At 53.7% G+C, this 70,360-nt stretch overlaps 1 protein-coding gene across 1 annotated transcript; it reads left to right on the forward strand.

Moving 5' to 3' along the window:
- The first annotated feature begins 7,204 nt into the window (after positions 1-7,204).
- On the forward strand, positions 7,205-51,474 carry UMODL1 (uromodulin like 1). The gene is made up of 21 exons (XM_087817938.1): positions 7,205-7,280; positions 10,791-11,033; positions 15,514-15,675; positions 17,105-17,226; positions 19,058-19,244; positions 20,999-21,139; positions 27,532-27,786; positions 28,452-28,564; positions 29,581-29,800; positions 35,009-35,146; positions 36,232-36,801; positions 37,803-38,060; positions 38,821-38,933; positions 41,424-41,637; positions 43,573-43,710; positions 45,198-45,535; positions 47,171-47,316; positions 47,835-48,071; positions 48,352-48,511; positions 50,236-50,320; positions 51,437-51,474. The coding sequence occupies exons 1-21, from the start codon at positions 7,205-7,207 to the stop codon at positions 51,472-51,474; spliced, it is 3,954 nt and encodes a 1,317-aa protein (XP_087674064.1).
- Positions 51,475-70,360: the final 18,886 nt, after the last annotated feature.

Genomic DNA, 70,360 nt, shown 5'->3' on the forward strand with positions numbered 1-70,360 from the left:
TCCCAGTTTTTATCCATGGACCCTATTGTCATGACATAATCAGCTGTGAAATTAGGTTTAATGTCAGCCTTGTCCATTGCACTTTCTCAGATCCCCAGGGCTGCTGTAACAAAGCACCATACACTGGTGGCTTAAAACAACAGAAATCTGTTCTCTCACAGTCTGGAGGCCAGAAGTCTAAGATCCAGGTGTCGCCGGGGCCGCTGTCCCCTGTGTGGTGGCCGGAACTCCTTGGCATCCCTTGGCCAGTAGCTGTTACCACTCCAATCTGTCTGACCTCCACGTGCCTTCTCTCTGTGACTGTATCCGAACTTCCCCCGTATAAGGATCCCGGTCGTATTGGATTTAGGACCGGGATAACCTCATCTTAACTAAGTTGCATTTGCAAAGGCCCTGGAGGGCACGTGGGAATGTCTGTGGAACTGATGAGTAAGCAGGCAGAGAGCAGGCCCTGCAAACAGACTGGAAAGGAGAAGACCGGACAGACAAGAAAAGACCAATTTGTGCTGATGGTTTTTCTCCTTTTCTCTGCTTTCTTGTAAAATGTGACTTCTCTGGCCCCCACCACCCCTCCTCCACTCTCACTTCCTGTTTCCTGCCTCTCATCTGAGCTGTTTCAGAAGCTGAAACCACCAGGGCTGGATGTGCCCGAGAGAAGGCAGCTTCTTCCTGAACAAGAAGCGGCGGCGGGACTTTCTCCTGCCCTCTGACCTCACACACACGTCCCCAGCAGCTTCCTGTGCCAGCCTGGGGGTGCTGGGGACATGGACCCCTGGAACCTGCTTGCAGGGGGAGCTCCGTGGGTGTGATGTAGATCCTCGGGGGGCCAGGTAGCCCCTTCTCTTGCCCTGTTTTATTTCCACTTGTCTGCAGGGCAAAATCCTACACAGGCACCTTGCAAGGCCGGCTCTGGCTTTGACCTTGGGAGCCTTGTCCTTCACCCAAGAGGCTCTGAGCTCATTTCTGACCTGGTCCCGGAAAACCAAGAAGACTGATAGTGCTCCATGCCTACTGCCACCAACCTCCTCGCTATCTCCTCAAATGACAACGTCTTAGTCAGCTGGGACCACCCTAACAAAATGCCACAGACTGCGTGACTTAAACAACATAAACTTGTTCACAGTTCTGAGGATGGAAGTCCAAGATCAAGGTGCCAGTATGGTCAGTTTCTGGTGAGGGTTCCTCTTACATTTTATATGGTCACCTTCTTACTGAGTCCCCACATGGCAGAGAGAGAGAGAGAGTGGATGAGAGTGAATGAAGGAGAGGAGGGCTCTGGTGTCGCTTCTGATGAGAGCACCAATCCTATCAGACCGGGGCCTCACCCTTATGACTTCATTTAACCTCAGTAACTTCCTTACCCCTGATATACCCACCCTGGTGGGCTTAGGGCTTCAACCTGTGGATTTTGAGAGGACACAAACTTTCAGTCTGTGACAGGCGGAGGCAGAGAAGGCAGGGTCTGGGTTGGGGCACTGGACACCCTGGTGCCGGGAGTTCTGGCATTACCCCCTCAGTCCTGCTAAGGCTGGTGTTGTAGGCAGTGGGAATGGCTCTGGGTGTTAGTCTGGTGGAGTCAGACGGGACTTGGGTTCAGCAACCTTGGTACTTGAGTTCTGGCTAAGAAAGAATTCAGAGTCAAGACCCAAACTGCACGTAAGAGAACATTTACTTATAAAATTATAGAGGTAGAAGAAGCAATTCCTAGGAGAAATGGGCTTAGGAAACAAGTTCTAGAGGCAACAGAAGGGCCCTTGGTGCTTGGGAGTGGAAGCTAATAGTAATGTGCCTGGGGGAAGGGGAGAGAAGCCGAGGGAAACGGAAAGAGAACGGGAGGGGCTGCTCCCAGGAAGGAGAACACTGGGTCCTCCATCCTAATGGTTTTCAGGGTGGAGAGCTTAGGGGCGGTCCCAGGGGATGATCTCAATAGGCTATTCAGCAGCTTCCCAGGTGTGTCCTGTCAGGGCTGTGGTCCCCACTGATTGATTGGTCGGCGCCAGGACAGGGGGTCATTATCCAGTGCAGCTGGTCCTGAGGTCAGCTGTGGCTGGTTTCGTTGCTTTTCTGGGCCTGGAGCTGAAACACAACTGAGGCCTAGATGTTATCTCTAGGGGGAAATGCCAGGGCGTCCAAACTGCATGACTAGCAATATGCAAGGGGAGGAAAGGCCAGCCTGGGGCCGAGGTCCCACCCTATTCTACAATTGTCCATTGCTAGGCACCTGGAGCTTTCCACTCTGGTGATCTCCTGTACCTGGCCCATTGTCCTTGCTCTGCTCAGGTCTGTCTAATTACCCACCACACAGCCAGGACAAAAACTGGGCTCTCTAAAATCCACTCACTGCAGACAGAAGAAGAAACAGAGAACTCCGAACAATTCGAGGGTGGAAGCAGGGAACATTTGCAAGGAATCCGGCAGGGCTGTGCGGGGCCAGCAGCCAGCCAGCAATCAGGGCGGCCACCCAGATGTGGCTGAGATAAAACAGCCAACCCCAGCACAGCTGCCTCTTGCCAGAGGAGGAAAAGGCATTTTCTTAGTGGGTGAAGGTGTTAGGGACCCATCAGATCAAAGGCAGGGACTTCCTAGGGAGGCTGGCAGAGAACGTGGGCTGGGCCCTGAGTGGGAAAGCCAAGGGATCTGAGGTATCAGTCACCATTGGGGATGATTCTGGAAGCCTCCCTCAGGCTCTGCAAGCTGCAGAAGCCCCGAGCCAGGTAGGCACGGACACTGGCTGTGTTATTTAGGTTGGTAATATTAACGTAAGAAAACATTCAAAACTGTGAAGAATTTTTGTGAATTTATTTGAGCCAAACAATGGACAGCTGCCGGGAGCCAGTACCTTAATGGGTTGAGATCATGCTCCGGGGAATGGCAGTTTTGCACCTCGCTTTATACGTCACAATCAAAGGGGGAGACGTAAGTGGGTTACACAGAATCCATTGTGATAGATTAGGGGGGTGGGAGAAAGCCAAGCAGGGAAACCTCGGGGACTGGGTAAAAAGTAAAACGATAGACACAGACTTCTTTTACGTGGGTGGGTACCGGATAGTTAACAAGATATCAATAACAATGAGAGGATACCTGGTCTTCGCCCCGTGCTTTGAGGGTCCGGAAAAAGGGGAAATGACTTTGTTTTGCAAAGTCCTGTGTTAATCAGGTATGTTATCTCAGATGCAAAAGACAAGCGACTGGCTTAGTTAAGGTGAAAATTAACCTCTGTTAGGGCAAAATACTGCCTTAGGGCATGACTACCCACCAGACTGCTTCTAGTTAAAAAGTTTTAATTTCAGACCACCCTTTGTGGTTATTTTATTTAATTAATTAATTAACTTATTTATTTAGTGTGGTTATTTTAGGTCTCTGAGTTTGCAAGGCCACCAGCAGGCCTGCTCTGAGCTTTTTAGGTTTAGGATATGGCCCGTTTGTCCACAATATGTACACTTCCTGAGTGGGCTAAGGTGAGTGTCCACCCACAGATCCCGCGTGTACTGAGTGCCTCTCACCATTCACCCCAAGTAAACTCTGCTGCAACGGGGGAGGGGGCTTGTGGGGTGAAAAGGGGCAGAGGGCAAAGCGGGGGGTGGGAAGAGCAAGAGCTGGGGGTCCGAAGGAAGGTGAGTGAGTCTTCGCCTCTCACCAGCAGGGTGCGTGAGGGCCCTAGGGAGGCTGAGCATAGTATTTGTGCTCTTATTAAGACTCTAAAACTCACCTGTAATGCTCAGAAGCTGAGTGGGAAGGGCCTGGCAAGCCATCGGGTCCAGACTTGTCTGTTGTGGGTCCTGAGCCACAGCAGACTGCACCCTGCCCTTCACTCTACAAGGACAGATCAAATTGAAAACATGAGGCCTAAGTCTCCCCGTGGAAAATCAGGGGAGAGGTTTCCCTCCCCTCCTTTCTCTTTGAGCACATACTTCAGAAAACTTGTAACTGAAGGACTTGCTCTTCTCTTTGAAATGTACATAAATCCTTTTGGAGACTAGATTGGCATTTCTTGGCTTGGTGACCCAACACGTCTTTCTCCAGGGCCTGGGAGCATCTCTTTCTGATGCAAAGATCGAGAGAGATGGGCCCCACCCTCCGGTCTGTGTGGGAGGATGAGAGCCTGGCCTGGGTGGGCCTCTTGCTTTAATTTACAAAAGGACCTGCCATAAAGAGGTGAGAAGTTTATTTTTCCTCTAGTTAAAGCCAATTTGTGAACAGATGGTCACCCCTGTTGTGGGGTGAGTTTAGGGTGAACTGTGTGTGACCAGTAGTGCTTAAAAGTCCTCTTACTTGGGGACCAGTCATTATTTATTTTGAGAACCCGATGTAATGGGCTGCATCTTCTCGGTTACAGAGGAGGTGAGAGTCCCTCTATGTCGTCTCCTGGTGGATTGCCTGTGGCGCCCATTGTGTTCTGGTTCTGACGCTCATTCAATCATAAAATGCTCTCTCTTCCACCTTGGTGAGCGGTTTTCTGAGGTGGGAGCAGATTTTTTCACATCCACAGAGACACTGGTTCCAGGGACAGGGAGCATGCTCATCCCGTGTGCTTGTGCATGTATGTGAGCGTGCCAGCGTGTGTGCATCTGCAGGTACATACCCACGTGAGTATGCGAGTATGCATGTGCATGCGTGAGTGTTCAAGCATGTGTGCCAGCATGCACCTTCCTACATGTGAAAGTGTGTGAGTAGACACGTATGAGAGCATCGGCACATATACATGCACACTTAAGTGTGAGAGTACAGATGTGCATGAATGAGTGTGCTTATGTGAGCGAAGGTGTGTGAGTGGACACATTAGCGTGAGCATGCATGAATGTGGACGTGTGAATGTGCCTGTAATATGTATACGTATGAGAGTGTGAGTGTGTCTGTGTGCACGCTTGAGTGTGAGTGTGTGTATGTGTGCCCTTAAGTCCAGCACAGCACCATGGCGGCTGCCCCTGGTCTCCAAGCTCTTGGACACCGAGTGAACCCAGGGATCTTTACTGGATGCACCTGTGGCCAAGCGCACCCTGGAGGTGACAGACATGAAGTCCTGGGGGACATCCCCTCCCCGCTGGGTTGCGTTGCATGGTTACTTTCTCTTCAAAGTGTTTACGTGAAAAAAGCAGACGTGGAAAATCCCTGCGCTGATCATGTAGAAAAGTAAATATGTCTTCGTAAAAACTGGAGGAAGAGACCTCACTGGAGATTAAATTACGCACACACACACATCCTTCTTGTGCCTGTGGGAAAGGGAGTTTGAGGGAGAACCGAGCTAGAAACAGACTGTCATTTTTGAGTTTTGTCTTTTTATTGTATGAGTTTTAGTATAAAGAGAAAGTGTGTGTGTGATGACAGTTGATGGAGAATTCCCCATTAGCATGAGTGCCCAGCTGGTAAAATGTCTTGGCTCTGCTGCCCCCCCCCCGGGGGGGGGGGTGGTGGCTGGATGTCCTGCTGGTGGGCTCTGTGGCCAGACAGGGCGTGGAGTGGAGCGTGCAGGACTCAGCCTTCGGGGCTGACTCTCCCCCTCACTGGCGGTGCGGCCTCGCTGACCCTCAGTTTCTCCTTCTGTGCCACGCGGATAAGGGAGCTACTTCCTAGGGCGGTTCTGAAGTTGAGAGGAAACGGTGCACAGCACCCATTTCCAGTTTTAAAATGCACCCCTATCCTTGGTTTTGCCTCCATGCGTCACAGCAATGGCCACACATTATAGGAGCGAAACATTCTGAGAGATGATACAGTAGGATATCCTAACAGAGGCTCACCTCACGTTCTTAAACATTCAGATTTACCTAAATTATAACAGTTTCTATTTATTCTGTTAGGGCTAATTAAATTTTATTTTCTTGACTATTATAGCTTTAAAATGTACTCTTTTCTTACTGAAACTTTTCCTAACCTCCACTCAGCAGTCGGTGAGCGGGCCCTGCTCTCCCGGTTTTCCATAAAGGGCGCGGCCTTCCCGGCGACTGGCGCTGAGCCCCCTAACGGCGCCGTTGTCTCCAGGTCCTCTCTTTGGTATTTGTTGTCCTGGCATGTGCCACTTTGCCATTAACCACGCAAACGCAGCAGCTGATCGGCTCAGAGCTTAATCTACCGAGAGCAGAAGGCCTAGCAACGGGATGCGGGCGCCGGCTCGGAGCTCCCTCCTGGGAGAGCGTTTAGTGTTTCAAACACAAGGGACTCAGACTTCTGGACCCTCAGCCAAGATGGGTCTTTGTGGCCCTATTTGGAAGCGTCCTCCGCAGAACTAATGAGACCTTCATGTAATGCTCAGAACCGTGCCTCGGTTGTCGATAGCATGCCCTGAAAGGCAGCCCGCGGGGGCAGTGAGACAGCAGCCGCCAGACAGTATTTCACAGGAAATTTTAAATCCATTTCACATGCAACAGGACGGCTGCTGGAATAAGAGACCAGCCATGAGCCTGTCGCCCTTCAGTGTGTTTTCTTTTACTCCCGTGGCCCTCTCGGGATCGTGCTCACGGGTTTATAGTCACACAGAGTGGTGGTCTTTATGGGACAGGCCTGTGTGAGCTGCCGCTGTGGCTGCATTGCGAAGTTTTGTTCTGCCGCTAAAAGCGTCGTTCAGGGGAGCCCGTCGTGGTCTGTGTTGTCCCGTCCAGATGCCCTGCGTAATGTACTTTCCCGCTCTCCCCGGGTGGTTCGCTCGATGCTTTTCCGTGTTAAATCCTGACAAGGAATGAGCATCTCTGGGACCGCAGCTTCCTGGCCCCCAGGCAGGCCCTGAGGAGCCATCCCTGGGTTGAGGTGTAGGGACATTTTCATGGCTTTGGATCTGAACTGTCCACTTGTGGGAAGGATGCTTTTCTGAATCCGATGGACCACTTTGATTTGACGCTGTTTTCTCCTGCCAGTTCGCAACGATAAGGTTCAGAGAACACTTTGTAGTCAGGTCTGAAGTGTGTTTTCTGCGTAACAACGAGATGGGACCCAGCGATGTGGCCCAGGGGTGGGTACTCACCTTTCCTCAAAGATGCCATCTGCCTGGAGTGAGAATGGGCTGTGACATGCAGGCGCCCCCAGGGACACGGCCGTGGCAGTGGCAGGCGTTACCGAGAAGGCATAAGGGACTGCTCCCTGAGAGCGCAGCCTCTGAAGCCGTTGCCACTGTCGGCAGCACAGGGAACAGAAGGGCCCTTTCTCCAGCCCAGGCGGCCCAGACCCTCTGCGCTTCTGCCCAGGAGAGGCCGAGAGCCGCCAACCCTGCCCAACCATGCTCAGCACCCTTGGGCTGGCGCTGCTGCTTCCGCTCAGCACCGTGGGCTCCAGCCAGGCCAGCAGCTTCACAGGTGAGGGCTCCGGGCTCCATGTGGGTGATGCTGGAGGAGGGGGGCTCCCTGGGAGGGGGTCTCAGTGAGTGAGGACAGCGGCCCTGCCGAGAGCTGGGCAGGTGGATGCTTCTGCTTTGCGAGAGTACCATCTGTCCCTTCTCAGCAGATTTTCTTGTAGCCACAGAAGAGGTGGCATGTGCCTCTGAATCACCTGGGGGCTGTGAGTTCAAATTCGGATTCTGAGTGGACGGTCCGGGTGGGGCCTGGAACTGTGCATTTTGCCGGTGGTGCGGGTGATGCAGGCCCACGGGTGACAACGAGAGCAGACTCAGATGAGGTCTCTGCACGTTGCAGTCCTCAACTTGCAGACCTGGAGGCCCAGGTGGTAAGGCCATGCAGCCAGCTGAGGGCCATTTCTACCAGGCGACTCTGATAGGGAGACGGGATCATGAAGTGGACTCTCTGTCCAGCTGCCCCTTACCTTGGGCTCTGCCAGCCCCCCGTTGCCTCAGTGGTAAATGAGGGTGAAGGTGGCCCGTGGGGGAGCTGAGTGAGGGCCCGTCCAAAGGTTCTGAGAGGCACATGGTCAGCTGCTAAAAAGCATTGGATTCCTGAAGCCCCAGATTTCAAAGGATTGAGATCGGAAACCTTTTAAATCACTTTCCTTGTGAAACCGGTCTTGTTCTGTTGGGAACTTAAACAGGTCCATTCTGTTCCTATAATCAACTTCAGTTTTGCTCTGGTTTCAAGTTTTTCCCCCTTAGGATTTTGGTTTAATTGTGCTCGTTTTCCCTTGATTTTCCCTTTGGGATGGGCTATGTGTGAGCCGCACAGCTCAGCCGCAGAACGAGCGGGACTATCGCGGAGCCAGAGGGGACCCAAAGAGGTGTTTCATGACCCCTTGTGACACATGCAAGTACACAGGGGCAGGAGCTCAGTGACGCCCAGGGTCGCACATCTGCTTGGTCTCATGTGCTCAGTGCTGCCTTTACAGGCATCATTCCAGTTAATAGGCACCATTCCAGTTAATAGGCACCATTCCAGTTAATAGGCACCATTCCAGTTAATAGGCACCATTCCAGTTAATAGGCACCATTCCAGTTAATAGGCACCATTCCAGTTAATGGGCATCATTCCAGTTAATCCTACAGCCCAGGGCATAGCTGCTACTTTACCAGTGACAAGACCGGGGCACCCAGAGTGCATGAAATGGGCTCAAAATGACACAGCTGGTGTATGTGACGCTGGTGTGAACTTGGGTCTTCTGACCCCAGGGCCCAGGCTAGCTTTGCAGCCTGAAGATGTCCCACCTCTGAGACTGGAACTCAGGACCCCGACTCCTACGCTGATGGCTCTTGAAGGGCTTGGAGGGGACCCCGGTGGCTTCTGGGAGAATGTAAACAAAAAAACCGAGCAAGTTAATCCCAAGTGCAGTTCTACAGGAGATGTGTGTGAGTGTGTGGTGTGTGCGCTAATGACCGGCTAGGGCTTTGTCACCAGCAGGTGGGGACCAGTGACTCTCTAGAGATAGGGACGAGATGCCAACGTTCATTAGTGGTTGGCGCCTCATCTTAGGTTAAGATGAAAAACAAAATCTAGGTCCACCTTGCCGAGGTCTCCGTGCGGGAAGTCCTTGCGCTTTGCCTTGTTAGTCCATCACTTTCGCGGTGGCCATTGGACCTACCCCCTCATCCAAGTCTCCCCTAAGCTCTGGGCCAAGTGACCCTGGTCTCCGAGGCCAATTTCTCCTGCCCCACCCACATAACAAGGGACCTCCCATTCCTTCCCCAAGCTTACTGTCACCACCCTTTTGGTGGAGACGGGCAGTGGTGTCTCCGCTCCCAGAGGCCCTGCCACCTGCAGGGGTGATGGGGAGGCAGCCAGGTGGCTCCCTCCCTGTGGGTGGGCTGATTCAGCACTGAAGGGGGCCACCTACTCCAGTACAGCCCAGAGTAAGGCTGGGGGCTGAGGGCTGGCTCAGTCCATTTCCTCCTGGGGAGCACTAGCCGCTGAGTCTCGCTTTCTGCACACTTGGGGGCTGCTGTGCCTCCACAGGAGGGACTCTTCAGGGGCATTGCCCCCTGCTAGGGATACAATGACTTATGCTGCAATCCTGAGTTCCTCTCCAGAAACCTAGCCTCTCTCTGAGGATTATCACTATGAAACTGAGCGCCTACCCATTGGCCATACAGTCTCATAAAGCTTGGAGCTCAGAGTTGGTAATCTGAACGTGTGAAGTAGATTCAGATCATGCTTTTATTCTGCACTGAGCCCTGAGTGCAGAGAGCCCTGTGCTGGCCATGTGAGCTCCCTGGGCTGCCTGGCCAGTGCCAGAGGCTGGGGCTTGAGCAGTGGAGATTTATTCCCGCACAGTTCTAGAGGCCCGAGGTCTGAGATCAAGGTGTCTGCAGGTCTGGTTCCTCCTGTCGGTTGTGAGGGAGACTCTGCCCCGTCTTTTCCCCTAGCTCCTGCTGGTTGCAGCCAGTCTTGGGGGTTCCTCAGCTTGTAGAAGCATCACTTCGACCTCTGCCTTCACCTGCACATGGCCTTCTACCTGTGCCCATTCCTGTCTCTGTGCCAAATTTCTCCTTTTATAAGGACACCTGTCCTATTTGATGGGGGCCACCTACTCCAATACAACATCATCTTAATTATATCTGCAAAACCCTTGTTTCTAAATAAGGTCACATTCTAAAGTGGTGGCAGCGAGGACTTCAGCATATGAATTTTGGGTGGGGGTCACAGTTCAGCCCATAACAGTCCCTGCTACATGAGACAACAGAAGCTCCCTGGACAGATGAGACACCCCAGGGCCACACCATCCATGACAAAGAGGCACAGGGCTGGCAATGGTAGTGGGTACCACAGGGTCAGAGAACCGAGTGACCATGCTGATAAAGGGGCCGTGGGCACAAAATCCACAGTGCCACCCTACAGTGGGCACTATGCCCTTTTCTCTCGATAACGACAGTAACAGTCGGACTGAGCTTGACCATCTATGACCCCTCACGTGTGCTTGAGATTTCCGTTTATTTATCTTCCATCTCATTCCATAAAAGGGTGCTTTGCCATCTGAGCCTGGTGTGTAGCAGGTTTTCAGTATAGAGCTACTGTGGTCATTGTTACTGGTGCATTTCCCATGTGACAAACTGTGGCTCATGGACAGTAAGAGACGTGCACAAGATTTTCCAGCTGCAGAATCTCAGAGCATGAATCAGAAAACGGGGACCTGAGCCCTAGAAGCCTGACTCCTCCGTGTCCCCCGGGGCTGCGGGCAGCGTGGCTCGGCCCGGTGGCAGCTCCGCGTTCTGTACAGGGGTTTCTCAGGCGGCAGGTCTCTGATTACGCTTTATCCCTCCGAGTTCACGCTGCTGCGCTGACTTCTCAGCGGGCTGGAGGGCAGATCCTGAGGGGCTACATGAATGCGGGGATCTTGTTTCACTTGCTCCTGTAGAAGTTAGATAACCCCTCGCATCGATGTGACTCTGCTGTTTGTTCTTTCTTTGGTTCCTCCCTCCTTCCTTATAGACAAAGGTCTGTCCTTACTGAGCTACCAGCTGTGCAACTATAGTGTGACCCAAAATGTCCAGAAAGTAGAGGCCGTCCGGATGTCCCATGTGACCTACGCCCCCTGCGGCGGGTGGATCCCGTGGAGGCGGTGCCCCAAGACCATTTATAGGACCCGGTACCTGGCAGTGGACGTCCCCGAGTCCCGGAATGTGACCGACTGCTGCGAGGGCTACGAGCAGCTGGGCCTCTACTGCGTCCTGCGTGAGTCCAGGGCTGTGGGTGGGCTGCGGGCCACTTCCCATTTCTTCCCCCAGGGATAGTCACTGTTCACATCCATTAGCCCTGAGCTTGCTAGATCCTTCTGGAACACCTGCTCTTAACCCTGAGCTTCAGGATCATCTGGAGGGCTGTCCAAGCACAGACCCCTGGCCCTCCTGCTGGGCTTCAGGTCCAGCAGGTCAGGGGTGAAGTGCAAGTTCCCGGGTGATGCTGATGCTGCTGGTCCGGGGGCCCTGGTTTGAGAACCTTTGTTCTGTGGTTCCCAGACCTGGCTGCGCTCCGATGGCCCCTGGGCAGCTTTAAAAACACCGATGCCCGGTCCTGCCCTCAGAGACTGTGATGGACTTGGTATGGGGCATCGCTCAGGCCTTGGGATGTTTTTAAACCTCCCTAAGCTACTGACCAGTAGCTGAGTTTGAGAACTAATGTTGTAGTCTCTTCTATGTTGGCAGTTGCCCTTCTCTTTTTAAAAATTGTAGTGGATGCTTTTTTTTTTTAAATCTGAAATCCTAATCTGAGCTCCAATATGTGAATGAAATGGGAGGGGTCCCCTTAGTCCCCCCTACTGCTCAGAAGCCCCCAAGTCCTCTTAATTCCTCAGTGGGGTTTGGAAGGTGCTTGGGTTGGTTCCCAGGGTGACTGTGCCGGGCCAACGTCTGAGGCCAGGTGGGCTGTGCTATGTGTGGGTTCAGGGCTCAGCCTCTCCGCATGCAGGGAACTTTCCAGATCTCTTCCAGGGGAAAGGATGCATATGTGAGTGTGTGTGGGTGGTGGTGAGTGTTACATATGAGTCAATACCAGATCTCAAATGAGTTCTAAGCAGTCAGAAGGTCCCCCTGTCCCCACCCATCATGGGGAGAAGTGGGAAGGGTGTGACTCCAGGGAGTGTCAACGGGGTCACCCCGAGTTCTGAGGGCTGTCACCTCCAGTGTGCACAGAGCCCCAGCTCAGGGGTTCCAGGAGGGGATCCCACATGACCCATACCTGGGGCCTGAGGCCAGTACAGCGTCAGGCTAAGGCATGGACATCACACCCCAGGGGTGCAGACCTCCTCCCCACACCAGCAGTGACAGGATGTAGCCCTGTGTCCCGCAGACCTGCAGGAGGCTGCGTGGGCTCTGCACGCTGAGTCATACTGCGCCTCCTCCCTCAGGTCCCCCAAACAACTCAGCAACCAATGGTCTAGAATGGGAAGAGCATTGAGGACATGTGCGCTATTTCTTTCACTCTAAGTGACTTTTTAATTTTTAAAAAAATTCAGCATTAGGAATGCAATGGTAACTCATACATTATTTTATTTAAAAATGTATCTTTTTACTATAATTACAAATATGAATATATGAGCCACGCAGAAACGCTGGAAACAGAGAAGAATCTCACAGGGACAGGAATGCCTGCCACTTTCCAGGGCCCCGTTCAGAGGGTGGGGACAGAGATTTCCTGACCGCTCGGGGCTGGGTCTTTAAATGACACCATTATCACTAACACTTGCCACCACCAGTAAAAACCAGGTAGTGCCACTGACCTCAGGGTCCATGGCTTGGTGCCAGTTGTATTTTCCTGTTGGTTCTCTAAAGGGGCCCTCGAAGGGACAGGCTGTCCTCTGGAGGTCCCTCCCAGGTGCTGGGTGAAAGGAGTCCCTTCCTGTGCTGATGCCAGGCCCCGCTCCGCTTTCCCTGTCTTCAAGGGCCACATGCACGAAGGGGCGGCCAGCTGAGCTGCTGCCCTGCCCTGGGAGCAGCTGTCTTCCTGGGAGATGGGGGTCCCACTGTTTGTGGAGGCCTTGGAGCCCATGGCATCTTGGTATGGGCACCAGAATCCAGCGAAAGAAGGCAGGTGTGGCCCGCTCCATTTGTCTTCACCTGTGAAGGCCACACAGGTTAAGATCTGCTGGCTGTTGTGGGGGCTAGTGAGGTCACAGTCCAGTGGCCCCGAGGAGGACCCAGGATTGGCTGAGCCACACCAGCCACACCAGCCACACCAGCCACACCAGCCACACCCTCCAAAGGGTGACCTTTCTGTGAGGGCTGTTTCCCTGCTGAGCTAAACAAGTAAAGTCCCAAAGGAGAGACGGCAGGGAGGGCTGGTGTCCCGTCCCCACCACCTGCCCCCACCACCTGCCAGTCATCTTTCTTCCCCTTAACAAACCAGCCATTAAATGCCTCTCATGGGATATCAGCCCCACTTTTAAAGTGTTAGCACCTTTAATTAGGAACTCACCAGGTGGCTGGAGGGCCAGAACATTCTAGTGAGAGAGTCCCATGGGCAGGGCTGCTCTGGGGAGCTACAGAAGGGGTGTGGCTGGAGTAGGGAGAGTGGGGACATTGGGGGATATGCTGAGCACCTCTGCCTACCTCTGCTCTCAGGGCCAACGCACTGGCAGCTGGAACTGCCCTTGGCGGAAGCATTTATACCACGGGCATTGGCAGCATGACCTTCTCCACGCTGGCACAGGTCCTTCTTCAGGGCCTGACTGTGTGATTAGAGCTCGTTCTGAGAGGCCTAGTGACAGGCTGGCTCTTTGGAACCTGCAGAGATTCAGTCTCTGGAAGTGACTCCCCCCCCCCCCACTGGTTGTTTTGCACAGAATGGGGCAGAGGCCAAACCCTGGATGTGGTAGCCATGGGACAGCTTGGAAATCTGGAGTGCAGGAGGGCCTCCAGGTCCCCCCGGGCGTGGGGTGACTTATGTCTCGGCAACCCTGGGCTCTCAGCTTAGAGGTGTCATCTCCAGGCAGCAGCGAGACCCGAGACCAGCTTCCTCCTCTCCCCTCCCACTCAGCAGCCGATTCACTAAAAGGGGAAGAGCGTTATGAGAACACAAGCGATGTGCCTTTCGGTCTAAATGACTTTCAATTTCTAAAACCTAGCATTTGACACAGTGATAACTCATACATTGTGTTCTTTAAATGTATCTTTGTCCTATCATTACAAAAACGAATGTGCCAGCCACGCAGGAAATCTGGAAACACAGAAAAGAACATAGGACATCGCCCATCAGCCCCCCCCCCCATAGCCGCCATGAACGTTTTCTTCTGTCTTCACTCGGGGCAGGCGTTTTCCAAGAGCGCGGTGACCCCGTTCGAGATTTTGCTGTAGCATGCTTTCACCATTTGGCAGTGTGTCTGGGCCACGTTTCATGTCAATAAATATTGTCCTGCAGCATGATTCAGCGGCCACATGGCATTACCTCACGTGGATGCATCAGCATGAAGCAATCGCCTACCAGTTAACTCCTAGTTGCTTCCAAGTTTTCATTATTGTCCATAATGCTGCGCGAGCGCCTGGTGGTACAAACACCGCCACACGCCCGCTGGGCCATTCCCTCAAGGTGGATCCCTGGGGGTGGCACTAACTGAGCATCTTAGCCGACTCTCACCCGCTGTGGTGACGCCCTGGTTTCCACTCAGCCCGCCTTCCCCACCATCCCGTCGTCATGGCAGAAGGACCCCACTGCACCCGGAGGCTATCCCAGGGCCTCTTTGGGGAAGGAGGGCTCCTGGGAAGGAGGCAGAGAGGGAATGGTGTTCCAGAAGGATCGCAGTTCTGCCCCCAGGAGGCCATAGTGCCGATGCTCAGACAGACCTCCGGTGGGCCATCCCCTAGAACCGCGACGAGTCTTGGGTTGCCAGGCACCGAGCAGTCCTATTTCACTGTTTGTTGAGATAGTGGACGGAGATTTCTGACTTTCTACCACATTGGGATTGTGGACTGTTCTCTTGGGCTCTCAGTGAGCCCAGCCCAGTGGGAAGGAAGGAGGGGAGTCCACGCAGGGGTCAGGTCAAGATGAACTTGACCTTGAAAACATGTCTGTCGTGATCAACAACCATTTTTGGAAGCCGATTTTTCTTGGTGGCCCATACTTTCTTAAGTAAACCTTTTAGTTTAGAATAGTTTAGATAGACAAGTTGCAAAGGCGCTAGAGAGAGTTTCCCCACACCCTCCAACATGTCCCCTAGTGTCAGTGTCTTGTGTCACCACCACACACATTTCCCCGCTAAGGAACCGACATGGGTGCATTGCTCTTAGTTCAACAACACACTTTGTTTGGATTTCACTTTTTTCTCCTCCTAATATCATTTTTCTGTCCCAGGAGCCACCTCACATTTAGTCTCATGGCTCCTTAACCGAAATGCTGTTGGATTTTATGATGGGGGAGAAAGCAGACCTTCAGGTCCGTGGTTGGTGGCCCCACAGGGATGCTGGCACTTCCGTCCCAGGGGCTCTCTGGGCAGTACCGCTTGCTCATTTTTTATGTCCCCAAAGCCAGTTCCTGTGTGGCAGTTTCTCCAGGACTTTAGACATCAGAACAGCACAGCCCAGGCCTGGCCCCTGAGCGGCCACACTGTGCACTCCGAGAACCAGAGCTGGAACCAGTGTCAGGAGGCACCCAGAGGTGATGCCTGAGCAGCTTGCGTAGGATTTTACTGCTAACATCATCAACTGCTGCTTACTCTCCACAGCCCTCAATCGGTCCCAGGAGTTTGCATCAAGGCCTGGGGTCTGCCCGAAGGTGGGGCAGGAAGTGTCCACCTCGCCCTGTACCCTGGACGCCGACTGCCCTGGACTTCAGAAATGCTGCTCCGTGTCGTGGGGCCACCAATGCATGGCTCCCATACCCCAAGGTAGGACCAAGACCTACAGCAAAGGAGGCATCCAGTGAGGCAGCTGCCCATGGGCTGGGCCTGGGCCTGATCTGGTGAAGTTGGGGGGGTGGCGATATCCAGGAACCCCAGCCAAGATCACCACGTCACGGGGAGCTCACAGCTGTGTGCAGGCGCATCCCACTCCCGCTCAATGCAGCGTCTCTGCCAAAATCTGGCCATTGCCGCTTCAGGGGGACAGGAGCTCTCACAGGTGCCCTGAGGGGGGAAGGCTCCCCTGGCAGAGCAGTGATCTGTTTCGCAAGTTGCCTGGGGAACCCAGGCTCCAGTGGCACTCCTTGGAAGCTGGCCTGTCCCGTAGTGGGAATGTACTCACCTGCTCCTGAAACACCCTAGGGACCCGAAATCCTGCTCAGAGCTCCTGCCTGGCAGGTTCGTGGCCCAGCCCTCAGGGCATGTCTGTCTGGTCTGGAAGGTTCTGGTCTTGACCGGGGCTTCTCCCAGGAGAACGGGTTGGTCAAGGTTCAGAGCAAAGGAAAAATATCATATACATTGCCCTGGCCGGATGGCTCGGTTGGTTAGAGCGTCACCCCCTGCCCCAGAAGGTTTCGGGTTCAGTTTCCGGCCAGGGCACATACCTAGCTTGCAGGTTCAGCTCCCGGTCGGGGTGCAGGCAAGAGGCAACCGATCGATGTTTCCCTCTCACACAGATGTTTCTCTCCCTCCCTTCCTCTCTCTCTCAAAAGCAATAAAAAAAACAACCCATATCCTTGCCCAACGGGTGTGGCTAAGAGATTGAGTACTGACCTATGACCCAGGAGGTCGAGATTTGATTCCTGGTCGGAGCACATGCCCGGGCTGTGGGCTCGATCCCTAATAGGAGACGTGCAGGAGGCAGCCGATCAATGACTCTCTCTCATCATGGATGTTTCTATCTCTCTCCCTCTCCCTTCCTCTCTCTGAAATCAGTAAAATATATTTAAAAAAACACACACAAAACCCCCATATCCTCAGGTGAGGATTTAAAAAAAAAAGAAAATATCATATACATTATATGTTATAATATAGTCTAGTATTAATATAGTATAAATAATGTAAAGTATCACGTATCATATATATTAATTAATCTATTTTACTCTATACACCACAGTATACATATTCTATAAAATATATATTACATACGGTATTATCGAGTATACATTACCTTCAGGAATATATTATAGTGTATGCATAGGATTACATAGATCGTAATGTAAGAGAGGTGCGGCACAGGAGGCAGGGAAGTGCCTCATGCCGGTCGGGCGGCAGCCGCCTCCTCCATAGGGGGGTGAATGCAGACGGGCAGCCTCCTGCCTCCAGGCCTCCTGTGCCCCTTCTCACTACAGGGCCCCTGGTTGCCCCCCCCCCGTCGGCCTGGGCCTGTAGCTCATCAGCCTGTGCCCTCCTGCAGCTCCAGAGGGGCCCTCGGCGAGTTCCTGGTACAACGTGACCGTCCTGGTGAAAATGGACTTCGGGGAGCTCCGGCAGGTGGATGCGGGCCTCCTGAACCACATGCGGCTTCTGCACTCCATGGTGGGTGAGGCTGACGCGCCGCAGGCCGCCTGCCCGCGCGGACGGGGCCCAGTGGGAGCCGGGCTCGGGAGGGGTTCCACGAGGGGCCTTAGAATGCCCGACTCGAGCAGATGTGAATTCCGAATTTAAAAACAAAGCTTCAAAGAGCAACAAAATGCACACACAGAAATGTGCAGTTGAGTTTGGTACACGCAGCGCTGTAAGCCCTACGCCGTCACGGTGTAGGACACGGGACCCCTCATCTTCAACCATCTGCTGCTTAAACCGAAGGGTGCCCCAGTGCGGATGGCCTGGGCCCCAGAGCTGAGCCCTCACTGCCTCCCTTGCAGCTCCCAGCGGCTGGGAAGTGCTGGGGTGGCCTTCCAGCCAGGGTGTCTTCACCCAGCGGTGGACCGGGCATTGCTCGTCCTCGCTGCCTGGAGGTTTCTCCAGGGTGATGGTCTGCCCTCATAAGCCAGTGTCCCATGGAGTCACCCCAGGCTCAGAAGGGTCCCACACTTTGTTTAAGGCTCTGCTGTTGCCTCTTGAAATGCTTCATACTTTTTGAATAAGCCCCCCCATTTTCCTTCTGCATTGCTTCCCCACACTATGTGACTTGTTCTGCATGACCTTCAAATCCCACAGACATGTCCCACGGGTGATAGGGTGGGGGGGTAAGACCCCAGACTTGGGTCCCTTCCCTGCAGAACAAATGCTACACACACTCACCTTGCTCTGGGCTGTCCATTAAAGCGGCTTGAGAGGCATTCCGAAAGGTCACTGTCCCTGGACGCCTCCTTAACTGCCCCAGCTGGAGGTGGTTTTGTCTCCTCTGAGCTTGTTGGGGGCAGGGGAAGATGGCCCAATTAGCCAGTGAGAGCGTGGCTCCGGAGCCAGACTGCCTGGGTTTGAATCCCAGTGCTACCACTCATTAGCTCTGTGGCCTTGGGTGAGTTACTTAACCTCTCTGTGCCTTAGATACCACTTTCATTAGCTAGAAATAGTCATAATTTTACTGGAGACAGTGGCTGTGAGGTTTAAACAGTACATGGAAAGAGCTTAAAGAGATATTAGGCTGGAGCAAAAAGGATTCATATAAAATGAGAAAAGGGATCACGGAGGCTAAAAAAATCAGGTGTGCAACATGAAACTGTGGCTGGGTGTCCGGTACCCCAGTTCCTGATCTAACCTCTGTCATGACCTGTGAGGATGAAAACGGAAGGGCCCGGGGGTTAACCTGTGTGCTTTTCAGGGGGTGGCCATGACAGAGCCATAGGCTGGGGGGCTTACATTACAGACATTTATGCTCCCACAGGTCTGGAGGCTGTGGCCCGAGATCAAGGTGTGGGCAGGCTGGTCCTTCTGAGCCTGTGGGGGAAGGGTCCCCTCCAGGCCCCTCTCCTTGGCTTATAGGTGGCTGTCTTCTCCCTGTGTCCCCACAGCATTTCCTTCTATCAGGGTCTGTCTCTGTGTCCAAATCTCTTCTTTATGTAAGGACACTAGTGAGACTAGGCAAAGGCCCATCCGAATGACCTCATCTTAACTCATTATATCTGCAAGGACCCTATTTCCAAATAAGGGCCCATTCTGAAGTCCTGGGCGTAGGACTTCAACATAAGGATTCAGGGGGCTGGGCACTCTTCAGCCCATGACAACTGGTGTTGCACAAGTACTTATGATCTGGTTTGCAGGATTTTACTGGGATGATGACAGAAATAAACCATCCTAGGGGTTCTCTTCTGTAGACCAGTGGCACACGCGCAATTAACTGTAGGCTTGTCCAGGCCGCAGTCTCCCTGCCTGTGTGATGGGGGCGCTTTCCCTGGGTGATGCTCTGACTCTGGCTTCTCAGGTCACCAGTGCCCTGCAGCCGATGGACGCCGCTGTCTACCACCTGCACTCAGCCTGTGGGGACACCTCGACCACAGTGTCGAGGCTGCTGCTGGGCCTGCCGAGGCCGGTGCCTGTGGCCAACGTCTCCGCGGTGTTGGACGGCATCGTGAAGCGTGTCTATGAAGTGATCCACATCCAGGTGCAAGGTGTGTTTTCCCTGCCCTCTCCTTGTGTGTGTGTGTGGGAGGGGGCAGGAGGTGCAGGAGTGGGAAAATAATTGGCAGGTGAGGGGTGGCTGACTCATTTTAGCTCATTCTGGTCCAAACCAAGTTTAAGCTCCATGTTTCCTCCACACGCTCCCACACCCAGGTTTCTCCTTCCATCCAGGTGGGTGCTGGTGAACAGACCCCAGAACAAACCAAGAATTTCTTCCTCCAGTTCTTGGGTTTCTACATTTCCCCCTTGCCTCTTTCCCACCCTAGCCAAGGACATCTTTCTACTAGGAAGCTTGGTCAGCAGACTTTGTACAAATTTGAATTTGGAGAAGCACACAGATGTGGCCTTGTTTCTGGAAGAGATTACCTGGTCTTTCCCTCCCTCCCTCCCTCCCTCCCTCCCTCCCTCCCTCCCTCCCTCCCTCCCTCCCTCCCTCCCTCCCTCCCTCCCTTTGTTTACATCAGGGGTTAGCAAACATTTTCTGAAACGCGTCAGACAGTAAATACTTTGGGTTTCAGGCTGCGTGGCCTCTGTCTCGGTGCTCAGCTACCGTGTGACGTGGAAGGAGCCATGGGCAGGGTGTGAGCAGACAGCTCCCAGGACAGGAGGCAGCTGACTGAGTTCCCTGCTCCCCTGGGAGGGTGGCTGCTCCTGCTGTGAAGCTCCTTCTAGGACCGTGAAGGTCACATACAATGATGCCAGGCTCTGGGTCCTTAATTCCCCTGAAAAGCCACAGATGTGCTTGAGGTCCAAACCCAGTAGTGCCAATAAGAGACATGCCTGTCTGGTCTGAGACCTGCCTGTGAAAGCCCCTGGCCAGAGACCACAGGACCGTGCCTGTAGGTGAAGAGATTGGGGTCAGCGCTGGAGGCAGGGCGAGAGGGCACACCACCGGGCGGGCAGGAGGAGGCAGGTGGGGAGTCTGCTATGGGACGTGGGCTTTGGGTGGTTTGGGGGGGTGGAGCTTTGATCCAGGGCTTTGTTGTAGAGTGGATGCTGTCAGAAAGTGGGGATTCTTACAATGAGAAATTGTATACTAAATTTCATTTCTTCATTACATGAAAAAAAATATACAGCTGATCTATTAAGAAAATAAATAAATGAAATGGTTTCTGGAAAAAAAGAAAGTGGGGATTCTATGATTGAGCATGTCAACAAATCTTATTTATGGAGAAGGGCAAACTAGCCTGAAGAAAAGCTATAATTGCTAAAAAAAACCGAGTCGCTCATTTTGCCCAAGGTGGGGTGATATTTCGTGGGTGACACAGTGGTCTTTTTTCTGTCTGGCTTCGGTAAAATCGTGCAATGGCTTAGCTCTGTCTCACTTTATCCCAGTTGGGGAATAGCCTTGTGTGTTCTGTGACATTGTTTCTGTCCATAGAGAGTGACAGGGCCTGGCTGTAAGAGACAGGCCACTTCTGAAAGTCAGAAGCTGCCCTGCTCTTTCTCAGTCCGGAAAGGTGCCCATCCCCCAGCTTAATTTTCCAGTAGGATGTTTGGACCCATCATTTTATGACACTTCAATACAGCCCCAAAGCGACGGGCTCAGGCAGCCACAGCCACCCGGGCGCACATCGCTGGTGTCCCGGGACGAGGGCCAGCTGCTCTCGGGCTCTCTGAGACGGGGCTCCAAGAGGCCCTGGGGCCCGCTGCCCTGTCCACGTCCTCCGCTCCTAGGACACACATGTGGAGGTTGATGAGAATGACCAGGCGGTCACAACTCACCTCTTCTTCTCTTCGACAGACGTGAATGAGTGCTTCTACGCGGAACTCCACGCCTGCTCGGAAAGGGAGCTGTGCTTAAACACGGAGGGCTCGCACCAGTGCGTCCGCCGCCCAGAGGCGCCGGCCTCGTCTCCCCAGGAGCTGAATCGCACGTGCGAAGGTAAGGTGGCATGGGACTCGAGTAAGGCCCCTTGTCGGGCTGGACGGTCCACAGACCACAGAGACCCTCTCTTCTTGCAAAGAGGGGACGGCTGGCTCATGGGCGGAGAACGGTCACCTAGTTCTCTAGCTTGTTCCTGACCTCATGCCAGGCTATTCTCACTGTCATTCTTCGATCGGACCAATGTTTGCTTATGTGCCGCTCGCTGCGGGGGACGCTGGCAACAGAAACACGTATGGATGGGGCATCGTCTCTGCTCTCGGGCAGCTCAGTGGAGAGCATGCCAGACGCGTGCCAGGCCTGCTGTGCGTGGGGAGGATGCCAGTTGAGACACCTTTGAGAGTGAAGGGTCTGAGTGATACTTGCACTGGGACCAGGGACAGCCTGGACCATCCCTGGGATTACTGATTAATTAGTCGCGAAAGAGAAAGAGGGAAGTGAGGCAGCTACAGATGTCTTGGCCGGCCAATGGAATAGGCGGTGGTTCCTGAGTGAGTTGGGGGAAGACTAGGGTTATGATTATTATTTTTGACAATAATAGTTTAAATTGAGAAGGGGTTGGAATGGAGTGGAGAGGCCAGGGTGCTGACTGAGTGGATATTGGGTGCTGGAGTTCAGAGGGGGGCTTAGCCGCGTATGGAAATTTGGGCTCATCAGCATCCAGGTGGCATTTCACTCTGGACATGGTTGGGGGACGGGAAGGGGGCCTGGGGCCTGGGGCTGAGGAACCCCACTATTTAGAAGCCAGTACAGGGGGAGGGGCTTGCAAAGAAATGGAGTGAAGAGGGAAGAACGGGAGGAAGGGCAGTCTCAGGAGTGTTTATAATGAGGAGGCGGCAGACTCCTGGGAGGGTCTTTTTGGAAGATGGGCGATGCCAAAGCAGGCTTGTGTGCTGATAGTTCTTGCAGCTCTGGGACCCAGTCGAGCCTTCTCCCTTCTGGGAATCTGCTCTTGGACTTCTTCCCTCCCCCAGGGGCTTCCCCAGTTGGAGATGACCGTCACCTGCAGCTGCTCCAGAGGCCAGCTTGTGGTCAGGAGAAGCTTGGTGCCCACAGCCTGCAGGGCTGTCTGCAGGTGAGCAGGGCCGCAGGTGCAGCTGGACGGTACGCAGGAGGCGCTCAGAGGGCACCTTCCAGCTTGCATGCCGTGGCAGGAAGGGTCCGGTTAGCGTGCATTCATTCTTTCACGTATAGGACACATTTTAATGAGTGCCTAGTATGCGCCAGGTACTATGCCTACTGTGCTGGGTGGAGAATAGACTAGAGGGGTCATGGCAGACCCCAAATTCACTCTTTCGTCCCTTAGTGGCAGAACTTAGACTAAGTTTTACGTGGAGATGTGTTAGTTGAGGAGACTAGGTTTCTCTACCTTCCTCAGGTAGGATGGCCATGTGACTCGTCTTCGCCAATGAGACATAGCAGAAGTTTCCGTGAGAGTCAGGAAGACTGCTTAATGGTTATGGGCCCCGCTGAGACCAGGCCGGGCACAAGACTGTGATGGCTGGGGTCCCATTGGCCATCTGAGCCATGCGGTGACCTGAGGATAAAGCGCAGAGGCTAGCGTTGGCGGAGCAAAGACAGTGAAGGGGCCCAGGCCCATCGACATTTGCTATACAAGGCATCCATCTGACGGGGGTCAAACCCTATTAAATGGGGTTTCCTATTACATGGAGCAGCTTATCCCAATCCAAGTGAGGGAGGTAAAGTTCAGGCGGGGTCCTGGAGGCAGGTGGCTGGTGGTGAGACGGCAGTGTGGCGGGGAGCGTGTCGGCTAGACAAGCACCAGGCCTCCTGAGCACAACTGGGCGCAAGCCACAGGCGGGGGGCTGGCGGGGAGGCGGCGGAAGGATGGGGCTCGCGCGGACTCGGTGCCCCTCTCAGACGTCAGCCTCGAGCAGACACCGCTCATTCCCTTGGCCACTAAACCTTTCTCCTGTTATCGCAGAGTCTGATTTATTCCTTCAGCACCATTCTAACAACAGCGAAAGGTAAGTCCCCCCGCCTCCGCACGCCAGCACGCTGTTCTCTTTTTCCCGGCTCGCGTCCAGGTTTCCTGCCCTATTTAAATCCTGCTTTGCACGCAGTTTTATATTCTGCTTTCTTCACTCACCATTATGTCACTCGGGCTTCCAAGAGGCAACCTGGTCCTCGCCATTCCCACTCTCGCGGCTGAGTAACAGCGATGTTGTACAGCAGTGATGCAGCGTCTCAGCTATTTGCCTCACGGGGGGCATTAAGGTGGCGTCTAGCATTCTGCTATAGAGACAAGAACTTCCATTAACATCGTGAAGTCGTTCAGGAGAATATTATTATCATCTGTTCAAACCGCTTAATTTAATTTGCATGTCAAGGAACGCGACAGTGAGGACCCTCCCTTTGTTCAGAATAACAGCTGCTTACGCTGCAGTCAGCCGGGCTCTGTACTGAGCACTTTACAGTATCACCGTATTTAATCCTTAGAACGACCCTCCCCAGGCAACTGCCCCACAGCGCATCCCCCAGAGGCTGCCCCTTTTCACAGGGCTGTGCCACCCAGCGGCCATGCCCCTGACCCTCTGCACGGATCAGGAGCTGACCGGAGTCCTAGAGCCTTTGGCATCCAGAACTCAACGGGCTGAGTGCAGTGTCCTTCCTGACCCTTCCCGCTCTGCTGGGGGGCGAGGGTGCAGGCTGGGGGACGACACTGGGAGGGGCTGGTTCCCAGCACCTCTTGAGGACCCGGAGGGGGTCCAGGATCAGTCTTCACCCACTGGAATGTTCTACTTCCTCCAGGATGAAGCTCCACAGGGCAGGCCTCCTGGTCACTGCCAGTGAGTCCCTGTACTTGGCAAATAGTAGACACTCAACACGTATTTTATATCAATGAATGAAGAGCGAGATCTGAGTGGTGGCTCTTCCTAGGGTCTCTGGATATTTGCGTGGTGCACCTACCAGCCCATCTCTGGCATCAAGACTCTCCTCCACTACGCAGCTCATGGCTTTGCGGGTCTAATTAGAACTGTGTGTGCCTCCACGCACAACTGGGCCCACAGAGCTTCCCACAGACTCCCCGCGGCCCATCCTGAGATCAGCACTGTGGCCTCTGCGGGGAGAATCCTGCTGGTCATTGAGACCAGAGTTATTGAAAATACTCTGGTCAGTAATCTGAACAAAATATCAGACTCTATTTATAGTTAGGGATGTTGTCTGCCAAACTTTGCCACGCTGCCTGGATGCTGAGTCTCAAGGGTCCTTCCAGATAAAGGGCCATTCGTTGCGCAGGTAGACAGGGAAAGCTACCCCGCCTGACTTCACTCCCCTGGGGGCAGAAAGAGCGAATCCGACGTCGCCAGCTCAGACACTTGGAGCGAATTCCGCTCGCATATGGCTCAGGGAAGCAGCACATGTTTTAAATTTAGAAGCTAATATAAATGAGCAGTCTGCTGGAATGGGTTAGAGGTACAAACCCGTGGAAAATACAGCACAAATCTCACATGCTTTTCTCATGAAATTAGTCATTCGATTAATGACACGGGGCAGCTGGATCGTTGCACAAAACAGAAACGGTCAGAAATATTGCCTGGTTGGCATGGAATGTTCCAGGAACACATCCCTGCCTTCAGGACAGCGTGGGACTGTGTTCAAAGGTCCTCCTGACTCCCCCTGACACGGCCCCCTTCTCAGCCCGAACCAAAAAGTTATCAGCACCATAAAGAAATGTCTCCTGAACTTGTGTGTGGCAGGGCCAGGGCTGCCCAGAAGTTCACTGAGCCAGGACTCCAAATCCCTAACTGAATTTCAGACTCTTGGCTCGAATCCTCAGCATTTCTACCTTTACAAGGGTAACAGGTCAGGGTGACAGTCCCCCAAGAAGACAGGGGCAGCCTGATACGGGGTATCCTGGGAAAGACAGCGCCCCCTGCAGGCCCCTTCCTGCTTCACCAGAGACAGATGAGGGCTCCCCAGAAGAAACTAGGCCCAGACCCAGGGACACAGGGAATCCAAAGATAAAGGTCAGGTTCCCAAACGAAGGTCGGGAGGGCCACATGGCTGCAGTGTCCTCGGGTCACACAGAGTCACGAATGGGTGTTATTTCCTAGACCCGCGTTATAAGAGGGCCGTCAAAAAGCTAAAGGGCCGCGAGGATAGGGCCTCCTGGCTAAGGAAGGAGTGAAGCCCAGGTTGCAGCACCAGGGGCAGGACTGTTTCCAGCTTAGCGTGGCTCAAGCTCTGCCCTGCACAAGAGGGATTAGCCTTGGTGTGTCCGCAGCTGGCTGGTTTGGCAGCAACACGGACGTTCCGAGTTGCTGCTCAGCCGGCAGCTGCCTTGAAAACTGAAGGAGACCGGGAGGCAGATCCGTTTCCCGCGGCTGCTGCAACAAAGCGCCACACACCTGGTGGTGCAGAACAGCAGGAGAAAGGGGGAAAAGGGAAAGAAAAATAAAGAGATCAAAGTTATTATTTTTTTTAAAAGGGTAGAACAGCAGTAACGTATTCTCTCACAGTTCTGGAGGGCCGAAGCCGGAGGACAGACGTGCCTTCCAATACACTCTGCCTCTCCATCCTGGGAGCGCGGCCGGGGAACAGCGAGGATTTCCATGGAGGTCCCCAACCCTACCTGAGCATGGCGGGGGGGAGGGCCGGGCTCACTGTAGTTTATCTCTGCCTGCTTTTTGGGGGACCCACAGGGGCTCATGGTAGGGAAGCTTGCATACACAGGGCACCCTCATTTATAAAAGGCTCAGTGCTCAGCTGGAGGAAGACACAGCAGGGCTGAGTCACAGGACTAGATGAGGCACTGAACTTGATTCTGAGCCTCTTGGCAGCCAAGGCAAAAAGAGAAATGGGTTGAGTTATACTGGTTTTTATTTTTTTCACTGAAAGGAAGCATACACATTTGTCTGGAAAGATAGAATTTTTTTAATGATACTAGAAAACATGTTTTATGAACTCTTATAGGAAGGGCTTTGGGAAGCTTCAAGTACTTTTTAATTTTTTTTTTTTTTTTACTATGGTTTTGCAAAATATTTTTAAAAAATATCTTCTTGGCTTGCTTTTATAGAACTCAGATTCTGATGTAAAAATTGTGCCTCGCCCGGCTGGGCGTGGCTCAGCGGTTGAGCATCGACCTATGATCCAGGCAGTCACGGTTCAGTTCCCGGTCAGGGCACATGCCCGGGTTTCGGGCTCGGTCCCCAGTCGAGGGCATGCAGGAGGCAGCCGATCAATGACTCTCTCATCATTGATGTTTCTATCTCTCTCTCTCCCTCTCCCTTCCTCACTCTGAAATTAATAAAGATATATTTTAATAAAATAAAATAAAAATTGTTGTGCCTAGACTGAGGGCCAACCTACTTTTTACATAATTCACATTACCCAGGTGCCTGTTGTATACCAGAATTTTTCTTCCAAAACAGAGATTTCATTATATATGAATATTAAAATATATATTAGTTGTTATATTAGAGCATTCTATACTAGAGTGTTATGTTAGAGTATTGCTCTCCAAAACATGGATTTTCATATGAAAACAAGAAGCCTCGGCCTGATTCCTGAATCTGGGTCCCCTTCCTAAAAGGGCACAGTCAGATTGGAGTAGGACCCACCCTAATTTCCTAACTTTAACTTAGTTACTTCTTTAAAGACTCCACCTCCAAATACTGTCACATCCTGATGTGCTGGGAGTTAAGACTTCAACCTATGAATATTGGGGGGTACAATCCAGCCCATGACACACCGTAATGACCACAGCTGCAAAACAACTCAGGTTGTTTCCATGGCTTGGCTACTGTGAGTAATGCTGCAGTGAGCACTGAGGTGCAGAAATCACTTTGAGGTGGTGATTTCATTTCCTTTGGATAAACACCTGGGAGTGGGATTGCTGGATCATATGGCAGCTCTATAGTTTTAGTTCTTTGAGGAACCTCTATACTGTTTTCCATAGTGGCTGCACCAACAGTGCACAAGGGTTACTTTTTCCCCCACACCTTCGCCAGCATTATCTCTTATCTTTCAATGAGAGACATTCTGACAGGTTCGAGGTGGTATCTCGCTGTGGTTTTCATTTGCATTTCTCTGATGATTAGTGATGCGAAGCATCTTTTCATGTGCCTGTTGGCCATCTGTACATCTTCTTTGGGAAAATGTCTATTCAGATTTTCTGCCCATTTTGCAATGGGCTTATTTGTTTTTTGCTGTTGAGGTGTATGAGTTCCATACATATTTTGGATACTAACCCTTATCAGATGCATGATTTACAGATATCTTCTCCCATCCCCTAGGTCGCCTTTATGTCTCGGTGATGTCTCCTTTGCTGTGCAGAGCGTTTTGGTTTGAGGAGTCCCGCTTGCTGATTTTGTTTTCATTGCCTCTCTCTGATGTTCTCTGAATCTTCTTTTTCTGTGCATTCATAGATGGTCCTCCCATCACAGACTACATGATCCTCAATGTCACCAGCAGCAGCTTTCAGGTGTCCTGGAGTTTAAATTCCACCCAGAACCGCACCTTCCATGTGCAGGTTTACAGGGGGCAGGAGCTGCTCAGGAGCGCCAGGACCCAGGGGACGACCCTGGAGATGACTGGGCTGGAGGCCGGAGTGCTGTATCGGGTGAAGACCAGCTACCCGGCGTGTGGGACCAATGTCACTGCCATGCTCACCGTCAGAACCGGTAAGGCACTCACCTGAATGCTGTGTGTTACCTGTGAGCTGGTCTTTCCATCCGGTTCTGTTGGCCCCAGAGATTCAAGCTGTTGCTCTTTTTATAAACAGGCAGGGGCAGGCTTGGAATTGTCCCCACCATCCTAATGGGGCCAAAGGTGCTCCATGACCTCTGAGCAGTGTCATGGTGGCCGTAATGGGCTCCCTCGCTCCCCTCACTGCATCCTGTAGGCACTGAAAGACCTTACTGGTCTTAACCCCACGTGACTCAGTGTGTATAACTTCCCCAAACCAGGACCTGAGCACCCTGTGAAATCTTCACGAAGTGTCCCTCATTTCCTACGAGATGCACTTGACAAGGGAACGCCCTGCCCGCTGTATCGGTGCCTCGGAAGAACTTTTCCTCAGACAAACACAGTGTGGGACTGAACTAGGAATTCTGGCATCTGGAGGGCAGCTGGCCTGGCCATGTGACTTGGTCAGGCTGCTGACTTTCCCTGCCCCATGGTTCCAGCTCCTCTTTACCTGGTCATGGTGGTACCTGGGAAGTACAGGCCTTGCTCTATTTTTTTTTAAATTTCCCCTCCAAGAATAAGCTCTGTGAAAAACATTGACAGAAAACCATGTGATGTTGGATTGCTGGGGTTCAGCTAACATCATGATTGTCTGTCTCAGAGGCCCGTGTGTTTGGCGTCACAGTGAGGATCCTGAACCGCACGGTGACTGAGACGCTGCTGGACCGCAGCAGCCCTGAGTACCGGGACTTTTCCTCGCAGCTGCTTCACGAGGTAAAGCCAAGGGCAGGCACGGTGAGCCCCCCTCGATGTCCGAGCGAGGAGCCCACACAAGCCATCACTCAAATGCTTCACCCTCTCCATTTATGGGAGACCTAATCTTGATTTGGGGCCAAACCATCCTTGAAATACATGCCTTTGATTCAAATGGTCTACACCACTTGATCCTACAGCTGGGTTTTCTGTTGAACTTCCATTCGGGGGATCTGGGGGACCTGTCTTCCCACTTTGGAGTAGCTTCATCGAGGAAGCACTTGGGGTGATCAGGCACCCACTCCTCCCTGGCTAAAGGGGGACACCAGCACGCAGCCTGGGAGAAGCAGGCCGGCGGCAAATACTATCCATCCTCAGATGATGATCTGGAGAAAAAAGTATTTGATAAGCTGTCAAGAACCACGAAAGGTCTAAGATTTTACCCTTCTTGCAAACTAATAAGTCAGCCTATCCCTGTTGCCTGGATGCCAGCAGAAGACACGAGACGCTTGGGTCAGAGACGAAGGACTTTATTCTGGCCCAGCAGGCAGCGTGAGCATCCTATTGGCGCCAGTTCCCCTTCTGGCCCCTAAGTCCCACAGGGATGGCTCAGGGGCCCAGGTGGGTGACGCACGCACAGTAGGTCTGCATCGCAGCAGAAGATCCCCAAGCTTCGGGAACCTGAACCCTTTGTGAGGGTCTGCGAGCAAACCTGCCTAAACCTACTCCATAACGAGACATTACCTTTATTATATTAGACATGAACCAATTTGCCCTTTGCTCTGGAGGGGGCCACGATCTCCCTCCTCCAGGCTGTTGATCATACAAACATTTTGGAAAGATATCCTGGAACAAAGGGGCATTTAGTGCCTCTACTGCAAAATGTAGAAATGTGAAGAGACCAAAGGAGGGTTGGCTCTCCACATTAATCTGCAGGTCAAACTGATTTTTAAGCTTTCTTAGAGGATTCGGTGGCATTCCTGCGTGTGCGGATGGAAAATCGGCTCTAACGGCTGCTGTTGCCTCTCCCTGGCCAGGTCGGAAGCGCCTTCCCGCCCCCGGTGTCTGACTTGCACAAAAGGGGGAAGCTGAGGCTGCAGATCGTGTCTCTCCAGGCCGGCAGCGTGGTCGTGAAGCTCAGGGTGACGGTGCAGGACCCCGAGTTCCCAGTGGGCATCTCCACGCTGGCCCCCATGCTCCCGAGGCTGTGGGCAAGCACGGCATTCCAGATTGACCAGAGGGGGACGCTAGTGCAAGGTAGGCCCCACACCCCGAGCCTGTCGCCAAGATGTCCTCTAACATCCACGCTACAGCATTTAGGTCAACACGGACTTTATTCCAAAAGGTAGATGAGGTAAAAGAAATTCGAATCTTGATTCTGTTTTACTCCACGGAAAGCGGGGCTTAGGGCCGCAGCCCCCAAACAGTGAGCCCACCTGCCTCCCGCACCCACTGTCCCAGAGGGAGCAGTGGCCACGGAGCCCAGGCGCTTGTCCCCTCGGAAGGAGGGTGTCTCTTGGCTGCATCGGGCCCAGAGCTCGGGCGGAACCGCTGCAGGGCCCCCAGGGAGAGGACGGGAGCTGCCTGTGGGTGTCGGGGCCCAAGCCCCCCTGGCCCCTGGCCGCTGTGCGACTCCTAACAGCTCACACTCGGGGCTGTTTAAGCCAAATGTTGTGTAATTTCACTCGGTGTTGCCTTGAGGCTGGAAGTCACAGATCAGGGACGAGTCGAAAGGGACAGAGCAGGAGAGAGAGAGAGAGATGAGGGATATGGGGGAGGTAAGACAGCAGAGATAGAGACAGAGAGATGAGGGGGACAGAGGGAGGTAAGAGACTGAGTCAGGTAGAGACAGAGACACAGAGAGAGAGAGAGAGAGAAGGGGGAAGAGGCGATGGGGGCGTGAGAGAGAGAAACAGAGAGAGGGACATTGCTGGGGGGCAGGAAGGTTTTGTCTTTCAGACACTCACGAGGTTCCTTTGCGCAGTGGGGGCACCGTGGCCTTTCCCTGTCTCCCCTCATCTCTCTCGCGCTCTCTCTGTCTGTGGAAAGGGCGTCTCCCTGACGCCCAGCGGAGCTGGGTTCAAGAGTGAGCTCTGTCATCTCCTGTGAGCTCTGTCCTGTGCTGGGTGGCTCCCAACCTCCCCCACCCAAGAATGCAGGGAAAGCCAAGGGAGTGTCACACCTGCCTGCTTAGCCTGGGGGCTGCTCTGTCACTCAGCGCCTAGGGATGGAGGTGGCAGTGGCTCTCTGCACCCTGCAGGCACTGGGTGTGCTGTGGGTGGGTCCTTGGCCGGTGCCTCCAGGGCCCACCTGAGACCGAATAGGAGCCACGTGCAGGTGACCCAGCAGCCCCTCTGCACCACTCCCCAGAATGTCCTTGTGTCCCAGGGCTTAGGGTTATTCCAGATCTTTGTCAAATGGTACAGCGTGTTGAAGGGTGGCCTTCAAAAGATATGCCCACACAGAGCTTCAGAATGGACCTCATCTGGAGGAAGGGTCTTTGCAGATGCAATTAAGGTAGGATCTGAGGTCATCCTGGACCAGGGTGGGCCTTAAACCCAGGGACAAATGTCCTTAGACGAGACAGAAGAGAACACAGGGATACAGGGAGGAGACCAAGTTAAAATTGCGTGGCATGGTCGCAAACCAAGTAACCCCGAGCCCCAGAAGCTGGAGGAAGAGGGGAGGACCCTCTCTCCCTGGAGCCCTCAGAGGGAACCCAGCCCTGCTGACCCCTGGAGTTTGGACTTGGGCCTCTAGAACTGTGAGATGAATTTTGATGTTTTAAGCCAGTTAAAAGCTTGTGGTAGTTTGCAGCCTCAGGAAACTCATGCAGAGGGAGAAGAGGCACCTTGCAGTGCTAACATCCTAGGGTTCTTAGCAGATCGTTTGGAAGCATCCCCACAAAGGTCCAGAGGCCCCTCAGAAGTGAAGAGCCTGGAGAAGGCTCTCGCCCTGCAGTGTTCCGCTGGGGAAGGCCCCCTGTGCAGGCAATTGCCCTGGGCCCTGGGCCCTGGGCCAGGAGGCCTCCGGCTATTTATTGGCGGGGGAGGTGTCCTGCATGTACAGCATTTTCTGACCCAGTTACTGGCTTCTGACACCCGAGCCCGCAGGACAGTCCCTGGGCCACAGCTCCCACGGGGGAGGCAGCGCAGGCCTGAGCCTCGTGGGGAAGGCGTCCTACCCTCCCAAGAACCCCCAGCCCCCCAGCCCAGGAACAGGGGGACAAGTACATTTACGGCCATTCTGCAGAAAACTGACACAAAAGGAGCTCCTTTCCTCTGCGGCTCACACAGAACTGACATATTGGCATCGGCAGAGCATTCGTGGGTCATTTGGGAGCACTCGCTGCCCGTGAGTCAGCACGGCCCAACGGGGAGGAGGTCACGCTGTCCTGACCTCATTTCCCTGGGGTTACTGGGTGGCCACGTGTCCTGGTCCTCCTCTAGGAGGGTGCGCCCCGTGCTGGGAGGCCCAGTTGCTGAGCAGGCCTTGGTCCGACGAGCCACACCCTCAGGGGCAGCTGGCTGGGCCTGCTCACTTTGCCCAGAGGAGGAGGCATGACGTGGCAGGTGGCTCATGGCTATGGCAGGACACGGGAAGGTTGTGATCCCAGCTCTGACACGTACACGTACTGCACAGTGACTTCACCTCCCTGGGCCTCAGTGTGCTCACCTGGGAAATGGGGAGATTGTAACACATCCCACCTCTTCAGACGGTTGAGTAATTGAAGGGACAGTGCCGGTGTGGGGTTACCACAGGGCCTGGCACATGGATGATGGCCACATTTCAGGGTAACTCTTTTCTAGGATCAACGTACCCATCTCGGGTGAGTTCTCAGGCCAGGAAGGTCCTCCAGCATCCCCAGGGCCCCCATTGGTCCTCCCCCCTCAAGGGGCTCCTCCCTGCTGCCTCCCATCACCCCCTTTTTCCTGGCCTTGCTGCCCCTGTCCCTTAAGATCTGCTCCCAGGAGGGACCACGCTGCTTATTTGCTCTCGGGTGGCGATGATCAGCTGGGCCGCAACGTGGCCCCTGTGCGTCAGCGTTCTGTGCAGACAGCAGACAGATGAGGCTCTAACGACAGCATTGTCCTGTGGGAGGGGTTCGTGGGGTTTTCACCACAGTGCCAGTTGGGCATCTACTGTCGCCTGTGGGCTTCAGGACGGGCCTAGCCATGCTCCCAAAGCTTCCCGTCAGCCTCACGCTCAGCATCGCAGCCACAGCAGCCCTTTCTGTCCCCTCCGCAGGCAGTAGTGGGGGCCGTGAGCAGAGGGAGCCTGGCCTTGGGACTGTCACCCTCCATGCGGTCGGCTGGCCTGGGCTTGCTTTCTTTATGTGCCGCCTTTTGTCCAGCTCTGGGCGCGGTGCGGTCAGAGCCAGGTTCTCTGTGCGGCCTTTCCCCTCCGTGTGAATCCCAGCCGGCCTCAGGTGAGAGGAGGGCTCTGGGCCACGCTCCACTTCCGAAGGGCCCCGGGCCCCAGCGTGGGGCTCTCGGGGAGCTGCCCCTTCTGGGACCCAGACACATTCCTGGGTGGGGGGGCACCTGCGCCAGGAGATGAAGCTTGGCCGAGGCTGCCTCCCTCTTGGGGGAGGTGGGCCACAGCCTGGTCCCAGCCTCAGGGCCAGCAGGAGCAGAGCACAGCTTCCTACATGGGGCTCCTGCCCATGTCCTCATGTCCTCCTCTGGCCAGTCCAGGAGGTGCAGAGGCCACCTGGCAACTCCTACTGCTCACAGACCTGCCTCCTCCCTCTGAACCAGAGAATTGCCTGGCCTTGGGCTTGAGTACAAGGCCTAGTCAAGCTGTGCCCGCCTCCCTCCCTCACCTCTCTTGGGCTTGCAGGAGAGCTGTGTGCCGGGGAGCAAAGGCCAGGTGAGTCACAAGCTCTAAAAATAGCCACCAGGTGCTCTGTAGTTTGAGCCCAGGTCTCTTGGGACCTCGAGCTCCTCAGGGCCCTGCTGCTGGGCCAGCCTGGGCTCTGGCCCCCGCCTCCAGTCCCCCAGCACCCTGGTGCTGCCTGCAGGCTGGGGGTCAGGCAGGGTTCCAGGAACATCTGGGGGCTGAGCCAGGCTGGGTGGGGTGTGTGTGTGTGTGTGTGTGTGTGAGTGGTGTGTGTGTGTGTAAGTGTTACATCAGCTGATGAGTGAGTCTGCTGGTCTCTGGAGAGCTGCTTCCACGAAGATCGCATGAAACAAAACTGAAAACCACAGAGCGGGCCTCTGTGCACTCAGCTGCAGTTTTCTCTCCACAGAACTGAACTCGTCCCTTATCTGACTTGAATCCCAGCCAAGCCCGGTCCTCTGGCGCACTGGGCATGGCCTGGGCACTCTGTCCCAAGCTCCAGGGAGGCCTGTGCAGAAGGGCCTCACAACTCACCCCCAATCAGGGAATCCAGGCTTCTCCCAGGACCCCAGCTTGCCCTGCTAGCAGAGGTGACTCTGTTCAGAGTCACCTGTTCCCCTAGGGATAGGTAGAGGCCTGAAGAGCTGGGTCTGGGCCCAAGGATGGAATTCTAGGGGGTGTGGGAAAACTGCCCCCCACCTCAGCCCCTCCCAACCTGAAAAACAGTCTGAGGTATTTATTCCTTTAGGTTTATCATGCTTATTGCCTGTAGCATTTTACTGATTAGTCATGTGTCAAAATGCACGAGACCATCAGCTTCTCTCTTAAATCAAGTACAGGAATAGGGGCAGCAGTCCCAGGGGTGCAGAAGAGGGGAGAGGAGAGAGCGGGAGAAGGAGAGGGAATGGTGGTTCTGATGAATCTCAGTTTGGCCTAATGCACGTCCAACTGCTGGCTGATTGGCAAAGGCAGGGCTGGGTTGGGTGTGGGTGGGTGAGCCAGGCTGGGGGCCGCTGGGGCGTTTTCAGGGATGGGGGCTCACCTAACATACTTCCTTGCCCAAGACAGAGGGGTCAGGTCTTCCTGGTGACATGGGGTCTTTGGGACTTTCTGAGTCATTTCCAAGAGGAGGCGCTCAAGGGCCATTACTATCCATGTCGAGGAAGCTCATGCTATACTTAGCTGGACCCCAGGCTCAGTCATTTCCTATTTCTTTCTTAAAACACTAAGTGGGGGATGTTGACACATCAGAGAAATATGGGCCTGGGAACAAAGAATAAACAAGGAAGACATATATTCACAGCTGTGGGTACTAATATCTCCAAAAGCAACCAAATCCCCTGATCTTTGCCCCCAAAGTAGCCAGCCTGCAGTGAGGGTCGGTGCAGGCGGGCGCTTAGCATGTGGCCTCGGTCAGGTTCAGGCCTCCGGGGAAGGGTCTGTGCAGGGTATCCTCCCAAGGGTGCTGGACACCCCGGGCACTTCACTCACCCCTGGCCTCGTCCTTCAGACTGTTCGCTGCAATGACAGCCAGGAAGAGCTCTGCTCTGTTCCCATCATTTTCTGAGCAGCCCCTGGCCTTTTTCTCCCTGGCTCCTGTCCCACCTCTGTCCCACCTGGCAGACTGGGACGAGTGTGCAGACAGCTTGGAGCACGACTGCTCGCCGGCCGCCCAGTGCGTGAACCTCGAGGGCTCGTACACCTGCCGGTGCCTGACGACCAAGGACGCCAACCCCTCCCGCGCTGGCCGGGCCTGTGCAGGTGAGTCCTGTACCCCACCCCTGCCCCCAGCGCGGGCCGTGCCCCCACTCCGGGGACTTCTCCATCAGCCATTATGGGCACAGAGTTGAGGGCCCACCATACTGTTAGGACTCCACTGAAATGTTTTCATTTTAATTATTTTAAAATCAAAGAAAATAAATTGATATAATAATAGTGAATCTCAATAATGAAACTGATCTTTATACTAATGCAAGTTTAAAATATAATTTTTAATTTTTTTATGGATGAAAGTCATAATGCATTCACGTAAGTCCTAATGCAGCCCATGAGGGACTCCCTCCCCACGTAGCCTGGAGTCTGAGGCTATAGAAGCCCAGGCAGGTGTGGAGAAGGCCCTGACGTGGGTCCAGAACATCTGCCCTGAGGTTCTGGGGGGCTGGTTGTGATTGACCAGTTGGGGCTACCTGGAATCCTGAGGTGAACAGCAGGAAGAGGCCCATACGGACGCACAGTGCTGTGATGGACTAGCCGTGTCTGTGCTTGGCCACCTCTGTCATCCCAGCTCGGGCCTGTGGCTGGAAGCAGAGGCAGAGAATTGTCCCCTGGGAAAGAGCTCTGTTCCCTGCCCTCTGTGTACGGGGTTTCGCCTCTCCACATCCGCAGAACTTCTCTTCTCCCAGGCTTCTCAGTCATGTGTCCAGCAGGCAGGTGACAGTGCCAGCACCAGCCCTCCCCACGCCCCCCAACCTCCCGAGCACATATCTGGGGAAACTTCCATTTCCCAAAGGCTGGATGGATTCATCTGAGGCCTGCAAGATTCATCTGAGGCCTCCAGGTCCTGGTTCTGCAGCCCCCAGGTGGACCCTGCTCTTGGGGCCTCAGCACCCTCATTTATTAAGTGGAGAGGCTCCTCCTGGCTCTCCGTGAGAGTCACTGAGGTGACAGCCACACTAAACATTCATAGTCATCAATTGAGACAGACTTTATCCCCACTTGGGGTCCACCTGGGGGGCTCTTGCTTGTGGGTGGCCTCTGGTGGGCTTTGCTCAGATGTTTTTGGGCCAGACACCCAAACACTCAGATGTTTTTGGGCCAGACATCTGAGAGTGGATGTGTCCCAACAGGTGACGTAGTGAGCCCCACGGAAGATGCGCTGTCCCAGACAACAGGGGTAACAGCCCCAGCTGTCAGCACAGAAACAACAGCCCTTGGCCTGGAGACCCCTGCCGTGTCACCCAGCCCCAGTCACCCATGGGACACCTCTGCAGCAGGCCAGGTCCAGAGCCCAGGGCCCCCACCCAGGAGAGGGGACAGTGGCATGGATGGGCAGGACAGGAATAGCACAAGGCAAGGCGTGGATGACAAGGTGCCCAGCAAGGCCCCGGGTCTGGAGATGGACCAATGGTTGGCCAGCAGGTCTCCCAGGCCAACCCCCAGCTCCCTTCCTGGGGCCACAGACAGCCTGTTGGACCCCCCTGTATGGTCGCTGAGAAACTCCACTGCAGAGCCTCAAGTCCAGCCCACCGCTGCTGAGGACCCCATGGGCCACTTGTGGCATGCCAGCCTCCCCACGTGGGGCACTCTGCCAGCACCTCTGGACCCCACGTGGCCGCAGAACACAGACTCTGGACACCCCAGCTCCCCAGACCTGCCCTTGGCTTCCACCCCAGCATCTCTGAAGACCCTGGCCTGTGGTGAGTGAGGGGGTGCGTCCCAGGGACCTGTGGGACCATGTGGTCAGCACGTGAGTTCCAGTGGCAAAGGCTCAGATGGTTGTCAAGTCAGAAATGGATTTCTCATGTTAAGGCTCAGCAAGGTAGGGTGCAGAGCAGCCCTGTCCCTGTGCAGCCAACTTCTGGTCTAGTTAGGACAAGCGCTTGGTCTCCGTGTTCTCTCCAGTCCTTCCTCCCCCGCCCGAAGCCTCCTGTTTGCCAACAGCTGGGGCAGGAATTCAGGCATCTGGAGGAGACTGGGACACATCCCCCAGCAGTGTTGGCCCCCCAACATTTCTGCACCTCCCTAGCCATGCTGACCCCAGTAGCTCCACGTTATATATTACACATAAAGGGTTTAGCCATCACCAAGGCCCTGGCCCATAGCTCAGGAGACAGGTGAAAGCTCCGTGCAAGAGATGGCCTGGCGTGCCGGCTCCCGGGGGGGGGGGGGGCACTGGCATCTCTGTGAGCCCTCTGAGCTGGCCCGGCTCTGGACTGCACCCAAGTGGAAGAAGCTGTTAAATGTGTTTCCTCCCCTGAGCTTTGCAGCTTCCAAGACTAAATTGTTAAACCCACATAAACAGTACTGTTGCATGCCCCGGGGTCCCCCTGTTAGAGCGGCTCTGTAGCCAGCAGGCAATGACCACCGTGCTGACTCACCGGAAAGTCTACCCAAAGGTTGAGGGGACAACCCCTTCAGAGGAGCTGCCCACAGCCTGCTCCAGAGGCCTTCATTTTGGGAAGTCCAGGGACCTCAGAGGCAGACACCAAACCTAAGGGGCAGGGGTGCTGCCCAGGGACCCTGCACCCATGTGTTCTGCCTGCAGCAAGGGGACTCACAGGACTTTCCCGGGCTGGTGTCCCTGAGGATGGCTCATGTCCCGGGCGGTGCATTTGATTTTAGCACTGGGTGAGGCTTCTCCTGTCTTCTTTCCTTGGAATTCTTGTTTTTAATCTCAGTGTTTATATCCACTTCCCAGTTCCCGCCCCCATCAGAAGGGTCACGATCTCCAACGTGACGAGCACCGGCTTTCATGTGGCCTGGGTGGCAGACCTCGCCCTGCACCCCACTTTCCAGCTCACCCTGATGTCCACGCGGAGCCCCGCCATGCACCTGGAGACCCAGAACGCAAGTCTGTGGCTGCAGGGCCTGGAGCCCGGTGTCCTGCACCTGGTTGAGATAGTGGCCAAAGCATGTGGGAAAGAAAGTGCCAAGGCACACCTGAAAGTGAGGACAGGTAATGGGTTCAGAAACGCTCATGGCCCTTTGTTCTTAAAGGGAGGGAAAGTGTATGGAAAAGATTTTCGGTGAGGCAAGGTTTGAAAGAGCTGCATCTACTTTCGGGCTGCTAGATTTCCATTTGCTTCTCAGCGTAGAAATGTCTGGCTCACTTTATACTCGGTGGCATGGGATAGCCAGGCAGAAGGTGGATCATTTCATCTCAGGAAAAAGGTGTTGGGTGACAGTGGGCAAGAGGTGGAGTTGCAAAGAGCTCCAGACTCTGCCGCAAGTCGTAGACACTTGCTTATCTGTGTCCTCCTTGCGGGAAGAGGTGGGTGGTGCAGGTCTATTGAGTGACAGCCGTTCCTTCTGCTCACTCTCCCTCTCAGGCTCAGGGCCAGCCGGTGTGCACCTGAGGCCCTGGCACAATGAACAACAGTGCCTCCTTTCACTCTCAGAGTTGTCCCGCTTGCTGGTAAATTCCCTGGGCACGCTATGCACGGGTAATAACCAGGCAGGGAGGAGAGAGCTGCAGGGGCTGAGCTGGCTCCGTGGCCCTCAGAAGGTTCTCCCTCTGTGCCGGGCTTTGTCCTAGTGTCCCCCCGTCCACCCATCTGTGCCTGAGAGTGTCGGGAGCTGTTCCCTCCTTGTAGAGTCTATATCAGCCTTGGCTTGATGTTCTTTCTGGCCAAAGTGAAAATACTGTTATGAAGACAGCAGTGACCACGTCTTCCCTACCACATTCCTGTCCCAAGCGTTTATCCTTCGTCCTGCAGCCTCCCAGAAGCTCAGTGGGAAAGTCAGGATAGCCAGCGTCAGGTATTCCGAGTCCTTCCGCAACGCCAGCAGCAAGGAGTCCCAGGAGTTTCTGAAGCTCTTCTTGAGGATGGTGAGCTGCTGAAATGGCCCTTACTGCCTTGTGGGCTGGGAGGGGGGGAGGCGGGCAGAATCCCAGCTGCAGCCAAGCAGGGCTTAGACCCTCTCTTCCGAAGGAAGCCGGGACTTCGGCTCCGATGTGGTGCCTGGGTGTCCCTGGACCTGCCACTAAATAGACTTAGCAGTAGACAGGAGACACACCTTTTCCTCTGCGGCATCCTTGCCTCACGCTATTTCCTGTCCTGATGACACTTTATCAAGGCGGGATCCCTTGATGCAGAAAGCCCCTCCCCTACCGTGAAAAGAACACTTTTTAAGAAACTGAGATCTATCTCACATACCACAAACTCAGAGTTTTAAAGTGAACAATTCAGTGGTTTGGATTGTATTTGCAAAATTGTGCAACCATCACCACCTTCTAATTCCAGAACATTTCACCGCCCCCCCCAAGCCCTACCCATTAGTAGTCACTTTCTAGTCCCCCGTTTCTCTGTCCCTGGCAATCACTAATGTGCCCCCTGTCTCTATGGACTTGCCTGTTCTGGACATTTCATAGAAACTGAATTATGCAATATGTGATCTTTTGTGTCTGGGTTACTTCACCGAGCATAATGTCTTCAGGGTTCATCCGTGTTGTGTCGCTGCTTCGTTCCTTTTACTGGCTGCGTAATATTCCATTTTACTCACCGATGGACATCTGAGTTGCTTCCGACTTTTGGCTGCTGCGGGTAGCGCCGTCACCCCCCTGCCCCAAGAGGTTATTTTTCCTACTCCTGTGCTCTCCTCCGCCACCCCAGGAGCGTTCTTGGGATGGTGTGTTGTTGCCATTTAGTCAGGGGAGCAATCTCGATATTCTTTTTGGCGGAGGTTAGATGGCCCTTGATGCACAGAGAACACCATGACCTAGTGGCCTTATCTGCACAGCGGGAATCTCACGTGCGTTAGCTTTTCCCTGTCCTGGGAGCTTACGACACAGAATAGCCAGCGTTTGGCGGCTCCGTCTAGCGGTGGAGCGAGACGACACCAAGGTGCCTTAGCAATGCAGGTGGCCGCACCTTTGATCCTGCTCAACCCTGTCAGCAGCACTTAGTGTTAGAACGGTCCCTGCCTCCAGGGACTGTCCCACGGAGGCTCTTCGGGATCTGGGACTCCACATTATTCATCTCGGGACCCCCAGCTCCCGGCCCAGCGCGTGGACTCCAGGGCTGCCGGTGGTTTTCTTCATTCACGGATCCGTCTTTAGGTTAAGTGGGAGCCACGCTGGTGTTAATCAAGCAAACACTGAAACCTGTCCCCGTCGCTCCTGCGGTTCCTCGGGGAAGCTCCATGCCGCCCCGAGTTTCTTGATGAATCTTTCCTCTTTAAACCATTTCCTCTTTTGCCGATGTTTGGGGACAATTTTTTGTTTGTATGTCTAGAATTTCAGCGTAGCAAATAATTGTGCCACTTACTTCATATGTAGGACTTTAAGGCAAATTTCGGGAAATTGTGGGTTAATTCGGCACCTTGTTCTTTGTAACTACTTAGCAAGGAGCCTGGGATTTGGTTTGAAAAGCAACTAAAGGTGACATTAATCCAAGACTGTGACAGGCCCCTCTTAGGAAGTCCCAGAAGAGCAAAAAGACACAGTGAGAGGGAGGGAGAAATAGATGATAATTAGATGGATAGGTGGTGGGTTGGTAAGAGCTGGCCACTGGAATGTAATAATGGCAGCCATGTGACTGCGGGCAGCTCCTGGTCTCTCTGGGCCTCCGCAGCCTCTGAAGGGTGACAATAAACTTGCTCCGGCCACTGCCCCAAGGCTGGGAAGTGAGTCCTGTGCTTGAGCGCCCCCTAAAGTGCAGAAGAGGCCGAGGCTTCTCCGTGAGGGCAGAGAGAGCCTGGATGTGCACCTTCCCGGAGACCATTCCCATCGTATGGGCTCCTTAAAGCTCATTACTGTGCCATGTGTCTTCCTGGACATTTCGGCCACCATGGGCTAGACTGGAGTGACGTCGTGTGTGGTGTAAGGTGCTGTCCAAAGTGACAGAATGAAAAACAAGGCTTTCAGAGGCAGGAACAGCCTGTCCCAACGGGGTGCTCACAGGGAAGCAGTTTTTGGAAAGGTGGGGAGGAAGAATAGAGGGGAAATGTGTCATATCAGGGGCAAAAGGATTGTTCTAGAAAAGACAAATCGGTGATCACTCGTTCAGGCCCCTGCCTCCATGGCTCTGAGCTGATGGGAGCGGATCCTAAGTGCCACTCTGAGCCTCCTACCCAGTAATAAGCCCCTAGGGTAGGGCTTTCGCACCCAGCCCCATATGGACCAGCTGGTTAGGGGCGAGCAGGACTCGTCTCAGTATCTCGGACCCTACAGGCAAGGGACTGGGCCAGAACTGACCTATGGTTTGGCCGTTTGCCAAGGCCCGCCCTGCTGCTTGCTGGAATCCAGGAGGAGCCACCTTAGGACAAGTACCCCGTTTCCTCCCAGGCAGCTCTTCTCACCAGCCCTGTTTCTCCACAGGTGCGGGAGTCCTTGTCACCCACCATGCGTCAGCACCTGGATACCGGTGGGGTCCAGGTGGAGGTGACCCGCATCACCAATGGCAGTGTCGTGGTGGAGTTTAACCTGCTGGTCGTCGCAGACTTGGATGTCCAGGAGGTGTCTGCTGCATTCCTTGCCGCCTTCCAGAACGCGTCCCTGCTGGAGGTGGCCGGAGGGGACGCCTTCGTAGGGGGTAGGTGGAGGTCGGGACTGACAGAGGCTCACCGGGTCTGGGATGAGAGGCCCGAGAGCCAGCTACCGCCCAGCTCGAAGGATGTCGCTCCCCGCGCTTCCTCTTCGGGGCTTCCCTGCGTCAGATGACAATGGGAAACAGATAGGAGCCTCGTCTCGCTTGTTGCTATGATGTTGTTGTTTTTATTTAAGGTTTCAGGGTTGAGAACAGCCTCCGGTGAACCCACAAAGATTCCCAGGGGGCCACTCCCTTGTCGCAGGCTGCGCCCTGCCCCTGCCCTTCCTCTGCTGCCCAGCCCGTGGGCCGAGGGCAGACCCGTCCGTCTCTGCAGCCAGGCTCCTCCCGAGCACACTCGCCAAGGGGGTCCTAGGGAAAGCAATTGGAAAGGAAAGCAGGGAGAGATGCGACAGACCCTTTCTCCCACTGCCTGAGTCAGCTCGAGCTGTCACAACAAAACACCACAGTCTGGCGGCTTAAACGACAGACGTTTATCTCGCAGTCCTGGGCTAGAAGGCCAAGACCAAGGTGCCAGCTGGCTTCCTGACGTGTGTCCTCGGAAGGAGAGCTCCTTGGTGTCTCTTTGTGTAAGGACCTCCATCCCATCAGATCAGGACCCCACCTTCATGGCCTCATTTGAGCTTAATCCCCTGCTAGAGGCCCAACTCCAAACACCGTCCCATGGATGGACTTGGAGGGAGCACGATTGAGTCCGCAGCACACATCCTACTTGAGAAGACGTGATAAAAAGCTTCTAGTTACATGTATAAAAAAATCAAAGACCCCATAGGTGAATATCTCCCTGATTTTTTTGGAATGGGACGCATTTTCCAAGTTTAAGAGCAGAAGGAAAACGGGCCCACGGGAGAAAAGGCTGGAATATCTGACTCCATAAAGATGTAAATCTTTTATGTCAGACAAAATAAAGGCAGCATTATAAAGCAAGCAACAAACAAAAATATAATTTCAATAATTTGATGAAGAATTGTGCCCTAAATATATAGAGAAATTACATGAGTTAATAATAAAAATACTAAGAGCCCGATAGATAAATACAGAAAAGTCTCAAATGGACAATATCTGAAAGGAGAAATGCAAATGACTAACAGAGATGAAATAACCAAAGGCATTCCCACTAAATGAGTTGTTCTCCTTCCTGGTCTAAAAGTGATTTTTAAAAATGATAATACTGCCCTGGCCGGTGTGGCTCAGTTGGTTGGGAGTCCTCCCTGTACCAAAGGGTTGCTGGTTCCATCAGGGCCCAGGGCCAGCTGCGGGCTCGATCCCAGGAGGGGGCCTGCAGGAGGCAGCCGGTGGGTGTTCTGCTCTCACGTGGGTGTCCCTCTCTCTCTCCCTCTCCTTCCTCTCAGCCATCCTCGCTGTGTCGTCGTCTGTATTGCAAGGGACCAGGACGACATACGTAGCCATGTGAACACGTGTGTGGGGAGGTGATCTCAGGGGCGGGCTTTCTGTTCTCTGCTAAGTGGTTCTGGTTTGTGCCCATTTTCTCCAGTAAACCTGCGCGGCTGTTAACAGGTGAAGAAACTGTGGGAGAGGAAGGCAGGTGGGCTGAGGGCCTGCTGCCCAGGGCTGCCTTGCAGTCCTGGCCCCTCTGCCCGAGACCAGGGCTTGGGTGGGGACCTGGGCATCTCCTGGCTGCTCCCATGTGACACAGCTCTGCCCAGTGTCCCCTCCCAGCCCTGGGAACAGTATTCCTCCTTCTGAGCAGGCCCTGCAGCCTCTGACACCCGCCGCACCCCATCCCTGCCTCCGGAACCCTCCAGATTTGCTATCTTTGTTGTCACTTGATAATTTTTAACTTTATCCGAGATGCACGTTCCACAAGGCTGTCTGCGAGCAGCTGGCGCGGGTCCCCTCTCTCCGCGACCCTCCAGCCCACTGAGAAGTTCTCCTGCGTTTTCTCTAAATGTCGCACAGATTACGATGAGTGTGAGAGGAGAGAGGACGACTGTGAACCGGGCACATCCTGTCGCAACACCCTCGGGTCTTTCGCTTGCAGCTGTGTGGGAGGTGCCCCCGACTTCCCTGTAGAATATTCTGGAAGACCCTGTGAAGGTAAAATCCTCACAGTCCCTTTTCTGGAATATTGCTGGATAATCCATTCTTTTAAAACAAGCAAAGTGCTTCTTTTCCAGATGAGGTCCGCCTATTTTTATATCCTGGGCAAGTTTCCGTGTGTGTGTGTATGTGTGTGTTTGCGCACATGCATGTGCCTGTGTGGGTGGGTAGACGTACATGTGTGTGCATGCTGTCCCTTCATGTCCTCCCATTTGTGTCCAGCCTTCTGGACGGTGGTGCCTCATATCCCCAAATGCTTCCCCTCATGACTGAGATGAGAAAACACACAGAACCGCGGCGTGTTCTCTCAAATGCCAAAAGACGATCTTGCAAAACATGCAACCATGGGAAACGTTTCTACTCAGCCCCCCCTTCCACCGGGCACTTTCCCTGCCCAGGGGGCTGTCGTGGGTTCAGGATTGACTCAGAGATGCTGCGGCCATCCAGGGGTCTCTGGTCAATGGAGGGAGATAGACGCTCAGACGAGTAAACACAGTGTCCAGGGAATAAGGGATGTGTTCTGCTTGGGGTAGCAGCTAGAGGCCGGAGGAGACTAAGTTGTTTCAGCCCCATGTGTGTGGTCAGGGAGGGCTTCCTGGAAGAGGTATCTAGAGCTGGTTTTAAAGAATGAATAAGACAGCTCTGGGCAGAAGGGGCTGAGGTGGGAAAGGCCACGGTGGGTGGGGGCGACTGTGAGAACAGAGCTGTGGAAGGCGGGCGTGATACAGGCATGCAGCCGGCCTGGCTTCAGAGTGGGTGCCCCTGGGAGGTGGGTGAGAGAATTGGAGGCAGGCTGCTAAGAGGTGGGTGAGGCCAGTTGAGAAGGCAAACACCGGGAGCAGTGATTTGGACTGCGTCCTGGAGGCAGGGGGAGCTGGGTGAGGCGGCAGTGATGGGTGAGCCCCCCACCTTGAGACAAGAACAGGTGGGCGCCGGGGCGGCAGGCAGCGGAGCCAGGCTGTAGAGGAGGGCCCAGGGGCTGGCCAGGAATCGTCCTGGGTCTGCTTCATGCAGACCAGGGAGGGAGCCCTGGGAGAATGGTGGATGCCTTTCAGGGGCCTCTTCAGTTCTTCAGAGGGTGAAACCGAGTTGCTTGGGGGGGAGCAGGAGCGAGGGACTCTAGGATCCCGAGAGTAAATACCATTAATTCATCTTAGAGACATGACTTGGGGACTCCCGACGGTAGACATTGTGTCCCAAGTCCAGAGGCTTGGCACATGCCCAGCATCGGCCTGGGAGAGGCTGGGAGGAGAGAGGGTCCCTCGGTTCCCTGGCTACCGGGGCCCATAGGGAGTGGGGTGAAGCCCAGCTGCCTGGGCTGGCAGAAGCATGCAGCACATGTGTGCGTGTGGCCGTGGGTGGAACATGCAATTCCCGAGTGTGTGCTCCTCACACCTGTCCCTGTGCCTGCCTCACTGTTCAGGCTCACATGGCAGTCCCCAAACACAGGCCCACACTTACCTTTGTCTCCTCCTGCCTTGCAGGTAACTCTTCTGGCAACACAATCCAGGCCCCCGGGTCTTCTATGGCCCCCGACCTGGGGCAGCCCCCCACCCCAGCAGAAACTAAGGCTGCGTCCCTGCAGGGGGACAGCCCCGCCCCCCAGGGCCCACCCCGGAGGCTGAACCTGACCGGAGCGGTCAGGGTGCTCTGCGAGATCGAGAAGGTGGCCATCGCCATCGAGAGACGCTTCCTGCAGCAGGAGTCCATCCCCGAGTCCTCCCTGTACTTGGGACACCCGGCCTGCAACGTGAGTGACAGCAACGGCACACACGTGTTCCTGGTGGCCGGATGGAGCGAGTGCGGCACCCTTGTGCAAAGCGTGAGTCCTGGGTGCAGAGGGTGTCCAAGCTGTCTGGGCCTCGGTATGGGAGGGTCTGCACCTGACCTGGGGACCAGGGAAGACTTTGCACCCCGAGGTCTCTGACTCTAAGTGAGGGACTCAGCAAAGGAGTCAGGATAGAGCCGAGTTCTCACTGGAGATTGGGCTACACCCTAAAATGAGGAGGGACCTGAGAGCCCCACCCTGCAGGGATTCTGGTGCAAAGGGCCTGGGGCAGGTCTGAGAGTCAGGGTTCAAAACATCCTCTCAGTGATGCTGATACACAGGCAGAGCCAGGGGGAGAGGGAAAGGGGCAGAAAAGCCAGAGCCTGTGTGTGCTTGAGTGTCCATGTGTGCATGTGTGTGAGAATGTGAGTGTGTGTGTGTGTGTGTGTGTGTGTGTGTGTGTGTGTGTGGGCATGTGGGCATGTGTTGGTGGAGGCTGGGCCTGGGCAGAGCTGTCCAGCTCCTTCCTGTGACGCTCCCGCAGTCTGTTCCCAAGGGTGAGTCTGCCACCATGGTGGGCAAGGGGGGCCAGAGTCGAGGCTGCAGACACTGGCTTGCTCCCTTTGTTTTTCTGAGCTAGACAAACACCTGGTTTAGCAATTATATCCAGTTGGGTTCAGGGCCTGGTCAGGGAAATTCGTCTCTTATGAGTCACACCAGCCCTGCAACCCACACAACTTCTTGATATTCTTTGACATTTGTCAAAAACGAATTTTGCCTTGAAGACTTACTTGTACGAGCACAGTGGATTACCCACAGGTAGCAGGCTCCACCTCCCCTTTTTCTTTGTTAAGTTTAAATTTTATTGACCTCCAGGTTAAGAAAAGGTCACACCTCCATGTTTGATTGCTATAAACAGGTCACGCAGATGTGACTACAAAGATACAAATTCGTCCATGCCCCCAAAGTTTCACTCGACAACAGAGTCATCTTCATAACACATGTTAAATTCTTAGGAAGAGAGAAGGCTTTTCCATTTTTCTGAGACACTTTGCAAAATGCTATAAGGTACAAAATGCCACCATTGAGACACGGTCTGGACCTGGTGTGTCCTCTAGGGCCCATCAAGGGCCCATCAAAGCCTTGGCCTCACGACTGTCATAAAACTAATGAGCGGAAAGGGAGTCTGCTCCTTGGCTGAGAATCCGCAGGGCCTGTAAACACCATGCAGACAATTCCTCCAAAATATGGAGCTACAAATACAGGCCATTATTTTTAAAGAAGCCAACACAGAAGATAGGCCTAAATTCAAAAGTGATTAAAGCCTTCCACGTGGGACAGATCAGTTACGAACTGTACACGTTTGTTCCCAGAAGCTGATGCAGCACTAGTCTCTACTAAGGAGAATGAATTCTAAAAATCCTGTCTTTGACAGTTTACGTTAGAAAAAAAATCATTAGGGTTTTTATATTTTGGGGGGAAAGCCTTCAAAAAGACCCCTCCCCAGCACCCATGCTGGGGTCCTGCTGGGGTCCTGCTGAGGTCCTGCTGGGTCCTGCTGGGGTCCTGCTGAGGTCCTGCTGGGTCCTGCTGGGGTCCTGCTGGGGTCCTGTTGAGGTCCTGCTGGGGTCCTGCTGGGTCCTGCTGGGGCCCAGGAGCTCGCTCACGCCCTGTTCGGTTTGTGTTTAGAACATGACCAATACCGTGGTGAGGACCACGCTGAGGAACGACCTGTCCCCGGAGGGCATCATCCACCACCTGAAGATCCTGAGCCCCATCCACTGCGCCTTCCAGAATGACCTCCTGACGTCATCGGGCTACACCCCGGAGTGGGGGTGAGTGGAGAGGTCGCTCCCCGTCTCTGCAGCTCACGCTCCTCTCCAGCACTCTCGCTGTGGGTTTCTTCAGGGTTCGGATCACTCGAGGACCCGTCTGAGAGACTGGAGACATGGCCAGGACATGACAAATAACGGCCCGCTTCCCTAAATCTCCTTCCCACTCCCAACTCAGGACCAACGCAAGAGAGCCATGTTTCCCTAATCAACCTCAGAGGGCGCCCCACTTCTAGAGAGCCCACCCACGGCTTCCCCAGGAAGACGCCCCCTCAGGGCGCACTGAGACTCCCTCTCCCCCTGTGGAGCTGTCCCTCTCCTCCACCCGCCTTCGAGTCTCCACCAGTCAGGTGACAGGGCTGCGCCCTGCCGCAGCCAGCTGGGAATAAGTACCCCCATCCGCTTGACCTCACTGGCTGCTCTTCCTTTATTTCCACACTTCTTTGGAGTTTCTTTCCCGGGAGGAATTGGGATGAGGGGGTCCCAGGAGGGAACCTCCTGCAAACTGCTTCCTCCTGCAGGGTTTACACCATCATCGAGGACCTCCATGGCGCTGGAAATTTTGTCACAGAAATGCAGTTATTCATTGGAGACTCTCCCATACCTCAGAATTATAGTGTGTCTGCCAGCGACGACATCAAGATCGAAGTGGGGCTCTATAAACAGAAGAGCAACCTCAAGGTGGTCCTGACCGAGTGCTGGGCAACGCCATCCAGCAATGCCAGGGACCCGGTCATGTTCGGCTTCATCAACAACAGGTGAGGGTTCGGGTGGGCCCTGGGCACCACTGCCCCCTTGCTGGTGTCCTCCTTTGGGCCCTCTGAATTTCCAGACCCACACGTGTATGGACCTGGGTTTTAGGTAACACCCACAGGAGACCCTTTCCTCTTGGGAACTGGAGATTGAGCCGTCCTTTGCTTCCACGGAGCCCGGTTGGGACACTCTGTGTGCGGCCAGGGGCGTTGTAACATGCTCATCTGGGCACAAGGACGGGAGGGCCAGTTTATGCTTAATGAATCTCCCTTTCTCTCCTCCCAGCTGCCCCATCCCCAACACACACACCAACGTGATTGAGAACGGGGACTCCAACAGGGCCCAGTTTAAGCTGAAAATATTTTCCTTCATCAACAACTCCATAGTCTACCTGCACTGCAGACTCCGCATCTGCATGGAGACCCCCGGAGCCACGTGCAAAATCGTAGGTGTTGGGCGGCCTAAGCGTCTGTCTGGGTCCCCGCTCCCTCTGGTCATGGGGGGGTCTCCGTGTCATCAGAAGCCCAGAGCGTGGGTGGCTCTGGTGCCCGACTTCTGGGAGGAGGTGCTGGGCCCCACAGATGTGGCCCCTAGAAGGCAGAAATGAGATTTCAATAGTGGGAGGCCCTTGGGTGGGGGACCGATGAGGCCAGGCGGTCCCAAATCCTTGAGGCCGTGCCACCTGCTGGCCGTCACCTTGGACCTTCCTTGTCGTGATGCTGTTGCACTTCCCCTCGAGGTGATTTAACGCATATTTAGATGCAAACGTGTTATTTTAATTTCCCATTATTTTTAGTTACTTGGCTAGAACACTGCTGAATCCTAGCCACCGTGATATTTAATCAGGTTTTTTTCCTTTCCTGACGTGCGGCGTTCATGCTGGGATGATGAATAATTTTACATTCTCATTTCCTTTGACCTTTGAATTCAAAATATGCTCTGCAGTCCTGAGGTTTGAAAGCTCTCTTTCATACCAGCGACAAGTATGAGAAGTGACTGCCACGTGCTGTCTGTGGCCAAGGGCAGTGCAGAGGGCTCTGCTGGCTGTCAGTCCGGCCACCGTGTGTCTCTCTGTCCTTTGGGAGATACGCTCGTCCCTCGGCTTCTCATGAATTCCCGAGGTTTTCCTGGGTGACCCGCCTCCGAGCATTAGTGGGGTCATGGATGAGAGAAACCCAGTGACGGTTGGTTCTGTTGATGTCACTTTTGCTCAAAAAGTAGATTTCCTGGAACAATAGGAGGAAAGGAGCACAGACTCCTGGTGACCATCCGCTAAGGGAGCTCTGAGCCTGGGCCTGGCCCCCTGGCCCCTCGAAACACTAAGTGTTAATCGCTACAGCAACACTTCACCTCTGCAGGGAGGTGCCAGTCCCCAAATTCTTTACAACAGGAGCTCCCACACATTTCTTCCCAGTTCCTTTCGAATGGGTATTGTATGGGTTTCCTGTGGCTGCTGCAGGAAGGAGTTGGCTTAAACAATAGGAGCTGGTTGTCCCGCACTCTGGAGGCTGGAAGTCCAAGACCAGGGTGTCGGCAGGGCTGGTTCCTTCTGAGGCTGAGAAGGAGGATCGGTTCCCGGTCGATCTCCTTGGCTTGTAGATGCCCATCTTCTCCCTGGGTCTTCACAAGTCTCCCCTCTACGCATGTCTGTGTCTGTGTTCAAATTTCCCCTTTGTATAAGGACACGGTCATAGTGGATTAGGACCCAGCCTAGTGAGCTCATCTTAGCTTGGACATCTGCAAAGACCCTATTTCCAAATAAAGTCACATTACCCATACTGGGAGTTAGGCCTTCAGCGTCTTTTTGGGGACGCAGATGCCATGATGTCACTCAACCTTCCTGTAAGACAAAGGCATTAAACGGAGCAAGTGGCTGCAGCAGGCTGTGGAAATGCCAAGGTGACTCCGTGAGCTTTGCTGAGGAAGACCCCCCACCCCACCCGAGGGGCAAAGGGACCAGTGTGGTACCTAGAAACAGCTGTCCCAGTGTCCAAGTGGCCGAGGCCCCTGCAGCCCTCCTTCTCCCTGTCTGAGCTCATCCATTGTGATTTCCTGTCTCCAGCAGGAAAAAAAATCTAAGAATCAAGGTGCCATCCCTGAGAGAGAGTCAATTTCTCATAAACATTATTCAACTCATTTGACGTTTCTCTCCTTTACAAAACCCCACAGAATTGCAATGATTTTCGGTCGCTGAGAAGTGATGAACCATCCGAAACACACCAGATGTCCTGGGGACCCCTCATTCGGTCTAACGGTGAGTTGGCGACTCGGTTTAGACAGCTAAAGAAAAGATGTGGCCGGTTCCATTTCCCCAGCACGGACACCAAAAAGCAGCTCCTTGGAGCACGGAGCTATTAAGGGTTTCCCTAAAGACTCAGAACAGCAGTAACAACGGCAGCCAGAGCTCACGGGGCCCCGACTCTCCAGCACTGTCACATTCTTTATGTGCTGAGTGTAATTTCCCCTCCTCGGCAGCCCTGCGAGGTCCGATCCAGAATCATCCCCATGTTGCAGATGGAAAGACCGAGGCCTCAGGAAGTCGGCTCATATTTAAATAATGCATGTTTGAGCTGGATAACATGAAGGCAGTGAAGTTTCCCAACCCTGGATAAATGCATCCAGGGGGTTATTACTAGGAAGGAACTCGGGCTATGGGCAGGTCAGGTTCCACGCGTGTGTGTGCGTGTGCGCGCATGTGAGTGGGAAAACCGTTATATTTTAGGCTTCACTAAATCAGAAGATGCAAAACCAGAAAATGGCACTGCTGCTCTTCCTCGGTATAAAACTTCAATCAGCCAGCAACATTCCCTGTATTTTTGAAACTCACCATTAATTTTCTAGGAAGACATTTTCTTTTCTTTGTATCCTATTTTTTTTTTTTTTTAAATACATCTTTATTGATTTCAGAGAGAGGAAAGGAGAGGGAGAGAGAGAGATAGAAACATCAATGATGAGTCATTGATCGAGCCCGCAACCCAGGCATGTGCCCTGACCGGGAATCGAACCCCAATCGCCTGGATCCTAGGTCGATGCTCAACCGTTGAGCCATGTCCGGCTGGGCTCCTATTTTTTTAAAAAATGGTTTTGGGAAAGCGTGTGCTTTGGGGATTAAGACAAAAACTGGTAGCTGTTCCCCAATATCTGTTCTCCTCTCCTTCAATAGTAATAGAACCCCCAGTTTTTAGCCAGGAATAAAAACTATAATTTTTAAAAATATATAACCAACCCGGCAGCCAGGCGCGGCCGTGTGAGTCAGTGCTGGCCAAGGGATGCAGATGGGATGTCCAGTGGCGACTTCCTAGGGGCCGCCTCCTTCGAAACACCCCTGCCCACGCTTTAGCCTGACTCCCTCCTGCTGCCCGGCCTGCAGGTGAGATGGTGGCCGCCAGCCGCCGTCCTGGACCGTGAGGACCATAGTGACAGGTGCTGGAAGGGCCGGGCCCCGAGGACACGGTGGAGCAACGCTGCCAGGCCAGGCCTGGGCTCTGACTTAACCAACTTTATGCAAGAAAGAAATAAACTTCCACATTGTCCTTCATTGCTATTTTGGTTTTCTCTCTTTTTTGCAGCTATACCTACATTTTTCGTTTTTGTAGTTTTTCTTCCTCACTTCGATGGCCCTCCTTCCTCTTGATATTTTCCAGGGCAAGGATGTCTGTGTTTCAGAGGCCAGGTCTGAGCCAGGGTGTGAGTGCCCATCAGGGCCTGGCAGGGGTGGGCTTCTTGGCCAGGGATTCCCAGCTGCTGGTTCTTACCCAAAGCATCCGGGAAACGCAAACTCTCAGGTCCCCGGCCACCACCCCACCACCCCCAACGCAGGCTCTGGAGCTGAGCGCAGGGCCCTGGTGTTTGCGCTGGTCCTCGGGCGAGTGTAGGCCTGCGTCCTAGGACAGTGTGCTTTTCCTACCCTTCTCATTTTCTTAAACTGCCGAGGGGAACTGGGGCCCTGATGTGAAATAGGACACATGCGAATTGCATTGCCATTTCTAGGTGCACGCCTTCTGTCTATTCATAGATATTATACATGATGTGGAAAAAGCAGTGGGCTTGGCATTAGGAGACCTGAGTTTGAATATAGGTTTTCATACTTATGAGCTATGTGGTCTTAGGAAAAATGACTGAATCTCCTGGATTCTATCCATCCACTCATCCACCCATCTATCCATCCATCTATCCATTTATTCATTCATCCACCTTCTATCCTTTCACTCATCCACTCACCTACTCATCCATTCATCCTTCAATCCATCCATCCATCCACCCACTTATCCATCCATCCATCCATCCATCCATCCATCCATCCATCCATCCATCCATCCATCCACCTATCCATCCATCCACCCACCTATCCATCCATCCACCCACCTATCCATCCATCCATCCATCCATCCATCCATCCATCCATCCATCCACCATCCACCCACTATCCTTCCATTTATCCACTCACCTGCTCATCCATCCATCCATCCATCCACCTATCCATCCATCCACCCACCTATCCATCCATCCATCCATCCATCCATCCATCCATCCATCCATCCACCATCCACCCACTATCCTTCCATTTATCCACTCACCTGCTCATCCATCCATCCATCCATCCACCTATCCATCCATCCACCCACCTATCCATCCATCCATCCATCCATCCATCCATCCATCCATCCACCATCCACCCACTATCCTTCCATTTATCTACTCACCTGCTCATCCATTCATCCTTCCATCCATCCATCCATCCTTCCATCCACCCATCCATCCATCCATCCATCCATCCATCCACCCATCCATCCATCCATCCATCCATCCATCCATCCATCCATCCATCCCCCACCCACTTATGCATTATTTCATCTCTCTGCTGCATGTCAAGCGCTGCTTTGTCTCTAGAACGTGGGTGTGCCACACTGTACCTCATTTTTATCCGTCCATCCTTTGATGGACACTTGGGTTGTTTCTGCCTTTGGCCACTGTGAACAGTGCTGCTTTGACATGGGTCTAAAAGTATTTATTTGAATCCCTATTGCCAGTCTTTTGGGTCCACCGCTCTTCTGTGTGTGTTTTTATTGCCCCACCCTGGGAGGGGCAGCCTGCTCTTCTCCCAGCGGTAGTGTGGGAGCCCCGTGCGCCTCCATGTAGGGAGCCCCACTGAGCTGTCCATCTCCTCCTGGAGGGCCTGTGGCTCCCACACGGCCTCCTCCTCTGGGCCGGCGCTCATCCAGAACATGGCAGGCTGAGCTGCCCTGGCTGCTGTGCTCTCCTGGCCTTGGGACACCTTTCTTACTACCTTTGGGAACCCACAGGTACAGGGCACCCCCCCCAGCATGGCACTTTGGATGAATCACATGCCGATGGTAATGCTACCAAGCAGCCCCCACGTGCGGGGAGCTCTCTCTATCCAGGCTCAGTCCCGAGCCCCCCCATTCTACTCTCACAACGTCCCAATGCTGGGCCACGTGGGTACCAGCCCACGGAGATGCTTTCCTCCTGCTTTGGGCAGACCGCCCACCTGTGCCTGTCTCGTCCCCTGCAGGCGAGTCTCCAGATGTGAAGCCAGGCCTGGGACCCGGCTACATCGCCCTCATCGCGGTGGCTGTCCTTGCCGTGGTGGCCGGGGCGGCTGCCCTTCTCACTGTGCGCTACCAGAGAACGACCAGAAAGTACGACTTCAAGGCCCAGCCGGACAGCTTCGGCTACCAGGCGTTCCGCGGCTAGGCCCCGGCTGCCCAGGGGCAGGTGAGCAGCGGCGCCCGTGTCCTGCCTCTGCCGCCGACGGGGGCTGCGGAGTGCGTCCCGGTGGCCTTGGCAAAGGGTAGATTTCTGGCTTTAGAGCTAAAACCCTTGGCTTTCCTCAGTGACGGGAGCAGGAGGGGTGTCTTCTATTACGTTATGGGGAGGCTTTTGGAAAACACCCAAGGGTGAGGCTGGTTGCCGGGAGAACCAACCGTGTGATTGGAGGGCTGGAAATTTCAGTCGCACCCCTTGATCTCTGGGGAGGGGAGGAGAGATTGGAAGTTGAGTCAATCAATCACCAATGGCCGGTGATTTAATCAAACAAGCCCGTGTAATGAAGCCTCCATGAAAAACACAACGAAGGGGTTTGGGAGCAATTGCCTAAGGTATCCCCAGTTCGCAAGGTGGGTTACCAGGCGTCCAACAGCGAATGGAGCGGCGGTCGGGTCAGGAGGAAAGAGCTTTCCAGGGACCCCTGAAGCCTGCTGCTAGCTGGGGTCCTCGGCCACCCCGGGGGTCCCAAGAAGGTCATGGACAACAGCAAATCTCAGTTCCCCTTGACCCTCGAGTCGTAAAAAAGGACCTGCCTCAGGGTGGCGCCTTAGTCTCTGGTTTGGGCCCAACAGGGTTTGGGTGGTGAAGACCCTGTTTCATCCTGTCCCCCGTGGGGTGCTGTCGCCCCACCCCGACTGGCCACGCTCCCTGTTTCCTCACTGGGGCCACCTTCCCTGTGCTGGGCTCCTATGCTCTTGAGTTGACGTCTTCAGAACAACTCAGCAAAGAGTGACAGACACGGGCCCCACCCTCGAGGTGAGGAAACTGGTCGCAGAGAGCTCAGTGACCCCTGCCAAGGTCCCACGGCAGGGGCGGGTCACAGCTCGCTTCCCCACGGGCTCACTTCGCCTCCATCGGAGATGGGGGAGCCATGAGGAGCTGGCCCTGGGCCTGCAGGGAGGCCAGTCGCCTCCCTGGAGAGGCTGCCAAAGGATTCCAGTGGATTTCACTTAATACGTAAAACGTGAATCTCAGCAACGGGGCCTACGGCTGTCCTAAATGTCCGAGGAAACCTGTGTGTGGGTGTCAGGCCGAGCTGGGTGCTCCCTGTCCTTGAAATTTAAACACCAGAGGGAACAGCGGCCTCTCTCCTTTCATGCTGTCCTGGGGCTTCGGTATTCTGCAGTGAAAACCATCCAGAGCTAGTTCTCAGCTTCCTGCAAACATCTGCTCTTTGAAAGACATTCAACAAACAACCAGCCTCCGCACACCAGGCTGGCACTCGGCACAGGAGCCCCGTGCCTGCGAGGGTTCTCCACAGATAGCACAAGGACACAAAGTCCCCGAGGATGTGGCTGTCCGGCTCCTGTGTGTGACCAGGCACACCTGCCGCTGACACGGGTGAGCTTCACTCGCCAGAGGCCAGGCCACGGGCATCTCGGTTCCGGTGCCTCTGTGCCGCCTGGGAGTTGCTGCCCTTTTATTTGAGGACAGTCCCTCACTGTCCAGCCAGCATAGAAGCCGTGTCCTCGGGGCTGCTGGTAACCCTCCACTACCCCTACTCCAGGGTTTTCTGTACGAACCTCTCCTTTCAGCATGCACACTGACCAGGCCACCTCCTTTCCTGTGCAGGTAGCCGCGAGTCAAGCTCGTTCTTAATTCTTCAAGCATTGATGGCGCCTACTGTCCCGCATCGGATGAGTCCCAGAGGTGATGAAATCATAACCTCTGCCTGCCCCAGGTGGCCCGCTGGCTGTGTAGGTTCCAGACAAGCAGGCGGTGAGAGGAGCTGTGGGAGAAGAGGGCAGGGAGTTGGGGATGCCTGGAGCTCCAGACACAGGGATCTTCAAGCATGGATACAGCTCTGCCATCACCCAATCACCTCCACAACCCCGGAGACCCTGGACCCTTCATCATCCAATTTGGTCCAAGTGGCCCTTCCTGGTTTTGCTCACCATTGACACTCATCCATCCATCCATCATCCATCCATCCATCCATCCATCCATCCATCCATCCATCCATCTTTCTATTCACTTATTGATCCATCCATCTTTTCATTCACTCATCCATCCATCTTTTTATTCACTCATCCATCCAAACAGTCTTTCCATTCATCCATCCATCTATCCATCTTTCCATTCACTTATCGATCCATTCATCCATCCATGGTTCCACTCACTTATCCATCCATCATCCATCCATCTTTCCATTCACTTATCGATCCATCATCCATCCATCTTTTCATTCACTCATCCATCCATCTATCCATCCATCCATCCATCCATCCATCCATCCATCCATCCATCCATCATCCATCCATCCAAACCATCCATCCATCATCCATCCATCTTTCCATTCCTTCATCTATCATCCATCCATCCATCCATCCATCCATCCTTCCTTCCTTCCTTCCTTCCTTCCTTCCATCTTTCCATTCACTTATCCATCCATCTTTTGTTTCATTCGTCCATCCATTTATCCATCCATCCAGCCAGCCATCTAACCAGCCATTTGGCACTCTTTGTAAAACACATAATATTCCCAATTTTCAAAGATATTTGACAGTGCACTTGAAGTTCTTTTAACAATAGGTCAGTAATAAATATATTGTTCAGTAGACATACATGCTCTTAACTTTCCTCTTGCATTACCAGGATATTATTTTTATTCACACAGTGGTGACTTAAAAAGCACTCTATTCACATGAAAATCTTTATAACGAGTAGAAATAAAATAATATATATCACTATTTTATATTTTTCCAAACATCTTCTCAGCCATTTAAAATATAACCCTACCACAGGGGAGGCACCATTCAACCATTACACATTGGGAAGCCAGAGAAGAGATAGGTGAGTTATTTACTTGAGGTCACAGAATGACTTAATGAGGAAATGGGTCTGGAACATATATAGTTTAGTTTAGAATTTTCCCTGTTACACCATGCTAACAGATAATGCTTTTTACTTTAAAACAAACTGAATTCTATTTGATGGTTAACACCCAAAAGTATAGTGTTTTTCTTTGATGAACTTAGAATTGTAACATGATTTTTAGTTTTCAATTGATGAGATTAACTTTGTTGAATATAATTAGTACCACTAATAGAAACACTTGGGGAAACTGAGTTTTCTGATGTATTGGATAGTCTCAGAGTCAGTAAAGATCCTACTACTCCACTGTGTAATATTGTGGATAACTGGCTTTGAACAAGTAGAATAAATTGCATGTGACATTGAAACGTGACTGCTGGCTGCTCTGTTGGGTTCAGATGCTCAGCTGGCATCTGTGCGGGCCCAGTGCTCATGCCCCCTCCACGGGAAGGTTCTGGGATGCTGCTGTGCCCAGGCTGCTGTGTAGGAGTTCGCTCGGTCTGCATATGGCTTGTAGATGAAATCCTCTAATCCCAGACTCTTTCTGCTCGCATGGCTCAAGGAACTGAATCCAAAGCGTACTGAGCCAGAAGGGGGGGGGGGGGACCCAGGGCGGCCCTGGCCATCTGTAGAGACTGGTCACTGCTCCTGTTCAATGCAGATGTACCCCTCAGGTTGTGCACCTGTAAGACCACAACTGGAGGCCTCGGAAGAGCCCTTCACAGGCTGAGTGGGCTCTGGGTCCTCCTGCCCGTGGAGGGGAGAGGGTTTTGTGTGAGCTATGCGTGTACTTTGCAACTATTATCTCATTAAGTTCCCATTGCAGGCCTTCATGCGTATAACTCGTCTCACTTCACAGTTGAGGAATGGAGACATTATGCAACTTTTCCAAAGTCAAACAGCTAGTAAGTGGAGGAGCCGGGAGGAAAGCCAGCCTGCCTGGTTGCGAAGCCCATGTTCCCGCTCTGCCTCCTGCCACAGGCCGCGGGAGGACAATGAACATGACCAAGAATGCTCTCCCCTCACTCATCTAATTGTTGCAACAACCCTATGAGTTAGAAATTGCTGATCCATTTTACAGATAAGCAAACTGAGGCCAAAAGTTCACATTACTGGTCCAAGCAGCTCGGAATGGAAACTCAGATCTCCTCCCCCCTAGCTCAGGCTCTTCTGGCTCCTCCAGGGAAGACCTGGTTGTTTTACTGGTGCTTTGAGGACCTGAGAACCCAGGGTACCTCTGAAGCCTGGAGAGAGAGCCCTGGCGCTCCCCAAGGCAGGCTGGCCTCGGGCGGCTGAGTTTCTGGCTCCCGGGTAGTCCTCACATTCGGACACCACGTGGGGCCCCAAGCCTTCCCCGCCCAGGAACCCAGGCTGTGAGTCCCTCTGTGGTGGGGGGTCTGATGGAGGCAGAGGGTCCGATGCAGAGTCACCTGTGCCTCCCTGTCACCCTGGCCCAGGCTGCACCACCATTTTTCAACCACTAGATGGCGGGGCAGGCCAGGGCAGGGGGTCCCGCTGTTTCCGAGGCCTCCATGGCTCAGCTTCTCTCGTTTGCTTTCTTTTGCCCAGTTGGAGCCTCTTGCCTGCAAATGGAGGGGAATTTGAAATCATTCCACAGCGCTTTGGGGTCCTGCGGGGGTGGGGCCCGGGTGCCCTGGAAGCAGCTCAGAAGATGACGTTGGCCACCTGCAATGGAGGTGGTACTACCACCGGTTAGGGAGCTTTGGGCTACAAGCAGTGGAAACAGAAACTCCAACAGGTTTTAACAAACTAAAGAAAATTTGTGACCTATTGTCAATGAAAAGTCCAAGTCAGGGTGAGCTTCAGGTGAGGTTTGATCCAGCAGATCTCAAGGACCCTGGTTTTGTTGATCTTTTGCTCTCCTTTTGGTTTCAGCTTCAACCAAAAGTTCCCTCTTAGTCCCCAAAGAGCTGTGACAGTAATCGGACTAAATGCCTCTTCATTCACGTCTAGCAGAAGAAAGATGGTGTCTCCCCAACTGTTGATTAAAGGGGCTGCAATTTTCTCTCCATTGAAACATCCTGGGTCATGTTCCCATCCCTGAGGCAATCACTCCAGCCAGGAGGATGTCCTGTTGACGGCTGGGATCTGGGCCAAGGCCCTGCCGGGAGCCACTTCCAGGGGGTGGGGGGGACATGCCGGTCAGTTTCAGCCACTCAGAGGCCACAGGAAATTAACCCACCCAGGAAAGAGAGGGGCTCCGCGTTTCTGATTCACTGTGCCCAGGCCTGGCACCTGGGCAAAGAGGAGAGGGCTTGAGGCTGTTTAGAACGAGTTTGTGTTGATGTTCAGCCGTCTGCCTCTCACTGGGGCGGGCCCAGCTCCATTCTCTTGGGCTCCATCCCCCAGAACTTTTTCTGGGAACCGTGAAGAATAACGCAGTCTGAGCGATGCCTTCTGATCTGACTGCTCGTGTCCAGGTTCCCACTTAGCATCCCTTTCCAGGGGTGAAGGGGGCCCGGCGGAGCTTGCAGGGGAGCCTGGGGCAGCTACTCAAGTTCTCCTCTGAGTGTGCCTTTGACAGCCAAGGGAGACGCCGAGGAAGTCACTTGCGCTTTAGGGTTGGGGCTCCGATGCCCATCCTCTGGGTCACGCGATGATGACGTGTACAATGCTCATGGCTGGGGGCTGGGAGCCCCCATTTCTCGGTGCCACCATCTGGGCAGGCAAGACAGTAGGAAGTGAGCGCAGGCCCTGAGACATCAGCAACTTCCTCCGGTTACGCAGTAAGTGCAGGAGCTGAACCCGAACCCGGGCTTTCTGCAGCCGTGGCCATCTCACCATTTCCCAGTGTGGCCTGCAGAACGCCAGCCTCGCGGGTGTCACTGGGTCTTCAGGGAGAAGAGCTTTATGCCCAAACAAATGTGAGGTGGCTACATTTGTTCCCTGCTGGTGGACGCCGCCTCCCAGGCCCGGCCAGGGAGTAACCTCGGCCTTTACTCTCCATCTCTGGAAACAGAAGTTTCGATGACTCAGGGTTGTGGGTGGAGACCAGTAAAGACACGACACAAGGCGAGCATGGTACTTGGCCCCCCAGGTGGAGCTGAGTAAAGGTTAGCCCCTTGCCACCCTTTCCCCAGGACCCTCTTCCCCAGGGAGGGTGGGGTCAGCACTGGGCATGACCCCGTAGGGGCTGGGGCGGAACCCTCCCAACAGCAATCCCTGGACTGTTCCTCTGAGTGGCTGTCAGAGGCTATCCCTGCTGGGGTTTCGTCACCCAGCAGAAGTGAGGAGCACTGGTGGGGAAGCTGGTGGCCCAGGGAGGAAGGTGGCTCTGGAGCCCTAGCTGAAGATGGACGGGGCACTTCACTGCTCATGTCTTCCACAAAGTCGAGTCTGTGGTGGCTGACATGGCCTCTGGCTCCTGATCGCCTCAGCCCCGCCCCATGCCCCTGCTCTGGAGCTGCCTCACACCCCCTGGACTGGCCAGCTGGCCCGCCCTCTGGGAGGAATGGGCTCACCCAGCACCCACGAGCACATGGGCCTTACTGGGGCCAGGCCAGCTCCCTGCCCGTGGCAGGAGTCTCCCACTCCTCCCCCTTCCTCGGGTGGGGCCCCAGCGCTCTGAGGCCCAGCAGGGGGTCTCCCCACCTCTGTTGGAATCCAGTCTCTCTCAAGCTGTGCCCCTCAGGGGCCTGGCCCCTCATGATGATGTCAGCCCCACCGGACACCCCTTTCTCTTTCCCAGGAAGGCCCGTGTGATTCTTAGTCACAAGGGCTGGCCACGTGCTCCCGGCCAGGACCCCATGCCCTCCAGGGGCCTTCTCGCAGCTTGTTCACACAGCTCCTTCTGTTTCCTCCTTCCAGCGGCAGGACCAGGGGCTCTCTCTGCGCAGCCCAGGTGCCCAGATGACCTGGCTCTTCAGGTCCGCACAGAGCTCTCACCCACTTCCCACCCCCACCCTGAAGGAGGCAGGTGGTGGTGTGGAATGACGTCAGGCCTCCAGACCAGCTGGGTGCCCCCTGCCAGGTGCCTCCCTCACCGGCTGGCCTGCAGCCAGGAGACTCCTGTGGTGGGGAAGGAATGAGATGGGGGCCGGGGAGGAGGTGGCCTCAGGGTCAAGTTGGCTGCCTTGGGCTTGTCCACTGTCTACTCTGGCCCTGGGCTTCTGGGCCTCCAGCTCCTGAGGCTCCCTGGCTCTGCCCCCGAGCTCAGGAACACAGCCTGGGAGACCCACTCCTCAGCAGGACGTGGAGTCCTGTGTCAGGGCGACTCTTATGAAAGGTCTTATCAGTGACCTGATAGAACCATTCAGAATGTCTGTTATCCCAGGTCTCAAATACAGACCCAAACGGCTCACACAGCAAGGGGGTAACCCCATTCCTGCTTGGGGCGGGAAATTGTTGTAGTCAGAAGTCCCCTTTTCACTCCAGGAATGCTTAGAGTGGGACACAGATGATAAATCAGACCCACCCTATTAATACATCCCTGTCAGGTTCAGGGATGGTCTGCGTGTGTTTTGCAGTGTCCACGATGCTGGGAGATGAAGGCATGTCAGGGGCTCCACCGCTCAGCTTTTTAGAGTTTGCCTGTCCCTCAGGAGAGCTGACTCTGGTTTAAAATGCACCGTCACTGCTTCTGGGCTGCTGAATCCAGGCTGAAAGATGGAAGAGAAACTATCAATGGGCTGCGCACTAGGCCTGGGGAGCTGCTGTCATTAATTTCACTGCCGTTCCTTAATGTACACGCACTACTCCCCTGAGGCACCTGCCAAAGAAAACCAAATGAACTAAATTTATAAATAGTTTTAAATGCCCAAGGAAATTCAACAAACAGGATTGATTGGTTATGAGGGTTTTCATCACCGGAGTTCATCAAACTCAAAAGACTCCCTTGAAAGATTGTTAAAAGTTCCCAGATGTATGCAAAAACATAAATAACTAAATAAGATTCATAAGCTGAATTGACTTAAGGAAAATAAATTGTCTTTAAAATATTAGCCTCCAGAAATCATATATTAAATTGTCGGGAGCCGTGAAGGTGTTTTCTGTGTGCAGCAGCCTCCTGGGATAGCGCAGCCCCCGACGGACACCTCGTCAGAGTGACTATCAGTCAGGGCCCAGGTGTGCAGGGACACTCCTCCCAGGTGGGACACTCCCAGGAGCCACGGAGAGCCAGTGCTTTTTTGGAAGTTTCAGGGTTTGGACAGCCTGAGTTAGCCCTTCCCTGCACAGGGACTCGTGGGAGGGAGGGAGTGTCTAAGGGTGCCCGGGGGCCCTCTGAGTGCTGAATTCTCATCAAGAGATGCCCTAGCAGTTGGGAAGCCAGCCCCTCCCTGCCTCTAGCTCAGATTTCCTTACAGAGCAGGGAAGTCATCCCGAGACCCAGGGGGAGCTGGGCTCAGCTCAGGTGTCCCTGACTCCAGCCGAGCAGGGAGCGTGCAGTCGGGAAGAGGGTCCCTCAGCCCTTTAGGCTGCATCATAGTTCACACATCTCTCCAAGTGTTCCTACGTATTCTTTTCAGAGTAGCCGAAATTGCCACCAGCTCAGCAAAATACACACAGGGCGATCGTGGTCCGAGCACTGCGGGAATCTTTGCGGATTTCCAAATGCAGGCGGACCCTCACGGCTAGGCGGCTCAGGCTGGCGCGGTTGTAAAATCTCCGGAGGACTGGGATGGAGGTGCCACCCAGAGGCCCTGTTCCTCAGACCAGACTTTAGGGGGTGCAGTAGAGCAGATTGAACACTGCTGGCCCAGTCAATACTCTGCCTTCTATGTTCAAAGCAGAGACTTTCTGGGGAGAGAAAAAGGAATGAGACCCATAGCCGTGTCTCTGAGGACATATTGCCGAGAGGGAGGATGGGCGAGGCAGAGCCAGGCGCGGGTTAGGAGATGGCACAGCCCTGGAGCCCTGCTGCTGGAGGGCTGGGCGTGCAGTGGGGTGGCACAGCCCAGCAGGGCCGGGGGAGGCCTAAAGCAGAGCCCTAGAGCCGTCCGTCGTGAGCAAGCAGGACACGTGTCCTGGCACCTGGGCGCCCTGCGGGGGCCTGTCTGCCCAGCCAGCTCTCCCTGCCGGTTCTGACCCAAGAGTCCCTGAACACCCACATGCACCCAGGGCACCCTGAGGACCGGCAGTCTGAGCTCTCTCTGCCTGTGCTTGCAGTCCCACAGCACGGCGCGCTGAAGCCAGCTTCTCGGGGCAGAGGGGTGAGAGGACGTTTATCTTCTTTTGGCTCCGAGCCTCTGCACCTTCCTTGGGGCTGAAAAAACAAGAGGCCACAGGTGTGGGTGCTTCTGGGTGCCGTGGACGCTGTGTACAGGGTCCTGTCAACATGCCTCAACCCTGCCCCCAACTTCAGACAGTCTCGAAACTCAGACAGTGCTGTCCCAGCCCTGGCTTCAGGGTCTGAGGGCTGCACAGGGAACCCCCAGATGGCCTCTGCAATAGAGCCCAGTCTTCTGAGGCCTAGACTTCCCCGGAGAAAGCCATTCCCGGTGGCTCCCCAGCTTCTCACTCGGGTCTCCAGAGGCTCGTTCCCCAGGCCCTGGATGTGCCCAGATGCTGCTGAGACCAGAGAGGAAGAGTCAGCAGATGGAGACTGCAGACCAGGCGGGAGGAGGGGGTGGAGGCACAGGCAGAAAGGGGAACCTGGCACCCAGCTGCCTGCTTTGCCCTCAGCCTGCCCTGCAGCAGCACGTCCATTCTGGGATTTTTCTAGAATCCAAAGCCCACGCAGTTGAACCTGAAAGCAGCCTGGGATCTCTGACTTGCAGGGACTAGCTGGAGATCAAGTCTGTGGAGGCAGGTGTGTGGGAACCTCAAGACCTTGACACAGTCCGGCTCTGTGACCTTCACCCCTCATCCTCTGGCCCATACCCGGCCCAACAGCACTTACACCTGCCCCATCTCCCTCCCCCTTCCCCCAGGTGAGAAAGCTGGAGGCAAGCACAGCCAGGGGAGCAGGCAACTGGGAACCCGGAATGTGGCTCCGAAGGCCAGGGGTGGGCCTGGTACCACCCCCTCCAACCCTTCCCTCCCCACCCCCACCCTGTCCAGCTGTGGCAGAGAAAAGGGTTATTTTTCGCTTTGCTGACCTGTTTGAAGGACATAACGCCCAAGGATGGCTTTCTCCCAGATCGCTGAAGGGCAAAGACAAACCAACCCACCATGGCCTTGCTGGCCTGGGGCCACACCACGGTCAGGGATTAGATTCTGCAGCCACATCTGTTGGGAGACAATGCACAGCGGTCCTTGTCCTGAGGCCGGGATGGCTGCCAACTGCTGCTGCTTCTGGAAAAAGAGCCCAGTCTTCCCAGAGAAGCCGGTTTAATAAGGCCTCAGCCTTTCCTGCCTCGTCCTGCAGCGGTAAAGACGGCTGTGGCTTAGCGCCAGGAGAGCTTCCCCCACGTTCATAATCTTATTAACCCCCCTTACGGCCCGCTGAGGTCAGTATCGCGGTGCTTTACCTCTCCCGTGAAGCTAAGCCGCTGCCCAAGGCCCCAGGGGCCCAAGCAGGCCCTGGCCGTGGCTCCCCAGGCGGGTGCGGTGGTTGCAGAGCAAGCGGCGGGAATGCCAGGGCTATGGGTGCGCGAGTGGCGGCCATAGCACTTCTGGAGGCCAGAAGTCTGACGTGTGTTTCACTGGGCTGACGTCAGGGGGTCGGCAGGGCTCGCTCCCCCTGGAACTTGTAGGGGGGCTTCGTTTCTGTCTGTTTGGCTTCCAGAGGTGCTTCATTTCTTGGCTGCTGGCCTTTCCTCTACCATCAAAGGCAGAAGGGCTGGTCGTCTCTCTCAGGTCACAGCACGCTGAGGTCTCTGCCTCCCTCTGCATATCTAAGGGCCGCTGTGATGGCTCAGATCCCAGGCCAGCTGATAAACAACTTCAATTCCACCTGATACCTTAATCCCCTTCCACCTGGAAGGTAATATGTTCACAGGTTCCAGGGTTAGAACCTGGAGACGGTTTCAGCTGGGTTGACTTTCCGATCTTCCCCCCTGCCGGGGCCTCCTTTCACTCCTAGCTGGGCGTCCGTGCTAAGTCCTGTCTCTACCTGTGGGATGTGCTGGGGCTGGCTTATCTGGGCTTTTGGGAGCCAAGTGTTAAATTGCTGTTATTAAAAAGTTATATAAACACACAATTAATAAAATAAATTGTATTAAAACAAAGGTAACAAATGCTCCAATTCACTTCCTAATTATTCTACTACAGTATGTTACTGTCATTCATACCCTCTTGTGGCTATTGGCCTGCATTATATCTAAATGGCAGAAATTCTAACACCTCACATCTCTTTCCAAATCCGTGTCCAGTGACATCATGGTAGCAGCTTGAAATTGGCCATAATGGGAGTATTTACACCATGGAAATGAGCAAACACTACAAATCAGGGCTTGACTTTTTAAATTTTTTTTGTTGATTACTTAAAGTAATGGAGAAAATATTAATCACACAGATTAACTGAAGCGTCTGTCATGCTTGTAACTGTCCCATTGTGAAGGGCACAGAGATGGTCAAATCATAATTGAACTAAAACTATCAGCTGCCTCAAGTACGAGAGTTTGGCAAAAATCAGTGGAAGGGTTCTGTGTGACTTAGTTGGCTATATGGAATTTACAACAAAAAGAACTGTCTATTTTATTATCATTTGTAATCTACATGCTGTGCTCCCTTTATAGCAAAAGCCTGGAGAATAAACTGATACCCAGAGGTAGGGACCTGGGGACATGCTTCCTCCGGCACAGAGCAGGCTGTTAAGTACTTACCTGCACACCACTGCCCACCCTCCCCCAGCCTCACCTCCCAGCACCCTGTGCTCTGCCCTCTGAACCACGCCCATTTCCCAGAATCCTCCCTGCTTATTCACATACTGTGTGCTCAGTGTGGCAGGACCCCACCCCCTTTTCCGTCACCCGGTATCCTGCTTGTCCTCCAGGCCCAGCCCAGGAGCCGTCTTCTCTGTGAGACCCTGGGTGAGTGGAACACCTCTCCTATGTTTTCTCATTACCCCCAGCTTCCCATTTCACCTCCTGGGATCAAGCTCACTTCTTTGTCTTTACTGCTGGCCCTGGCTGTGCACAGAGCAGCTCGATTCCTACCTAGTAGGTGCTCAATGCACACTCACTCCATGGAATGGATGGAGCACTCGGGTAAGGAGCTGGAGTTGTTCTGACTGAGTATAAGTCTCTCCTGGGACAGACACAGCAGGAAACAGAAGGGGGGAAAGAAAGCACAGATGTAGACATAGTTCTGAAGAGAGCCAGCTCCCAGCATACGGGGTCTCCGGGCACATGAAGAGGCCACGGGAATGCCACATACCCGCCCCCTGTGCCTGGAGGGCTGACATCCCTGATAGAATTTCTTTATGCAGATCCATGGGGGATGGGGAGCTCAGGGCCCAGAGCAGATCAGTGTCCTCCGCCGGGGGGTCCTGGGAGCTGGATCCTGCACCAGGTGTGCTCAGAGGATAAATAGGAGCCTGGGTGAGGCAGTTAATAGGGAGACAGCTGCCCTGGGACCCCCAGCACAGGCGGCCCAGATGTGGAGGCGTCCTTGTGGGCTTCCCTTTCTCCACCCTAACCAGGCCCCTCGGCAAATGGCAGGAGGCGCTGATGTGGCAACGCAGGCCCCACTGGCTTCACGGGGCTCTGCCAACCTGATAGGTGAGACGATGGGGTGGAGGAGGAGAGGCCAGATGGGACCCCAGGAGAGATGCCAGGGAAGGTAGCAGTAACGGTGGCAGCGCTGATGGAACCTGGCCATGCCAGGCCCCGGGCTCGGCCCTCTCCTTGCACCAGCCTGAGCGGGCAGCTCTCAGGATTACACTCTTCTTACAGCTGGGAGAGTGAGGTTTGCACCTGGCAAACATCAGCACCAGGACAACCTCCTAGACCCTGAGATCACAAAGGACTTCCTGACCGCGATCTTAAAATATTTAGTGCAGCTGGCCAGTCACTCGCCTGGCTCGAGGCGGCAGAGCTCCCACGGGGCACCAGTAATGCCCTCTGTCCTTGCCCTCTCGGGGCTCCTCTCCTGGCCTTGCCCCCCTCCCAGGTGGAGGCACTCAGCCTGGTGCTCCTCTCACCTCACCTGGAGTTTGGAGACCACCCTGGAGCAGTGGGGAGGGCAGGTGGGAACCAGGACCATCCCAGCGGGTGCTCCCAGCTGTCCTCACACCAGGAAACGCCCCTGAAATGCCCGCCCCACAGCCCAGGCAAGTGCCCCACGGAGAGCAGGCCTCCCCCGGCCTTTGCCAGCCTTAGGAAGCAGAGAACTTCCTGGCCTGGGTGGATGGGCAGGAGAGATGGGGAGAGAGGCAGGTGGCTGTGAGAGCCGATAGGCTTTTAGAATGCGCGGCGGGACCTCTGGTTTGCAAACGCGGGCCTAAGTCAGCATCCCCGCACCCCCAGGAGGACCCACGGAGAACAGAGCAGCCGGACAGCATGGTCAGCTCCACCTGCAAAGAAGTGAGGCCCCGGGCCTCCAGATACGGGAGGGGCGTGGGAAGAAATGGCGAGGGGGACCTGGAGACAGGACCCTGCGGCTGCAAATTTTAGAAAAGGCCACGACAGAAGGCAGGGCTCAGGCAAGGTCCCCCAAATGGAGAGGGGAGGGGAAGTCCACGTGCAGGCACCGGGAGTGTCCCCAGCCTGTTCGGTCCTGAGAAGCAGAGCATGGGGGCTGAATGAGGAATTAGTCGGGAAACCACACGACCAGGGAGCCGAGTGAGAGTCAGCCGCGTTACGGAAAGGAAAAGTAGAACCTACACTAGCAAGGGAACCCCGACGAAGCGCAACCGAGGTACCTGCCCTTGGGTGGAATCGAACCCGGGACCCTTCAGTCCACAGGCTGATGCTCCAACCACTGAGCCAAACGGGCTAGGGCCCAATACTTTAGTATTAAAAAGTTTCAAATATAAAGAAAAATTGGAAGAACTGTGCAACGAACCCTCACACACCCACCCTCCCCAGGTCAGGGGTCACCAACTGCGGCCCTGGGGCTCGGCCTCACCCACTGGCTGTTTTGCATGCCGTGAAGTTAAGAATGGCTTTATGTGTTCAAACGGTTGAAAAATAATCAGAACAAGGAAGATACTTTGTGACACATGAAAATGATGTGGAATTCACGTTTCAGCGTTTATCAGTAGAGTCGTGTGGGAACAGGCTCACGCACACGGTCATGGCTGGCTCTTGCCTGAACGGACGAGTTGAGTGGACACGACCGAGACTGAGCGGCCCACAGGGTCTACAATATTTACTACCTGGTCCTTTACAGGAAGGTTGACCCACTCCTGTCCTAGATTCCAAAATAAGCATTTTTCTTTAATCGCCTTGCCACCCATCTGCCCATCCCTCTCTCCATCCATCCATCCATACTGTTTTGGACACATTTGAAAGTTGTAGACATCAGTACATGTCAACTTTTAAATGCATCAGTGTGCATATCTTTAATCAGAGTTCATCACTAGTGTGTGGGTGTTTTTAAAAGATAAAATGTACAAAGAGCAAAACGTAGAAAATCTCAGTTTCCCCATGGCCTTTCCCAGGCCTGTTGTCCCACGGAGGCGACCACAGTTCCGATTTTCTTTTCACTCGAGGTTGGTTTTGCCGGTTCTGGACCCTCATGGAGACGGAACCGCACGGTCTGCGCTGCTGTGCGTGGGCTCTCCCGCGCCGCACGATCCTCTAAGACTCACTGCGGCCGGGACGGGCGCGCAGGCCCCTCTGCTGAAGAGCGTCATTTCATCTGTGAATATCCGGCGTCTGCTCTCTCATTCCCATGACAGGCTCCCAAGCTGACTCCGGTGTCGGGCTAGTTTGGATACAGCGACTGTTTCTTGTAATGTCCCTTTGGTGCTTTTACTGCTCTTGGGAAAACACCTAAAAGTAGAAGTTTGGCTCCCGGGGCGCGTGGATGTTTGGTTTTATACGACGCGGCCAGACTCTGTCCAAAGCGGTGGGACCCCCTCGCCTCCCAGCGGTGAGAATCCTCCTTGTGCCGCGTCTTTTCCAACACCCGGGGCTGCCGTTCTTTCCCAAGTTCGCCATTCCGGTGACTGTGCAATATTTTGTGATTTATTTGGATTTTCCTGATTCCTAACGACGCTGAGCACCTTTTCACGTATTTTTTTTGGACATTCATATATCTTCATTTGTCAAGTCAAAAATTAGATGGGTTTTTGCCAGGTAAATATTTCCGTGTTGACATTTATTTGCTCACAGATGGACATCGTAAGACTGAGGGTCCAGCCCTGGCCTGTGTGGCTCAGTTGGTCGGTGTGTTGTCCCGTGCACTGGAAGGGCAAAGGTTTTACTTTATTGAGCTATAGTTTACATAGCCAATAATACAATATATCCGTTTTTAGTGTCCACCTAATAAATATGACGTGAGGTAAGGTTTAAGTTTATTTATTTTTTATTATATGGACATCTTGTCTTTCTAGTACCATTTCTGGAAAGACTATCCCTCCCCCCATTGAATTACCTCGGCATCTGTTGAAAATTGACTGTGTGTGTGACAATATATTGCTGGATTCGCCATTTTCCCCCATGAATCTATGTCCGTGTTTTTATCAGCACAACAGTGTACTGATGACAGTGGCTTTCCAGTCAGCCTTAAAGTCAAGTAGTATAACCCCACTAATTTCATTCATTCCCCCCCCAATGAACTCTTCTAGGTTCTCTATATTTCCTTATGGAATTTTATGATCAGCTTGTCAATTTCTACAGGGGAAAAAAAAAAAAAACCACCAGGATTTTTGGGAAGCATTTGTACAGAATTAATATTATTTCTTCAGAACATGTTCAGCAGAACTCATTAATGAGGCCATTTGGGATGCAAGTTTTCTTTGAGGAAAGCTTTTAACTACAAATTCAATTTTTTTAAACAGATATAGAGATATTCAGGTTATTTATTTTTGTTGAGTGAGCTTCGGTAGTTTGTGCTTTTCAAGAAACTTACGTCAAACGACTTGACAAATGTATTGACATAGTTGTTCATATTCCTTTATTATTCTTTAGTTAAGTTTGTTGCATCTATAGCCCTATTTATAATTCCTAATATTGGTGATTTATGCTTTTTCATTTATTTTTTTAATTTCTGATTTTCTGGCTAGAGATTTATCAGCTATTTTCATCTTTTCCAAGAACTTAGTTTTGCTTTCATCGAATTTTCTATTATTTTCTATTTTCTTTTTCAATGATTTCCACCTGTTATTTCCTTTTTTCTTAATTTGGGTTTATTCACTGTTGTCTTTCTGGTTTCTTGATGTGCGAACGTAGGTCGTTGGTTTGAGGCCTTTGCTCTTTTCTCTCGTAAGCACTGAAAGCTGTAAGTTCGCTTTTAAGCCCCACTTTAGGTACATCCCACAAATTCTGATACGTTGTGATTTTATTTTCATTCTGCTTGATGTACTGTAATTTCTTTCGTGATTTCTTCTTTAGTCCATGGGTTGTTGTTTTTGTTGTGTGTTGTTGTTTTTTTTTTAGAAGTGTGTGATTTAATTTCCGAATATTTAGGAGACTTTTTCCTGCACCCTTTTTGTTACTGAGTTCTAATTTTGTTATTTTACGGTCAAAGAACAGACAGTACATGATCTGAACCACTTCACGTGCACCTTGTTTTATGGCCTTGCCTGGGGTCTTTCTTGCTGAAAGTTCCACGCTTCCTTGAAAAGAATGCATTTTGCTGTTGTTGGGTGAATAAATCGGGCAAATTGGTTGATACTGGGTTC

This window comes from Miniopterus natalensis, chromosome 6 (genome assembly GCF_054644295.1).
Source record: "Miniopterus natalensis isolate mMinNat1 chromosome 6, mMinNat1.hap1, whole genome shotgun sequence".
Classification (NCBI taxonomy): domain Eukaryota; kingdom Metazoa; phylum Chordata; class Mammalia; order Chiroptera; family Miniopteridae; genus Miniopterus; species Miniopterus natalensis.

Excerpts from the sequence above, each read along its gene's own strand:
- UMODL1 (XM_087817938.1), top strand. The coding sequence starts at position 7,205 with ATGCTCAGCACCCTTGGGCTGGCGCTGCTGCTTCCGCTCAGCACCGTG. Across the intron at positions 27,787-28,451 it reads CATGCTCACCGTCAGAACCG|AGGCCCGTGTGTTTGGCGTC; the intron begins GTAAGGCACTCA and ends TGTCTGTCTCAG. Across the intron at positions 41,638-43,572 it reads AGGGGACGCCTTCGTAGGGG|ATTACGATGAGTGTGAGAGG; the intron begins GTAGGTGGAGGT and ends AATGTCGCACAG.